Source organism: Sus scrofa, chromosome 14, assembly GCF_000003025.6.
Source record: "Sus scrofa isolate TJ Tabasco breed Duroc chromosome 14, Sscrofa11.1, whole genome shotgun sequence".
Taxonomy (NCBI): Eukaryota; Metazoa; Chordata; class Mammalia; order Artiodactyla; family Suidae; genus Sus; species Sus scrofa.
Window position 1 is genome coordinate 100,907,351 of NC_010456.5, and position 72,089 is coordinate 100,979,439.

The 72,089-nt window shown below is 41.5% G+C and overlaps 1 protein-coding gene across 2 annotated transcripts; it reads left to right on the plus strand.

The window, feature by feature from the left end:
* FAS (Fas cell surface death receptor) lies at positions 19,955-47,431 on the plus strand. Of its 2 annotated transcripts, none has more exon segments than NM_213839.1 (9): positions 19,955-19,987; positions 33,375-33,534; positions 37,805-37,942; positions 39,079-39,187; positions 41,561-41,619; positions 41,758-41,844; positions 43,734-43,795; positions 44,789-44,810; positions 45,536-47,431. In NM_213839.1, coding segments are annotated over 9 exon segments (999 nt in total). In that variant the 5' UTR covers positions 19,955-19,957; the 3' UTR covers positions 45,868-47,431.

The window sequence follows — 72,089 nt, forward strand, 5'->3', positions numbered from 1 at the left end:
CATTATAAATCCCATACAATGGTATCATTTTTGCTTTACTTTCTCTGTATTATTTCTATTTGAGTATATGTGCTGTCAAAGTGAGCACCCCATTTATCTTTTGATCCATTTCTCATCTGCTTCCCCAATATCTATTGCAACTGAGAATTCAAAAAGCAATTGTGTAATGTTCAATGTGTTTTAGATGGCTGATCCAAAAATTGTGTTTGTGTGTATGTGTGTTTGTAAGAACTGAACTACTTAAAAAGAGCCATTGCAGGAGACTTAAGCAGATTGAACCCAGAAGGTGTTTGTGGTGGCTTTATTTTAAAAGCCAACTTTGTTAAGTCCTTGGTCTTTCCCCAGATAAATTTTAACTTCTAAGTTTCACTTTTCTATTTTGGTTTTGCCTGGACCTCCCCCTGCATCCCTCAACCCCCTTCTTTCCTCTGTGTGACCCACAGAGTCCGACATTCCTTATTGGGATAATTTCAGGGACTGCTTTGGAGACAGAGGCCATGAAACTGACCCTGGAGATCTCAGTTTGCACCCGATGGACCTCCAGGTCATCATCTCCATCTGAACAGATCTAAGAGAGACAGGAAAGGAAATGACCTGAGTGGGAGATAGGCAGCCTCAGAGATTGCCCTTTTCTCAAGAAAAATGTATCACTTCATTCTGATTCACCAATCTATTGCATATTCATGGACGTCAGGCAACATGCCCCGTAGGTCCTATTTGGGATGCAGAGCAGAGCTCATCTGAATTCTTGGGCCCCCAAAGCCTCTTTAACACAGGCCATGCTTTCTTCAGGGACAAAGTGCTGAAAATGAACAAACCCCAAATGGCCCTCCTCCATTTGTAGACATGCGGATAAAATCTATATTCATTTTGACAACTGAACCAAAGTCACCTGGCAATCTAGTTCTTGTCAGGCCAAATACAAACAAGTATATATACATGCACCTGCATAAGTGCCTGTGTGTTTTGCATGTTACATAAGTGTGTACTTCCAGGTCTACAGATTTTTGTTAACTTTTAAAGCTGGGACTAAACCAGACATTGAGATGAACTGTAAGTATAACTTGACTACAGCGATATTTTATTTGGCTTAAAACTTTGGTAAAGAAACCAGGCTCTCAAGACCCTGATTTAGGAAACCAGCAGCAAATAGAAAAATGTTCTTAGTCTTTTTCCCAAAATAGATGTCCAAAGAGTTTGAACCTGAGATAGGATGCATTATGTATTAAAAGGGAGATTGAGGCTGAAGCCCTACCCAATTAATTGGAAAGCATGGAAAAAGTAATTGTCATAGAATGCAATTTATTAAACGTTGGTGGCCTTTTTCAAAATGAATTTGCCAGGGGAGGGGAGTCAGATAGATCGGTTAATGATTATTAAATAATAAAAGTGTCCTTGTGAATTCTACCTGATCAGTGACCTTGACATAACTCACATAAGGCTCTGATTGGTAAAATAAATCTCTTTCCTGCTAATTAGGAAGCAGTTTGGGGATTCTGACTAATGCTCTAACACTATAGGGTCAAAAAATATGTGGAATGTGGCCCCTCTTTTAAAGAATATTCTGGGTGGTTGCCAGGAGCAGGACAACCTTCTGGAACAAACAGCAGGAGGTTAAAATAGGAGCCGGTTTCAAACTCCAGATCAGGGACTTGCTGGATTTGTGACCATGGGCAATTTACTTTACCTCTCCAAACCACATCTTTAGAATAGGGAAGATGAGGAGTTCCTGCTGTGGCATAGTGGGTTAAGGATCTAAGGTTGTCTCTGCAGCAGCTCCAGTCACTGCTGAGGTGTAGGTTTGATCCCCCACCAGGACCCATCCCTGGTCAGGTGCAGTGGGATAAGGATCCAGCATTGCTTCAGCTATGGTGTATATTGCAGCTGTGGCTTGGATTCGATCCCTGACCCTTAGAACTTCCATATGCTGCAATGCAGCCATTAAAAAAAATAAAGTAGGGGAAATGATATGGTTGTTCTGACAATCAAATGAGATACTGCAAATTGTTTAGTGCAATGCCTTGCATGTAATTAGTGCTCATGCCTTTTAACTATTATCACAGATTGTATGGGTATCACATTAAATTACTAACTGAAGTCAAAGCAAAACAGTGTTTCAAGTCATCAATTTAAAAAAGGAGACAAGGAGTTCCCATCATGGCTTAGCAAAAACGAATCTGACTGGTATCCATGAGGACAGAGGTTCAATCCCTGGACTCATTCAGTGGGTTAAGGATCCAGCATTGCCGTGAGCTGTGGACACAGACACAGCTTGGATCTGGCATTGCTGTAGCTGTGGCTGGCAGCTGCAGCTCTGATTCAACCCCTAGCCTGGTAACTTCCATATGCCATGGGTGTGGCCCTAAAAAGACACACACACACAAAATAAAATAAAAAAGAAGACAACTTTCAAGAAAGGGCAAGCAATGATACTGCCTCTATGTTTTCTATATCTCTGAACATTTGGGTATTTTATTTATTTATTTATTTATTTATTTATTTATTTATCTTTTTGGGGCCTCACCCAGGGCATTATGGAATTTCCCAGGCTAGGGGTTGAATCAGAGCTGCAGCAGCCAGCCACAGCTACAGCAACGTGTCTGTGGCCTATGCCACAGTTCATGGTAGTGCTGGATCTGGTTAAAACCCACTGATGGAGGCCAGGGATCAAACCCACATCCTCATGGTTACTAGTGGGGTTCTTTACCACTGAGCCACAATGGGAACTCCCATTTGGGTATTTTAAAGCTTGTGAAGAAGATTGCTGAATTTATAAAAAGAGAGATGATAAATCAGAGATAGAAAAAGTCTCCTGTAGGTCAGCCATCTAAGCTTCTGTGAGGTACTAGCCCCATGAAAGGAAACCAGTTGAGGAGGAAGATAGGTTTCTAATTTCTTTTAGGAAACAAAAAATACTGCAAGTATTTTTGGCTTGTTATGGATTAGACATAACAAAAATTTTCCTGTCGTTCCTAGCTTCCCAGAGTTCTAAGCCAAGACTCTCAGGTGAAAAGACAGGAAGAATAGAGGAAGCAGAGTGGAAAGGGAGAGAAAGGAGCCTTCACAAAACAAATCCGTGTGTTCTGGGATCTCTAAACCAGGGGCCAGGCTTGCTTTCCCTCTGGACTGTAAAATCCATAAGAGTAGGGAATTTTCTTCAGTTTTGTTCACTGCTGCATTTCTAGGACACAACACAGTGCCTGGCACATAGTGGGCTCTCAATAAGTATTTTAGAATATAAGCAAGGATACAAACTGGGAGATACTAAACTGTTAAGGTAATAAAAACTTACCTTCACTCCTTAGATGGGAATGAAGTAGTATTAGTGTATTTGTATAGTATTTGTGCATAGTACCAATACTACAGTATGAATACTATAGTGTGATACTGTAGTACTATATAGCTACAATTCAGTTTAATTTAGAACCAATATTTGTGACAGAGACTTCATCTGGCTCCTCTTTGTTAAATTCCCAAATTAATTGTTGCCAAAATTTGAAGTCCTTCTCAAGCTTAAGGCGAGAACCAAATGTCCAGCCACCGATGCTTTTTTTTTGGGGGGAGGCTTTTTAGGGCTTTTTAAGGCTGCACTTTCGGCTAGCCAGTGATTCTTATGTCCTTTGTGAGATTAAGACTCTATCATAGATTATCATGAGTTATCATTATTAATTATAGTAATTATATAATGTGTAACAGTTAATATACTATTAATATATTAATAAATACTATTATCACAAATGTCAGAGTCAAGATGGGAGGGAAGTATTTAGTCTCAAAGAGGTTAATAGGTTGAGGACAATATATTGGTCCATTCTGAGAGTCATGCAAAAGAAATGTACATTAATAACATTTAAATAACCCTTTCATTGTCCTGGTCTAATCCAAGTTTTTGGCTCTCAAATTCCGTAATTCTTTTTTTTTTTTAATTTTTAACATTTTTGTTTTTGGCCACACCCATGGCATGCAGAAGTTTCCAGATATGAGATCACCCCGGGCTTCTGCAGTGACAATGCCAGATCCTTAGTCCCATGGGGACTGCACAAATTTTGTAATTTTATAGTTAAAATGAACTTCTACTCTACTGATTTGAAAATGACTAACATATCTGCAATGAGTGTTGAATTCTTTATAATTCAGCAAAATTGTATTTTATTATATTTATTGTATTTTATTATACAATTGTATTGTATTTTATTATACAATTGTATTTTATTATATTTAAATATATGCTAGGTTTTGAGACTGATGGTAATTATTTATTTATTTATTTATTTATTTTTGCTTTTTAGGGCCACACCCACAGCACATGGAGGTTCCCAGGCTAAGGGTCAAATGGGGGCGATAGCTGCTGGCCTACACCACAGCCACAGCAATGTGGGATCCCCGACCCACTCAGCAAGGCCAGGGATCCAAACCCACATCCTCATGGATACTAGTCAGGTTCGTTTCCCCTGCACCAAGAAGGGGACTCCTGACCATAATTTTATTTTTTGGCTGCACCTGTTTTGGCCTATGGAAATTCTTGGTATTAAATGCAAGCCAGATCCTTAACACATTGTACTATAGTCAGAACTTCTGTAATTTTAAATTAACACAATTGTGTTCTCCTGACATTTCAAAATGTGCGTCCATAATCAAGAAGTTATGATAGAAAGAAAAGATTGGACAGAATTAGTTAAAAATAATTCATTAAATAAAGCAACACATAACTGCCTAGGCACTTGGGTAGAGTTAAGCTTTAAAATTTATTTAATTTAAAATTAAATAATTTATCAAACATTATTAGACCCGCTTAGAAGCTTAAACCAATACTAATGTTTAGAGAAGATGTTTACATTGTTTGAGATGCTAACTCTGGTTTAGGGAGTTTTGCCTATGTCCCCAGATTCCTTTGAATAAGCAGCAAAATGTGTTCCTCTGGATCCCAAAGGAGAAACTTATTCCAGGCATCTTTGGCACTGAACGAATTAATACTTTGTGGACTGAATTACTGAAAAGCTAAAAGAAATCCCTTCCTCATACATAAGTGAAGCCGAGAAAACATAACTGTCAATACGCTTGTCAGAACTTTATAAATCTGCACGAGCCTGTTTCTTGTGGACACTGGGAGAGCTTCTGCACACCTGCTCTGACTTGTCAGCAAAGGAGACAGAAAAACTCTGTTCCATTGGAACCAACCACAAAGGAAGGAAGAAATGAAAACAATCAGGCTCAGGCTGAGAGCTGGTCTAGTCCTCAGTCAAGCTTGGTCTGTTTGCACTAAAGCTCCAGCTCACCCTTCTGTCAGAGAACCTAGCAGTCCAGCGTATCTGAGGACCACCCTGAGAGGAGGAATTTTTAGAAGGTCTTCTCTCCCATGAACACAGGGTGAATGTGCCACTCCTAGCCACAGCTTCCAGAAAGATCCTGTGCTACCTGAAGCTGGAAGCAACACTTGGTCCTCATGGTCCTCTTAGCAGTTTTATCTCTTATATCACTACTAACACTAAGGAAGTAATATTTACCATGGGTCAGACACTGTGCAACATCCCTTCCATGAGTTACCTATACCCTTATACAAGCATATGAAGTACACTCTGTGGTTACCTTCTTTCTATAGATCCTACTGAAAGCTCAGAAAAATTAACTGCCCCAATTCCACATACTTAATCACTGTAGAGCCAGAATTTGACCTGCAGAATCCATGTTGCCTGTGTTCTTCAAGGGCACAGGACCCCTGTCCCATTTATCTCGGCATCCTAAATCTTCCTTCTCTCCTGCCATAGCAATGACAGAGACTGGCCCAAAATTTCAATACACAGTTTTGGAATTAAAACCCGGAAGGAAACTGGTCTTTAGATTCATTCCTGGGCAGGGACAGGCTGGCTTGTCATTACTTCCTCATTGAGGGATATGAAAGTGACATGTAGCAGTGAACTATTTGGGTACAGAATTGAAGATAAAAAAGGTTTCCCTGTATACCTTCAGAATTAAAAATCAAGGAAAAGCCAAACCATGGTTGATTGTCAGGGTTACTGGAAAGTTCTTCTTCTCCCTCTCCCTGTTTAATAAGCCAAATCTGTTTTCACTTGGCTGCCCTACCGTACACACCCAGCATCATATCATCTTCCCAACAATAACAGTAGAGAAAGACCTTTTAATACAAGCAAGCCTTTAAAAGCAGCAAGTATAGGGGAAGGCAGCTTGTACAGAGAGAAGTTTCAGTCTTAAGAGGATGCTGGTCCCAAGAGTCTCCCAGGACGGATGTGAGCACAGGGCACTTTCCCTGTCCTCATCCACACTGAGCAAGTTGTCCTTCTGTCTCCTCTGTTCATTGGAGGAAAAAGTAGGATGACCAGAAGCAGAGAAAGAAGAATAAATGTGCATCAAAAAATTGGCATTGGTGAGGACAAAAAAAAAATGTTATTTTATATTTAGAAACATGGTCCACTGCCTGAAACATTGGAAAACAGAGGAAAAACAAGCACAATTCAAAGTATAGATTCTTTAGCAGCTATTACGTTGGTTCTAATGATCTACACGGGTGTGGGGGGGTAGGTGGACAAAGGGAAGGAACGTGCAACCTGGGATAAAGAGAAGAAAAAATTGGGGTCGGTGAGTTTCCAGGCTCTGTAGCAAGGAGCTTTGGCAGCCCTGGCTCCTGAGGAAGCCAGCCTTGTGATTCATCACAGACCAGATTCCTGCTGACTTCAAAGAGAGATGTTCAGGAGGAGAAGATGCCAGCATTCAAGAAGGAGGAGAGTCTGGCCAAGAAACTGTCAGAAATCCTTAAAATGTAGGCTACTCATCTTGGGAGGCTATTCCGTTCTGGCTAGTGTAGTAGCAATAACCCTAACGGAGAGTGGGAAAAGGAATGCGAAGGCCTTAAGCTGAAGCCTCTCTCTCTCACTCTCTGTCTGTCTGTCTCTGCTTTTCCATTGTTTTTGTTTTCTTTTGTTTTTCGCTTTTTAGGGCCGAACCTGTGGCATATGAAAGTTCCCAGGCTAGGGGCAGAATCGGAGCTGCAGCTTCAGTCCTACCCCACAGCCACAGGAAAAGGGGATCCGAGCAGCATCTGCAACCCACACTACAGCTTGTGGCAACACCAGATCCTTAATCCACAGAGCGAGGCGAGGGATCAAACCCGTAGCCTCATGGACACTATGTCAGGTCCATAATCCACTGAGCCACAATAGGAACTCCTGTTTGGTTTTTGGTTTTGGTTTTTTTGTTTATTTTTTGTTTTTTTTGTCTCTTGAGGGCCACACCCGCGGCATATGGAGGTTCCCAGGCTAGGGGTCAAATGGGATCTGTAGCTGCTGGCCTATGCCACAGTCACAGCAACGTGGGATCTGAGCCATGTCTGCGACCTACACCACAGCTCACAGCAACACCAGATCCTTAGCCCACTGAGTGAGGCCAGGGATCGAACCCGCAACCTCATGGTTCCTAGTCGGATTTGTTTCCACCGCACCATGAGGGGAACTCCCATTGTTGTTTTTCTTAACATGTCTCTAAACCCTGAGAGATTGGAAGGAGACCATGGATATAATTGTTTTGATCTTTCTATCAAAAATCAGGACAAAATTAATTCTATCAGAAAAGGTTAAAGGTACTTGACCTTATAACTTGCTAACCGTCTCCTCCTAAACCCACAATCAAATGCCAGGTGGGTCCATATCGAAAGAGCTGAGGCCATCTGCCACGCCTGTTGTCCTCATCACAAATCTCCTGATACACACAGGAAGTGCCTGGGAGGAGTTCTGGCTGTGATGCAGCATTGACAGCGTGGCTTAAGGACTTTCACTATCTTTACAACATGAAAACAGGAAAATAAATTCTGTTTTGCATGAGGGTTAGACAAGGACCTAAGGAAAAGAAAGCAACATGAAGAGATGCAATCCTAGGGCGTGGAGAAGCCCCAAGGGAAGACAAGAGGCATGATTTCCAATTTTGTCCGAGGTCTACTTTGTTAATAAGACCACAGAGAGGTAGATGGGTGGGGGTGGGAGATATGCTGTCATAGGAAGAGGGGTGAGAGAGGTAGGAAAGCTGAGATAGGGAAAAGGCTGGGGAAAAATTAGCAAGAGATCCTTCCAGAAAGAACCAGAGAATATATATTCTAGTCCGTGCTCCAGCATATGCAAAGGTTTCAGATTGGCCCTATATTTAAAAAAGAAGAAAAAAAGCAGGACACCAATTCTCATTCACTGAAAGGGTGGGAGAGATCTATATATGGTGCAAAGAGCACAGGCTTTAGAGTCAGACAAAACCGAGTCCTTTTCTTGCCTCAGAAACTAGATCAAGGTACCTGCTAATGGGAATAAGAAACGGCAGTCTTTCCTCGTAGATGTGAGTATGAGAATTAAAGTAATATTTGGAAAAGTGTTTCATACTTAGTGAATGTTCAATTAGCTCGTATGTGCTGGCTCAGGAAGAGAGGAGCATATGGTTAAATGCAAGAAGCAATTGTTAGGGTGTTCCCTGGTGGCTCAGTGGGTTAAGGTTCTGGCATTGTCACTGCTGTGGCTCTGGTTACTGCTGTGGTGTGGGTTCGGTCCCTGACCTCTGCGTGCCATGGGTGCAGTCAAAAAATTTTTTTTTCAAACCAATACATTAAAAAAAAAAAAAAAAAAAAAAGAGGAAGCAATTGTTTCACATCCTAGCTCGACAATTGACTTGCTGTGTGACTAGTGCAAGATCCTTAACCTTAGACCTCACCTTTTATTGCACATATATAATGGGTATAAGAAGACCTATTTCACAGGATTTTTATAAGCATTAAATGACATATTTATGAAGCCCTTAGAATAGTACCTGGCTCATGGTATTTTCTCTACAAGTGTTAGATATTATCATTAAAAAGTAATCAAATGCTGTATATACTAAGTTTAACATAAAAATTTTACATGAGCAATTCCACTGAGCTTTTTTATTTTTTATTTATTTTTTTTTTTGAGAAGGGGAAAGTGAGACATAAAAGGCAGAGTATGTGCACAGAACTGTAAGATACATGTCCCCACGACAGAAATAAAGAAGGCAGAGATTCACTGAGGGGGGAATTCATGGACATTTATGGTCACATTATTCTGATTGGCTGAAGGGATCGGCAAGCTTGTGGCCAGTTTTCTTTCTGTTCACGGAAATAAAAACTCAGTGTGTTTGAAAATGAACTAAGTTTTTTTCCCCTTTTTTCTCGATAGGAAAGTTTTGTTTATGTAGTCAGGGATGACTGGTTTCTGCTAAGTGAAAATTTGGCCCAAGGAGTATAATAATAAGCTAAATGGAAACTGGATAAAAATATGTTTATTAGGGCCTTATTTAGTTTGTTGATTTCCCCACATTTCCTACCTCGTACCATAAAAGAGATACTCCATTAATAACACACCTGGTCAAAATGTTAAAAATGGAGTCAGGTTGTTTTTATCTGTATGAGATCGGACCACTGGATTGATGGATGGTTTCCCTGAGCTGGTCGACTTGCCAATTCAAGTGACCTCTCCAGATGTGCCAAGGACAGGATGAGGGAGCTTATGAGAAATACAGAGCCTTGTGCTTCTCTTCGGACCTACTGGATCAGAATCTCACTTTGAGTAAAATCACCAGGTGATTTATCTGCATACCAAGGTTTGGAAAGCATCGAGTCAGAGTGTGGCCTTATGACCACACAATCCTCATCTTTATGGTCTTTGCTTCAATACAGTTTACATGGACAAGAGCTATAATTCTCAGAAGGGGCGAATGGATGTAAACACAGCAAAATTTCTTACTTGCTAGAACTGCTCAGTCCAATAATGGATTCACTTAGCTCATGGAAACTTAGGAAATAAAGCCTGACATTTATGAAGCTAAAATGAAGAAAGTATGACATTAATCAACAGGAAATCAATCACATGTTCAACAGAACAAAACAATCAGGCTCTGTACTTCCTTAGAGAGTTTATATCTTGATCATAAGGTCATTAATGTAATATTTTTGAAGAGGAAGTGGATTCAGCATGGACGTGAGATACACCTCAGCCACCTAGGAACCATGTGACTTCATTAAGTTGCTATAAGTTTCTTGTCTATGAAATGGGATGGTAAAAGGATTTACTTCATGGGGTAGTTAGGAGGCTTAGATAAGTTACTATGAATGCAAAGAACACACAAATGTCTGTGTCAAGTGTTAGTATTAAGCATTAGATTTTTTTTTTTTTCTTTTAGGGCCACACTTGTAGTATATGGAAGTTCCCAGGCTAGGGGTCGAATTGGAGCTGCAGCTGCCAGCCTACCCCACAGCCACAGCAACACAGGATCCAAACCACGTCTGCAACCTACACCGACACTCACAGCAGTGCCGGATTCCTAACCCGCTGAACAAGGCCAGGGATCGAATGCTCATCTTCCTGGATACCAGTCAGATTCTTAACCCACTGAGCCACAACAGGAACTCTAGATATTATTATTCATAATACCTTAGTTTTGTTGGTTTTCAAGATTCCTTTCTCCATAAGCAATCCTTCCCAACATATGCTCATGGTTTAGATAAAAATAAATTTAAAGAAAAACTTAAAAGAATTTTGATAAACCCCTCAGATGACTTGGAAATTCCAAGGAGATGTCAAAGCCAGGTGAGTGGGGGAATGCCTGCTTTGTGTCCTTCCTCAGTGTGCAGGCTGCAGTAAAAGTCTCCCTTTCTCCAGCTTTATTATGATCAGGAGTCAGGCTTTGTTATTCTTGTCCCCTGGATAAAAACTCTTTACATGCAAGTGTGTGAAGGGCTTGGGGGGGAGGTTTAGCATGGCAAAAATGCCTCTCCCCACCCTGGGTTGAGGGGAGAATTATTATCACCCGTTTTTCACTCTTCCAGTCCTGTTTATAAGGAGTGTTCTTTGCAGAGCAGATGCTGAACTACAAGTTATAATGTCAGGGAGAATTTCTAACCATTGGAAAGTGTTCTAAAATGAACCACACTGGGAAAGAGATGGACCCATCAATGGAAGGATTTGTGGTAAGCCTGGGACTGTCACAGAGGAGAGTCAGGATCAAAGAGGGAGGTGTTACTCTGGTGGCCCCAAAGATGTCTCCCACCCTGAGATTCTGTGGGTGGAGGTCAGAGGCTGTCGCGAGTGGGTATGAATGTTTCAGGTCTCACATCCAAGAAGGGCCCCAAATTAGATTCTTGCCACCAGCCCCAAATGAGATTCTGCACTGACGTTTTAAGTGTAAAAAGCATCAATTTGCCAAATGGGAACACGTAAGGCATCCCACAGTTTCTGGCAACCCATTCCGATATTTGTGTTGATTTCTGTTGGCTTTATTTAATGTACTATAACAACCTCCAAAGGCAGATGTGGCCCAAGTTCTCTGAGCCAGGCCTTTGTTGACCTCTGACAGGTCTTGTTCTAAGTGTACATAAATATCTGAGGTCCACTGACTCCCTTCCTCCATGCTTCTGTTTGACCCCTTCACCCTTCCAAAAGAACCCAATCCAACCAAGCCTATTGTGATTCTCCACAATGAGAGGATCCATCAAACAAGGCACAATGCAGAACATTCCTTCGGGGGGAGGGGGGAAATCATCAAACAAATCTTTCCCCAGAGTTCCCTTGTGGCACAGTGGGTTAAGAATATGGCATCACTGCAGCGACATGGGTCACTGCTGTGGTGTAGTTTAGATCCCTGGCCCTGGGGCTTCCACAGGCTATGGATGTGGCCACGGAAACAAAAACAAAACAGTAACAACAACAACAAAAGTCTTTCTGCAAGTCATTCCTGCTGATCTCACCCTGACATCACTTCCCTGGCTCCTGCCTTAACCCAACCCTACCCACCCAAAGATCCTTACCCCCACTTAAAATCGTCCGCCCTTTTCCTTTTCCTGTGCACAGCAGGTTCTGTTTTTGTTTCTGGTTTTGTTTTTGGTTTGTTTGTTTGGCTTCTTATGGCTGCACCTGCAGCATATGGAAGTTCCCAGGCTAGGGGTCAAATAGGAGCTGCAGCTGCAGACCTGCACCACAGCCATAGCAATGCCAGGTCTGAGCCTCATCTGCAGTCTACACCACAGCTAATGGCAATGCCAGATCCTTAACCCACTGAACGAGGCCAGGGATTGAACCGACATCCTCAAGGATACTAGTCGGGTTCATTACTAATGAGTTACAATAGGAACTCCCTTGTGCCATGTCAGTTTTGCTCCATCCCAGCCTCTCCAAACCAGCAGACGGAGACCTACTTCTAGAGAGTCTTCTAGAGAACCATCCTTCCTAGCAGGTGGTGTGTATATGAAATTTAAAACAATTTAAGACAATTTAAAATCAAATATCCATGCCACCCTCTCTTATTGGATATTTCTCATTATGGTTTTTGAATCACTTTATAATAATTACTGAAGCACATCACAAAGCAGGTTATTAAGACCTTGGTTCTTATCTTTGTCAGTACCCATGTTGTGAAATTGAACTAGTAAATGAACCACAGGTATTGCACAAATTAGACATGAAGGCTGCATTTAGTTCTTCATGAGGCTTTTTGGACTGTCTACCAGTCATGTATAAAGAGAAAAAGGGTCATCATACCACCTCCAGACCTGATCGGAGGCGACAACAGATGGTCATGGGAACAGAGAGCCTGAGCCCGTGATTTCTTTGTAGTTCTTTTCCAGAAAGTTCAAAATATACTGCTTTCTCTGTAGAGAAGCCAAGGTGATGGGATGAAGGCCAGGCTGATGCTCTCTAACCAAGTGAAGAAGCAGCAGCAGTACAAGTAGATAAAAGGGCACTGATGTTGGTAACTTTAGGCTAAGCCACATAAGTTGTCACTCTAAGATGTGTTGGTGATCCTGGTGGTCCTGCGAGGACCATTTGCACATTGCCAAAATTAAAATGAAATTACAAATGCAAGACCAACTCCCAAGCAAATTATTATCACTGAAATCCCTCATATTTGACTAATGAGAAGACTGAGACTTAGAGAGATTAAATATTAGGCAAAGATATGCACAGCCAGTGAAGTAATTGAACTAGGGTTTAAATCCATGGGTCTACCCTTCTCACTCTTCTGTATTAGGTGGCTAAGGCCATCTTCTGCACAAAACCATCTATTTCTCCTTTCTCTCCAAGTTCTCTGTGCTCTAAATTGGCTTCCTGCTCTCCAACACCCTCTCCTCTAACACCTTACCCCACATTCTCTCTCTAGCTTCATAGGACTCTCTGCAGCCCTCTCTTCTTCCCCATTCATCACCTCCCTTGAACCACCACTTGGACTGTTCAAATGGGGAAAGACTTGTGTCCCAGTAGAGGGTCCCCCCCAATTGGACTCCTCCAGCAGTAGATGGGGCATGAGAGGCAATGGCTTCCCCTAACTCTATGCTGCTCTGACATCTTTCACTCTTGACATCACCTAGAGATGGGCCTGATGCCCAGGTTTGCTGGTCTTTTCTCTGATGGTCAACTGAGGGCAGAGAGGAAGGCGAAAACAGACTTCCATGCCTTAAATCAACCTTTCCAGAAGTATAGTGCCCTTACTGCTGGTGGTTTGGGAAAGATTTTTTGGTGGTATGCAGGCAAATGTTTTGGTTCAATAGTTGTGTATTTATTTTTATAAATACCTTCTATCTTTGGCAAGGAATGCTGATTTTCCATTTACGGTTATAATGTAACATTTTATTTTTAAAAATAAACCACTTAAGAAACAAAGCAAGTTGACTTAAAAATATATAGTAGTTAAATGAAAGTACAAATGGCCCACAGAAATGATGAAAGGTAGAATGAGGCTTAAGGAACATTATCTGAAGTTAAGCCCTAAATCTCATTTGCCCAAGATCAGCACTTCTTGAAAAGTGGTATCTTTTCATATGTGTTGGTTCTGAACACCTGGGAGTGGGCCCACTTCCCAAGTGTGGATTCATAGAATATCTGTGCTTTTAGAGCACTCAGGCGAGGGGTGCTCAACTGGATTATAAAATCTATGGAAGAGCTGTTTCCTCTAACCACTTGCTGCCCAGAATGCTCTGTTTCCTAACCGCTAAAGTTTAAATGTTCTTTAATCCATTGTCTTTTACTCATGAGTTAAGTTTTCACACTGGGACATTGAGAGATTGAATAACTTGTTTCACATCCCTGTGGCCAAGCTTTCCAGCTCCCGGTCAGCCAGACTCCAGGCACTTTTCCTTGGGCTGCACCTTTAGGTCCGTGAATCCACTCACACAGTAGTAGAGAAAAGAGGTTGTAAGCTAAAAACCTGTCTGTCTGTCTGTCTTTCTTTCTTTCTTTTTCTTTCTTCCTTTCAATGCAAGACCAACTCCCAGGCAAATTATTATCACTGAAATCCCTCATATTTGCCTAATGAGAAGACTGAGACTTAGAGAGATTAAATATTAGGCAAAGATACGCACAGCCAGTGAAGTAATTGAAGTAGGGTTTAAATCTTTCTTTCTTTCTTTCTTTCATATTCTTTAAGGCCACACCCGCTGCATATGGAGGTTCCCAGGCTAGTGGTCTAATTGGAGCTGTAGCTGCCCGCCTACACTATGGCCATAGCAACACCGGATCCTTAACCCACTGAGCGAGTCCAGTGATGGAACCTGTGTCCTCATGGATTCTAGTCAGGTTCGTTAACCACTGAGCCATGACAGGAACTCCTAAGCCTGTCTTTCTTTCCACCTGAACTGTTAGCAACCTGCTAACAGTTAGCAACCTGCCCTGTAAAGGTACCTCATTTAGGTAGAACAGTGCCAAACAGTAACTAGAACTTACTGAGTGTGCTAGGTGCTTTGGCGACATCATTTCTTAACCTCATAAAAAATAAGATGTTCTCAGGAAGATGAAAACGTCTGTATGATCAGGTTCATTCACAAAATTTCCCAATCAAAGCATTCCCTCCTCTTTCCTTCCATTTGCCAAGAACCCAAATACAGTTCTACATAGAAACAGTATTCAATTGTCTTCTGACCTTTGGCTGATATAGTATCTGGCGCCCTCTAGTGACAAAAAAAATCCTTTGGTAGAAGCGATGGTCATAGATGTTCTGCCATCTCTCCTAGGCTTGTCTAGGCTGTTACTCTTACTTGAGCCTGACTCTGTAACAGTCAATTTGTAACAACTAACTTTGATAAGAGAGAATTTCTTATGCTGATCTTAAGTTCTGACGACATATTAGTTAAGATTCTTTTAGCCGTAAGAATTCCGCTTAAGCAAACATTGAGAACGTATTGAGCTGAGTAACAGCAGGTAATCTAGGTTTCGATTTCAGGACTAAATCAACCCAGGTCTCGGTTGATACTGCCAGGCTTGGCCTCTTAGTGTGGTTTTCCTCTCAGCGTGGGTTGACTCTGCCTTCCGCTCTTGCAGATACACAAGCTCTCTTCACAACCTCATCAGTTCAACACCTCAAATATTCCCACTTCAAATACAGTGGAGAAAAGAAAAAAAAAAAAAAAAAAGAATCTGTGTTCTGCTGCTTCCAGCAAAGCTCACAACCAAACGATGGGCCAGTTGCCTTAACCAAGTGGAACTCCCGGTCCCCCTCTCCGGCTACGTACAGGCACAGGCCCTGGGATTGGTGTCAGTGCCACCGTGGTGGTTAAGTCTATGTGTCCCCTTGACTAGGCCACAGTTGCCAAGTGTTTGGTGCTATTATAGGTGTGTCTAGGTATATTTTTTGGATGGAATTAATATTTAAAACAGTAGATTTTGAGTAAAGAAGTTGTCTGCCATTAAGTGTGTGGGGCTCAACCAATCAGTTGAAGGCCTTAAGAAAAGGCTTGACGTCTTCTGAGAGAGAGAGAATTCTGCCAACAGATGGCTTTTAGAGGCGAGCTGCAGTTTTCCCCTGGGTTTCCAGCCTGCTAGCCTACCCTAGTAGATTTTGGACTTGCCAGCCTATATAATCACATAAAACAATCCCTTAAAATACATCTTTCTCTCTATGTATACATCTATCTATCTATCTATCTATCTATCTATCTATCTATCTATCTATCTATTTATCTATCTATTGATAGATGGAACTCTATAGATTGCCCTATCTATAGCTATAACTATATATATCCTATTGGTCTTATTTTTTTAGAGAACCCCAACTAATACAGCCACACACATCAAATAGCTAAGAAGGAGGAAGAGGAACAATTTTTTCAAAGGCAGCTCAGAGGTGCTATTACCAGGAAGAAGGGGAAAAAATGTAGGGTATTCATGAATGTACATGCAGAGAGGGTATTAAAATCAATTTGTTGCTATTTAGTAAGGGCATTTTGGTTGACAATGACTTTTAAAATATTAGAGGAGAAGAAATAAAAGTTATCTTGGGGGTTAAAAGATATTGAGGGTTTTCTTCCTCCCAGCTTTATTATTATTATTTTGGTTGTACCTGCAGCATGTAGAAGTTTCTGGGCCAGGGATGGAACCCATGCCACAGCTGAAACCAGAGCCATAGCAGTGACAATGCCAGACCCTTAACTCATTAAGCCATTAGGGAACTCCCTTCCCAGCTTTTTAAAATAGGAAGAGATATGTTTATTTATTTTTTGTCTTTTTGGGGCCACACCTGCGGCATATGGAAATCCCCAGGCTAGGAGGTCAAATCAGAACTGTAGCCACCAGCCTATACCACAGTCACAGCAATGCCAGATCCAAGCTGCCTCTACCACCGACACCACAGTCACATCAATGAAGGATCCAATCTGCATCTGTGATCTACACCACAGTTCACAATAACACCAGAACCTTAACCCACTGAACAAGTCCAGGGACCAAAACCTCATTCTCATGGATACTAGTTGGATTTGTTACAGCTGAGTCCCAATGGGTACTCCAGGAAGATGCATGTTTAAATGTTGTTTGAAATGAAATGTTCAATAGCAAGGATATCTTTAGAGTAGAAGAGACAAGCTTGAACTTATATGGCATGGTTGAGTAAAATACAGATGGATGCCAAAATATCTCCCACATCTGGTAGAGCGCCCAAAATTCCATCATTAAAATTGTATTTCTTTGCCCTTGGAGGCCCTTAGGAATGTGTTATTAAAATAAAAATAATGGAGTTCTTGGAAGTTCTTGTTGTGGCTCAGTGATAATGAGCCAGATTAGTACCCTTGAGGATACAGGTTCAATCCCTGGCCTTGCTCAGTGGGTTAAAGATCTGGCTGGCACTGCCATGAGCAGTGGTGTAGGTCACAGACGAGGCTCAGATCCCGCATTGCTGCAGCTGTGGCATAGGCCAGCAGCAGAAGCTCGGATTCAACCCCTAGCCCAGAACTTCCATATGCCGCAGGTGCAGCCCTAAAAAGCAAATAAATAAATAAATAACAATAACGAAATTCCCATTGTGGCTCAGTGGGTTAAGAACCTGACATAGCTGACATAGTTTGGCTTGATCCCTGGCCTCGCTCAGTGGGTTAAGGATCCGGCATTGCTGCAAGCTGCAGTGTAGGTCACAGATGTGGCTCGGATCCCGAGTTGCTGTGGCTGTGGTGCAGGCCGGCACCCGCAGCTCTGATTCATCCCCTAGCCTGGGAACTTCTATATGCTGCAGCTGAGGCCCTAAAAAGAAAACGAAATAAAATAAATAAATAAAAATGACCTTTAGAGATGTCTCAACTGTTCTCCCCAGAACACAAGCATCCATAAAGTGTTCATTCAGTAGGTGTTCTTCCAAGGACTCCATAAACAAGACAAGAAGCCTGGGGAACAGTGTATATCATAGCCCCTAATTCACAATGCAGATGAGCATGTTAAAGGCTCTGAGAAGCCTTGGATTAAGAGAGCTGTTTAAGTCAACCCCAAATTTTCTACATTCCTTTGCTCATCAATCACATTTCTCCCCACGAGGCATAGATTATTATTTTGTTGAACTTGAAGGGAATTAGGTGTGTGTGTTGATGGGGAGGATCTTAGGCAGTGCAGGGCCTCAGGAACAAGAATATCTAAATGTAATTGTTAGATTTGCTATTTATTGACTAATGAAACCGCCGATGTTGCTTAAACTTTTTTTGGCTCCAATTCTTTATGTGTAAAGTAAGTTTAATAATCATCTACCTCACTGGGCTAAAATGGTAAATATTAAATAAGGAAAAACCATTTGTAAAAGTTGCTGGTGCACTCATAAGAGATGTTGATTTTGTCAATTGTCCTCTCTCTCTCTTTTCTCCTTTCCTTTCTCTCTTCCTCCCTCCTTTCTTTCCTTCCTTCTTTTTATGATTTGTTTCAATAAATCTTAATTTCAGAATAGTTTCAGGTTTATAGAAATGTTGCAGAGATAACACAGACACAGAGTCTCCATAACCATCCCACTCCACCCTCCCCCATCTGCCACCACCCATTCACTTCTGTTTTGTGCTATGATCTGTAGGAACAGGACTGGCCAGCCAGGGTCTTCTTTTTTGTTTGTTTGTTTTGTTTGCTTTTTAGGGCCTCACCCGCAGCATATGGAGGTTCCCAGGCTAGGGGTCGAATTGGAGCTACAGCCTATACCACAGCCACAGCAACACAGGATCCAAGCCACATCTGCGACCTAGACCACAGATCAGGGCAACACCAGATCCTTAACCCACTGAGCAAGGCCAGGGATCAAACCCGCAACCTCCTGGTTCCTAGTCAGATTCATTTCCCCTGTGCCACAATGGGAACTTCGGGCCAGAGTCTTCTTCATAACCCTCACTAACAGTCTGTTGGGAGCTGAGGCAGAGATAGGCAAAGCAACACCTACAAGACTTGGCCATCCTGCAGGGCAAAACACAAGGTCAGTGAAAGTATTTAGGAAAGTGACCTAACCCAGGCTTTAGAGCCTGGAAAGGCTGGCAGAAGAAAATGTCCTCCAAGAGGGAATCTGACGGATAAGGAACAAGCCAGTGCCAGGTCAGGCCGAAGGAGGGGAAGGAGATTCTTAATGGGCAACAGAGTGAGATGCAGAGCTATGTGGACGTTGCCAGAGATACTGACCCCTGCATCTGTTCCCAGCTTAGGAACTACTTTCAGAAACATGCTCATTAATGATGCCATTATACAAACTTCCCTTCTGTAAAATCCTTGCAGAACTAGCTAAACAGATCATCTTTTCCAAAACAATAGTGACTTTGAGTGAGTGTTAACCAAAGCACTAAAAGTGCTTTTTTTTTTTTTTTTAAAGAAAATTAGAGAGGAAATAATGAGTAACAAAGGAGAGGAAGTAATTGCGAACTTCTAATAGGGCTGGAACTGTGTGATTTGTCATAGGAGTTAGCCTCCCTCTCCTCTAGAGAAATAAAAGCCAAGGGGTGCTCCCTCTTCAGAATCTCCAGAGCACACACTCTGAAGCTTTTCGTTTGATAACTGTCACTACCAAAACACTAGTCCGGCGCTCCTGTGAGACTCTCCTGTTCCCACCCCTACAGGCACGCGGAGCTGAGTGAAGGCTGGGTCTTCTCTGAGTTCCCGGCAGTTGGCCCTGGCTCCTGCAAGGAGGCGGGAAGTCTGCGCTCTGTACCCTAGCCCTCCCCAGCCTTCCCCGTTTGAATGGCAAAAGAGTGTAGCAAAGACAGCAAGCCGGCTCTCAGGGTTCTCACCTGAACCAGACATGCCAGCGGAAACAACCCCAACGGGGAATGCCCATTTGTGCAACAAACCCTGACTCTGACTCTCTCTCCGCTCTTCCACCCCCCACCACGTCCCGCCACCCCCGCGCCCAGGCTGAGTTGCTGAATCAAAGGCGCCTTCCCCAAACCCGGCGTTCCCCAGAAAAGCTTCCTCTGCCACCCCACTCCCCTCCTCCTCCCCAGGGCCCGGGGGCATTTCTTTAGGTCTTTTCTGGTCTCTCAGAAGAGCCACACGCAGGTGTTCTGAGACGCTTCTGGAGAAAAGAAAGCGGCTGGAGAAGTAACTGGGCTTGAGCGCGGGGGGCGGGCCCTTGGCGGGGAACTTACTCCTGAGCTGGCTGGAGCGCGGGGAGGGGCAGGGCGGGACTGTCACTTCTCACGGGGTGTGTGACCTGCTCTGCTAGCAGTTGGAGAGGCTCCACAGCCATGTCCGGGATCTGGGTTCTCCTGTCACTGGTAAGTCCTCTCCTGCCTAGCGGGGGCCTCTCCCCGCTGGGTCAAGAGGTTGGCGCTTAGAGGAGCGCGCAGGACGCGCTCCGATGACCTTAAGGGGATGCGCGTGGGCGTCCGGGCTTGGCTGGTGTTTGGCAGTCTGGCTTTTCAGGGCTGCTAGGACTTTCCTTGAGGGCGAGGTCTCAGGAAACCGGGGAACGCGTCTTTCCTGGGGTTGGAGGAGAAGCGGCGATCCTGCGCGGCAGGCAAAACAGCACCGCGCGGCCCCAGGGGGCCCTGTTCGCGGCGCGGAGAGAGGTGGGAGCCGGGGGCAGGCGGGGACTTGGGATGTTTGGGGGTCGCCAGAGGGAGAGCCCTACCCGAGAGAGGAGGGGATCGTCTGGACAAGTCCTTACATGTCACCACAAAGGTCCTCCTCTGCGCGGGTGTATGTGTGAGCTGTGGGACGGTGAGAATATGAGCTCTCTGAAGACACGTTTTCTGAACGTGTCACAAATTTAGGGAGTAAATCAGTCCCGAGGCAATGGTTAAACCCGAGGCTTTGGACGTCACTGTTTCTTTCTTGAAAAGGTTATCTTGGGGCTGAATGCGCCTCAAGAGGTTTGTTTACCTTCTTATCACGACACAGAAAAAGAAACTGTTTCCCTTCCGGGAATCCCTCTCCTACCGATCGTAAGTCACGACCTTAGGTTTGGCCTTTATTTATTTATTTATTTTTTAACGTCCTGTTCTTCACTTTAGTTTGCTGAACTCGGGGAGGGAAGGAACCTTGCCCCCACTGCTCAAGCGGTGGTACCCACTGCCACCGCGCCTGCGCAGGGTGGCGAGCCTGGAGCCGGTACTTGGCCTAGAAGCCTAAGCAGCAGCCACCTCTTTTTGAGTCCCTGCCTCGGAAATGCCACCTTGATGGTCGCTAATTAAAGACGTTTGGTTTCATTTGAGTTCCAAATTCTCTGAAAGGCAATGCCTTCTTATTTTGCTGGCCCCACCAAAGTGCCAGGCACTGTGATAGAAGTGTTTATAAACGTGATCACAGTCAATTCTCAGCAGCGGCTGCAAGGTAAGGAAGATGTCCTCACATTCATTTTACAGATGGCGAAACGGGGTGCAGAAAGCTTAGGTAATTCGACCGAGTGCAACCAGTAAGTGGCAGAGCTGGAATTTAATTTAGGCCCAATTCCAAAGCCTGGGCATTTGTTGATTGCACCTGATGTCCAGATTACACCAAGAATTGAAAGGAAAAATCAGTGATGTCCGGAACCATCTTAGATTGGGGAGAAAAACAAAAGAATTCTCCCTGAATTTTTCAGAAATTATGTACCATATTTGGGCTCCTTTAGAAATTTCCTCCAAGAAAATTTAAGATTCAAAATTGAGAAACCATTTATGCAACCTCAGACCACACTCTTCTCTTTATCATTAACCGTGGCCTTATTGCAGTGTTAGTTGTTTTGAAAATCTCTCTTAGGTCTTGGGACAACAATGCTGGTAAGCATAGCAAAGGTATCAACGCCCAGAGCTATGCTTAACTTTTATACTTATAACATCTTTACCAGATGGGCAAGTTTAAAGCACCAAGGAGGAGTTCCCGTCGTGGCGCAGTGGTTAACGAATCCGACTAGGAACCATGAGGTTGCGGGTTCGCTCCCTGCCCTTGCTCAGTGGGTTAACGATCCGGCGTTACCGTGAGCTGTAGTGTAGGTCGCAGATGCGGCTCGGATCCCGCGTTGCTGTGGCTCTGGCATAGGCTGGCAGCTACAGCTCTGATTCGACCCCTAGCCTGGGAAACTCCATATGCCTCGGGAGCGGCCCAAGAAATAGCAAAAAAAAAGACCAAAAAAAAAAGCACCAAGGAAAGTGCTTTTCTAAAAGAATGCACACACGTGTATACAGACACATATGCATATATATATGTACATGTGTTTATATATGCATATTATTATAATACCTATAATATTGTGTATTAAATATAAATTAATAGTATAATATATGATATATGGTCTAAGACATGAAGATTTATTGAATAAAATATATCAATACAGATGTGTAAAAAAAAAATCTGACATATCCTTATCACCTAGATTGTCATTGTTTATCATTTTGTAACATATCCTGCATTTTTCTTTTCTAATATGACTCTTTTAAATTTACACAGAATCCTGTCTTACACCCACTGCTAGCCCAACTCTCTGTTCTTAAAGAAGTTTCCACACCATCCATTATGTCATCTTTTGTGTCTCCAGAAAATGCTTGTTTTTATGACTTTATACTTAGTAGTACTTACTTACTAGTCACAATAATAAATAAAATGGGGGTGGGAGTGCTAATTGCATGGAATGCAGAAGCAAGTTTGGCTTAATCGTGTCAACCAGCTGGAAGTAGATGGGCGGGAGCTGCCTATTTTTTCTTTTCCATATGTTCTCTAGTTCTGTTGTCTCTGGTGTGATCTGTAGTCAGTACATATCTCATGCTTCCCCTCTTTGCTTCTTTTTCTTTCCTTCTTGGAATTAGTTTTCCCTCCCCTAGTTTCTGGGTGTCATTTCCATGGCACCTATAATAAGTGCATTTGAACTCCCAAAACAATTCACAAATGTCTAGAGGACACAGAAAAAGAGTCAAATTTACTTTAGAAATGTGTGTGGGAAATAGCTGCCCTGCATTTAGTCCTGATAGGTTTTCTGCTGTAACATTTTGGTCTATGGTTAGGTGATTACTAGATGGCCATTGTCGTCTTTATTTCTTAGAGCAGTTGTCAAAATTATGGCAGAGGGAGAGAAGAGGGAAGTTGACAAAGAAACCAGTGTATTGATAAGTAATCATACAGAAGCGTTTGAGGGAGAAAATAAAAAACAGTTGTTTATTTATAGTTTAATCATTTTCCTTAACCCAGCCTAAGTAACATGAAATAGGCTCCAGTGTGTTTCTGTTTATTCTTGTGGTTAAGAGGTTTTCCTTATATCATAAAAGACTTGAAAATTCTTATGAATAAAATAAACCTATGAAATATAATTGAGAACATGAACAAGCAGAATGGAAAGACACGAATTTATAAATAATGTTAAGATTGGGATGCAAAAATGAAACCGATATAAGGAAACCCTCAGTCCCCCACAACTAGAACAATTAGATAAAAGAAAAATCTTCTATTACCCATCTCCATGATACAATTACCACCCTTAGTGGCAAATTAGGGTTTAGGTTAGAACACGTTTCTACTCTTGCGCTGAGTTTAGAGAAGGAAAAGGATGAAATAGACGCAAAGAGGACTGGGATTTGGGTGTTGTTTCTAAGTGTCTTTGGGATACTAGACGAGTAATTTATTTCTAAATAGTTCTTAATCACGTCAGTGTCAATCCTTCAAAGGAGTCTCTGGAAGGCTGCTCTCATGCTGTAGGGAAGCCAGATCACTATACCACAACTGCCAAGAACAGAATAATCATATTCTAAGAGATGATCAAAAACCTGAATAAGGAAATCCCCCACTTGAAAACCCCCAGTGACTTACTTGCCTTTTGGCAAATTACCTTAGGTTCCAAAAGTCCCTTAAATGAGCACATGTTTTGTAATAGGTACCAGAGACTTATTTACTTGTGATGAAAAATAATAATATAAAGATAATAATATATATAGCTTATTGCCAAAGAATTATTTGTAGAACCATTATAAGTACCGTAATGGATAGTATTGTATTACTTTCGCTGTGCGTGTGTGTTTGTGTGTGTGTGTCTATTCACGACAGTGGAGAAGCAGCATTTAACTATCTAATGAGTCCTTTTCATTTTCTGGAGGACCCTTGTTTGAAAATGAAAGAAGTAAAATGAATAAATAAACAAAATCAAATATTCTTAGCTTTTTATGTAGTTGGACTCCTGATACCAATTAAGTTTCTTCTATTTGGTCTTTGACAGGAACAAATAATTCAGATGATCTTGCCTACTTTTATGTTCTTTGAAGTGAGGGTATGTATAGTAAGGCCCAAATTAGAAAGCTGATCATTGTAAGACTGTTAACTTCACCTTCCTCAGAAAGAAATGAGCTCATCTTCCCCTTTGATCACAACTCCCTTCTTGATTTGAAGTGAGCTTTTGTGCAACCAAGCCATCCTCCACCTCTGTGCCCTTAGAAGTAGCAGCCATTGCTATACTGGACACATGCCCCCAAATTGTAAGAAATTATACATTTTGAGTAAGGTCAGTCTTGTAAATTAGCAAATCTGACTGTAGATTCAATCAGCAAATGTACTCAGCCCAGCACAGCAAGCAAACCTATTGTACATAAGTTTGGGTAAGCTGTGAATTGAAATAAACTTGGAAAATTAGAATAAACTTTGCTTCAGAGCCATTAGCATCAGACTGTTCTATAGTCAAGTGATGAGACATTATGGATTTAGTCCCCTCTGTGTTCTGGGAGGCAATAAAAACATGGGATGTGAGGAACGTCAATACTTTTGATTTCTGAGGTCAGAGATCTTGGAAAAAAGAGTGAGAGAGACAGCTTGAGAGAGAGAGAGAGAGAGAGAGAGAATAAACTCAGAACATGTGTTGTAAGGCTCTTGCCCCTTGCCCAGGATTGAGCTTTGGTTTTTAGCCATCTTCATAAGAGGATCCTTGTTCCTAGTAGATTTCTTTGACATGAATGTCTGTATGCAGTTAGGCTTGGTTTCAAAAATTAGGCTTGCACTGCCCTAGACTATGTTTTGTCTGCTCTGCATGGAATTGACTCATGTAGTATGTATGTATGAAGGTATGTATTTTTAATATTAGTTGCCACCACCTAGAGGTTGGAGGATTTTGGTTTCTCTTGAAAAGTGGGAGATCTGGGCCCACATGCCCCGACCCCCACTCTGGTTCCAATGGCTGCCCTCCCTGTGGTCCACGTGGCTCTCTCCACTTTGACAAGCCCCTCCCACACTTTGTTGTCTGTTCTACCTGGATGCTTTACTCCTGTGTTACCCCTGTGGCCCCTCTAGGATTTAAGAACTCTGGAACTTGGGTTTAGGACTTGGTAGACCTCCCACTACCCATCTCCTCTACCGAAGATGACATCTCTTCTTTTCAGGTTTATTTTCGGAAGGGTCATTCTTTTTCCATGAAAAGTCAAAATATGATTGGCAAGTGCAGAACACATTTGCTGTTCATCTTTAACACTCTTACCTTCTCACATGTAAGTGTCATCACCGGCTAAGGTCATATTTTGCTTCTTGCAGCCCAGTTGGTCTTCAGCTGGGGGGAGCATCCAAATAATAGGGGTACTTGTGGGAGATAATTATGAGGCGTTCCCCATTCCGACAGATCCTACTCTTTAGGTCTGCGTGGGACCTACACATTTTTTATTTTTAATACATCATGACATGATTCTGATGTCTTTCAGGGCTTTGAAAACTATTTTTCTTTTTTCTTTCCTTTTTAAAAATTGAAGTATAATTGATTTACATTGTGTGTTAACTTCAGGTATACAGCGAAATGAATCAGTGTATCTATATACTTTTCAGATTCTTTTCCATTATAGATTATGACAAAATATTGAGTATGATTCCCTGGGGTCTACAGTAGGTCCTTGTTGGTTGCCTATTTTCTATATGGTAGTATGTATATCCATTTTTTGAACTCTATTACTAAACTCAAAATCTATTCCCAGATGAAATTCTCTGGGGCTCCTCATTTTATTTTATTTATGGCTTCCTTCAGTCACGGGTCTTGATTCATTCACTTACTCCCACTGCCTCAAATATCTCTCCTGGTCTTCCCAGGAACTGGCCTTAAGAAAGAAAGAAGATGTTACTGAAATAAGATTACCCTTGTGTTTTTGTTTGTTTGTTTGTTTTATACCTGCACCTGTGGCATATGGAAGTTCCTGGGCCAGGGGTCGAACTGGAGCTACAGCTAAGGCCTGTGCCACAGCCACAGCAGATCCAAACTGTATCCACTGCCTATGCCATGGCTTCTGGTAATGATGGATCCTTAACCCACTAAGTGATGCTGGGAATTGAACCTTCATCCTCTCAGAGACTACATTAGCTCCTTAAATCACTGAGCCATGATCAGAATTCCTACCATGTGTATTTTTTGTGGGGGGAGCTTTTTAGGGTCACACCCTCGACACATGGAAGTTCCCAGGCTGGGGTCAGATTGGAACTACAGCTGCTGGCCTATACCATAGCCACAGCAATTGGGGATCCAAGCCGCATCTGCAACATACACCACAGCTCACACCACAACACCTTAACCCACTGAGTGAAGGCAGGGATCGAACCCACATCCTTATGGATCTTAGTCAGGTTAGTTAACCACTGAGCCACTAAAGGAACTCCCATGTGTATTTTTATTTATACATTTTGGGAGCAGAAAAAAAGAATGACTGGAAACTTCACTTATCTCTTTCATGTAGAAAATTTTATTTTTATTTCAGTTTTTCAAAAACATACCTACTACAAAATGTCATCACTATTTCCTTACCTTTTTTTTTTTTTTTTTTTTTTGCCTGTGCCTGTGGCATATAGAAGTTCCCAGAACCAGGGGACAAACCTGTGTCACAGCAGTGACAAGGCCAGATCCTTAACTTCTAGACCACCAGAGAACTCCATTATTTCCTTACTTTTTGCACAAATATATTAGAGACACATTATATAGTCAGAAATGGTCAACTGTGTCTTTCTAGAATTTCTTTCCCCTAAAGTGTTGATAAGTAGTCAAAAGTCTAAAAAGAACTAGTGTGTTGCCCCAGTTGTATCCTAGGCAGTAGGGGACAGGGAAATATCAATCCCATGGTGGGCCCTGTAAGACTGGAAATAAGTCCAGTTTCCTGTTGGCCCCTGAAGATAGCAGTTCTGAAGAGCATTTGCAATCTCTTGTCTCTTTAGCTCAGTGACAGTTCAAGAGGGGAAACCGTTGTGCTCAGCTACAAGGGTTTCCCAAGTGTGTATGCACCTCAGATCTGGAATCTGAAGGAATCAAGAGGTAGCGGTTTGGACCTGTATTGGTTTCTTGTGGTGCTGTAAGAAAGCACCACAAACTGGGTGGCTTCAACAACGGAAATTTGTTTTCTGTCAGTTCTGGAGGCTAGAACAGGATGCTGGCAAGTTTGGTTACTTTCAAGGACCCTGAGGTAACTGTCTGCTCCACGCCTCTTTCCTTGGCTTGTAAACGGCCTTCTTCCTGGGTCTTCACATCCTCTCTCCTTTATTTGTGTCCAGATTTTCTCTTCTTATAAGAACACCAGTCATATTGTATTAGGGCCCATCCAAGGACCTCATTTTAAGTAATTTCCTCTTTAAAGACCCTGTGACATTCTGGGGTACCTGAGGTGAGGACTTCGACATAGGAATTTGGAAGTAAGGGAGACGTGGTTCAGCCCATGAGAGTCTGAATCTCCTGAGCTGGCTGCGTGGCCAGTTACAGCACCAGTCTGGGGCATAGCTTCCCCTACGGCGCTTGGGTTGGGTCATCTCTCAAACTCTTCACCACTGTTACTGGAGACCTTGAATCAGCTTGGATGTGCAGAGTCAGTCTGAAGTCTGTGCTCAGTATTGAAACATCTTACCAATCGTTCTAGGCATCTGCCTGCTTATTCTTGCTGTTTCAAGGGCTGCCATTTTTTCACCGCCAAACGCCTTTTTTTTTTTTTTTTTCAGATCTGCTTTTTAAAATTCTTTTCCTGTGTGCTTTGAACTTTACTAAGCACAGAAAAAAAAATGTGATTTTTTTTTTTTAACTTCCTTTTCAAATCCTAGCTCATCTCTGAGGGTCAGTTGCCTCACTGCTTCTTTGCAGTAATCCTAATGGGAGTCTCAGTTTCTTCCAGTAATTTTTTTTAATTCAGTCACTGTGATGTTACTTGATTTGTAACTGCCACATTAGGTCTTGGGGGTTTATGATTCCTGGGAACATATGGAGAGCTTGTGCCTGGGGGTCGGTCATCAATTTCTGGGCCTGGCCATTCCTGCTTCATGTCTTCTGTGTAGTGACTGGAGTGGCTGTAAAAAGTGATTCATCACAGATGCAGATAAGTAATGAAAATCCAGCTGTTCTGTCAGTTTTTCATCATCCCATACAAAAGACCAACTCTTATGTTGTCCTTTTTCTAAGAGTTTCAGAGTGAACAAAGGCAAAGATCGATCATAGGATAGGAAAACTTCCGGTTCCTAACTATTTGTGCATTGTAAATCCCCACCCCTGCAAGAGACTACACCCACAGTGGCTATCATGGCTGTTTTCAGAAACTCAGTGCCCACATTGAGGAAGGGAATCTAAATTCACTGCCTTCTCAGGCTGCAGAGCAGGACTGGGAAGTTTCACCTTCCCTGCCAGCTAGAACCCCGGCCTGGTCAGTCTGGCTAGAACTTTCCCAGACTTAGAGGGCTTAGGACTGACTTCTGCTTTTCAGAAAGTTCCTGCCAGATACCCTTCACCTTCAACATGCATATGCTCTGAAGGTTCATTGTATTAATTGGTAGGATTTGGGTAAATTAGATACCCTTCTAATGTGAGTGAGCCTCAGCCAGCTGAAGGCTTCAGTAGAACAAAGGCTGAGATCCTCTAAGGAAGATGAAATTCTGCCTCCAGACTGCCTTTGAACTTGAGCTGCAGCCCTGTTCTGACTCCCCAGCACACTGGCCTACCCTAGCAGCACATTCTGGACTTGCCAAGCCTTTACATTTGTGTGAATCAGTTCTTTAAAATCAGTCAATCTCTCTTTTCACACACACACACACACACACACACGCACGCACGCACGCACGCACGCACACACACTACTGATGCTATTTCTTTGGCAAATCCTGATAATATACTTCATTTACATATAAACTCTGTGAGAGCTGAGTTTTTATCTGTTTATTGCTCTGTTCCCAAATATCTGTCTGGCACATAGTAGGAACTCAACAAAGTGTTTATTATTTAAATAATTGATTGATGTATTAGCTATTATTATTCCCAATATAAAATTGAAGTCTCTCTGACTTTTTCATCTTTGTTATGATGGAGATTTTAAATTAATTTCATTTCTTTTTTCTCCCATTTGGTTATCATTTGCCTTAGTTTAATTCACTTTTCAGAATTTATTTTTTGGCCTTTTCAGCTTTTTTGAAAAAAAAAAAATTTCTTGAGCATTCTAATCATTTAGTTCTTCATGGGTTTCCTGCCTTGTCACCGTCAAAAACACCCCGGTTTCTGCCTGGAGAGTTTGTGTCAAATCTTTGCATACTGCAAACTTGAGCTAATGCAAAAAATACAACTTTAAAAAATACAAGATGTATGGAGCCTTGCTTCCATCATATCATGCTCTTCAGACTTCTCTCAACATAGTTCTTTTTTTTTTTCAATCAACATAGTTCTTTGGTGCTGGACTAAGTAGGAAATGTTTCCAGAAATTCAACTCTGTGAAGCAAGTGTGATCATATCTGCTCTCTGGCCAGTAATATTTGTGTCCTTCACGGTTCTACTTCATATTTCTCAAATTCTGAATGTATTTTGGACAGTGGGTTTTGATTTCCAGTCCATAAACATCAAAACTAAAACACAATGAATTAAAAGATACATTTCTTCTAGACAGCTCCAGAAGATTGAGTATATGCACAGTTTTGTTAGAAATAGCACTAATATAACAATCCATAAATATGAAATGGACTGCTCCCCTGAGCGCTTGATCATTTAAATCAGGAATTATAGACCTGCTTGTAATATTGTCGCATGAATATTGGATGAAATTACCATACCGAGGAGGATGGGCCCAGTAGCCATAGAGGATACATACACACACACACACACACACACACACACACACACACACACACTCACATACTATTGGGTATCAACTTGGAGCGCCTTCAACTTGTCAATTTTGGCTAGTCCAATTTCGGATCAAAAAAATCTCTTTGAGTTTGAATCTGTGTCCTTTTCTTCACCTTTTGGTGAAAAACCATAATAGAAAAAGAAAAGCAAGTAATATTTCACTGTTAACTCCCTCTTCACAGTAGCAGAGGCAGCTGAGGATAGAAAGGAATTGTTCCTTCTCAGCTTGCTTTGGTTTGGTTTCCCATTGCCTGGAGTAAACAGGACTTACTGATTTCCTCTGGCTATGGAGAGATTTGTCTACATTTGCTTGAGAAGCTTCATGTGCTGGCGATGTCTGGAATGTTACATGGTTAGTATATTCAATCCCTGACTGTCAAATAGAACAAATTATGGCATAAAGATCCTGAAAGGTGAATGACTTTTATTTGAAAGCCCTTCCCATCTTAGCAGTGAACACTTTTGTGGGATTTCAATCACATTATTCCTTCCTAACATGTCTGATTCAGTTACTATTCATCAGCTATTGATTCTCTGATCTAGAAGGGGGACAAGCAAAATGACAAGATGACTTTCTGTAGAGAAAATAAGTGGGGGAACTATCATCCTGAAAAGAGAAATTGGTACTAATAACTATCTTTTGTTCAAAGTTGCTTGTTATGCTATAGAAAAGGATCACAGATGGAGTTCTGGTTGTGGCGCAGCAGAAATGTATCCAACCAGTATCCATGAGGATGCAGGTTCGATCCCCAGCCTTGCTCAGTGGGTCAGGGATCTGGCATTGCCATGAACTGTGGTGTAGGCTGACAGCTATAGCTCCGATTCCACTCCTTAGCCTGGGAATATCCATATGGCACAGGTGTGGCCCTAAAAAAGAAAATAAATAAATAAAAAGGAAAAAGAAAAAGATTGTAGATCCCAATGTGTTTTTAAGAGTCATGCAAATGTAACGTTAAAAAAAAAAAATCCCCAAATGATTAACACATTACAAATAGCACACCCTTGTGCAAATCTTCTTTTGGAAACTTAACATTCATTTTCGATTGTAATCAACATTAGTCGTCTCTGTATTCACAGAACCAGACACAGAGTAGGTGCTTAAGACGTGTCTGTTGGGTTAAAGAGGCAGTGGCTGGATAGTGAAGATAGCACATGTAGGCTTAATTCCTCTGATCTGTGTACCAGTTCCAGTTCTCCTTTACATAGAATAGTTCATGTATAAAACGTCAGCTCTCTTTTATGGTGAGTTCCCCTGTCTCTTGGGTGAAAAGAAAAAAAAACACCATAATAGGAGTCAGGAGACTTAGACAAGTGCTAGTTTCCTACTTGTACTCATGAGCGACCCTGGACAAGTTAGGTATTTTCTCGATGTTTTGGTATCCTTTTTCCTCCTGGAGTCTCGATATTAGAAATGCATCTTTAAACGCATCCATCTCAGGAGGAAAACATGGCAACCACATTTCCTTCATCCCTTCTTCCTTGGAGGTCCCATGGTACCTTGTGACTTAAAGGAATTGCAGGCTTTTGTGACAAAGGGGAAAGGGCTAAAAGAGAAGAGGTGGGGACTCCTGTGGCAATAATTTATACACGTAGAATAGTTAGTTCTCTTGACCCAGAAGATGGCAGTGTTATTATTACTATACCAAAAAATAGAAAATACAATATATGCCATGAAAACTTTGAAAAATGACCTTGAGACACAGACCCTCAGAACTGATAGTTTAAAATTTCTAGATGCTTGGTGATGAATTTACATATTCCCCATAAGATGAAAGATTATTTGAATTTGTGTTTAAATTTTTGTAATTTTTGTTTTTCTTTTTACAGCCACTCCTATGGCACATGGAAGTTTCCCGGACTGGGGTCAAATCAACACTGCAGCTGTAGTCCTACCCACACCCACAGTAAACATCGGATCCACATCTAAGCTGCATCTGCAAACTATGCTGCAGCTTGCAGCAATGCTGGATCCTTGACCCACTGAGTGAGGCCGGGGATCAAACCCATATCCTCACAGAAACTATGTCAGGCTCTTAACCTTAGCCTACTGAGTCACAATAGGAACTCCTTGAATTTGTGTTTAGAGAGACAAACAATACACGCTTAGGAAACCTGAGAAAGGGATCAAGCAGACGCTACCCTCAAATGCTTCCATACATGGGGGAGGGGGCTCATTTTTCAAAGGAGCTCAAGTCTACAACTAAGATAAATTTGACACAATGTCACTTAGACCTGTGGGGTTTTGTCTTCAGAAAAAAGGAACCAATAATAGATTAAAGGTCGGTCCTCTGTTAGGAGAAGTTCATTTTTCCTGAGTAGAAGTGAAGAAAATCCTGTTGAATGTGTTGTATGGTTGGATAACCAGGAAGGATTTTATTGAAACTGTAGATTCTGTGGCTGCATATAAAAAGGGAAGAAACAGAACATGCTATACGCTAAGTACCAGGAGAAGTTATCACTTTTTATTCTCAATAACCCTGCAAGATAGAAAGTACTCCTGTCACTTGCAGGCCAGGAAATTGAGGATCGGTGAGGTATGTAACTTGCCTAAAATCGGTGTTGGTAGCAGAGCTGGGATTCATACCATCATCGTTTTGAAATTTTGTGTTTTTTTCCTGCTCTGCTATGTTGTTCCCCGCTGGAACTTTACAAAAATAACAATGACTAATAATAAATAATAGTAATACTATTTACTGGGCACCTATTTACTTTGTGTCAGGAATTGTGCTAAGTGCTTTAAACACATTATTATTATTATTATTATTATTATTATTATTATTATTATTTTGTCTTTTTAGGGGCACACCCACGGCATATGGAGATTCTCAGACTACGGGTTTAATCGGAGCTACAGTTGCAGGCCTGCACCACAGCCACAGCAACGCCAGATCCAAGCCGTGTCTGCGACCTACACCACAGCTCATGGCAACACCGGATCCTTAACCCACTGAGTGAGGCCAAGAATCGAACCCTCAACCTCATGGTTCCTAGTCGGATTCGTTTCTGCTCCACCACGACAGGAACTCCAAGCACATTATTTATTTAATTATCACAGCAAACCTATGAAGAAGAGAATTATTTCCACTTTTTTTTTCTTTTTTGGCATATGGAGTTCCCAAGTCAGGGATCAGATCTGAGCCACAGTTGTGACCTACACTGCAGCTGCAGCAACGCTGGGTCCTTTAACCCACTGTGCCAGGCCAGGGATGGAACCTGTGTCCTGGTGCTGCAGAGATGCCACTGATCCCATTGTGCCACAGCAGGAACTCCTATTTCTGCTTCTTAGACAACAAAGCAGAAACTTGGGAAATTTAAGTGACTTTCCCTCCAGTCATAAGGCTGAGAAGTGGGAGCCATGTTCACTTTCGAGGCCAGGAGCTATGGCTCCTGCCATCCCTGATGCTATTTCCTGGGTGGTCTGGACTGTCCTGCAATTGATCTGCTCCTTTTTTTTGCAGATGATACAGCGGAAAGATGGAGCCCATATTGATTTTGCCTGTGCACAGCAAGGGAAAGACGGCCATGTGGGTAGCTTAACACCTGTGTATTTAGTTGCTTAGATCGGAAGTCAGTAAAATTCTCTTCATGCTTTTCTTTTACAGGTATTTACCTGTATCGCTGGACCACTGTCTAAAGGTGATGATGCCCAAGTGACTGACCCCGATTCTGAGATGGTGAAACTGAATATTACTAAAAGGGAGTCTGAGTGCCCGGAAGGCCAGCATCGTGAGGGTCAATTCTGCTGTCAGCCATGCCCTCCTGGTAGGTTATACAGAAAACCCAGCAATTAGAATTAAAATCAGGGTGAGGCGTAGCATGTAGTAATAATGAAGAGGATATTTTTAGAGCATTTGGTTCTCCTGCATTATGGCATGACTGGGAAGAAAAAAATATAACATTATTTTTCCAAGACCATTATTTTTCTCTATCACACTGGTTTGATACAAATATGAGTAGATATAAGTTATGAATGACATGTACCTCAGCAATGAGAGGGTTTATCCATTGAGCTCCATTTTTATTAGCAAAAGAAGACTCATTTGTGGATATTAAAACTTACCACATCAGAACCGGTTAGAATATACCTAATAATTGTGGGGCTCTGAAAACAAGAGACTTCCATTCTTAAGAGCTGTGTCTCAGAGTTCCCATCAAGGTGCAGTGAAAACAAATCTGTCTAGGACCAAGAGGTTGTGGGTTCGATCCCTGGCTTTGCTCAATGGGTTAAGGATCTGGCGTTGCCATGAGCTGTGGTATAGGTTGCAGATGCAGCTCAGATCTGGCATTGCTGTGGCTCTGGCATAGGCTGGCAGCTATAGCTCTGAATCGACCCCTAGCCTGGGAATCTCCATATGCTGCGGGTACAGCCCTAAATTAAAGCAAAAAAAAAAAAAAAAAAGTGTCTCAGTACTTTCCTTCAATCAGAAAGTCTCTAAGAAAGCTGTTCGTCCTAGCACTGAAGCCTGCAAAATCTATCTGCATTTTACAGCGGAATAACTAGGTGAACTAGAAAAGCAATGGACAAAAACCGACAATTTTTAACAATCAGTATTATGAAAGGCAAACCAATTTCAGATTGAAAATCCTTCAAACACTAGCACATTAGAAACTAAGTCAAATGCAGTTGTGCAGGCTGTATTTTTCCAGCGTGGAGTAGTGTTGATTCTATTGTATACAGATGTATGTTCATTGTGAAGGGAGACAGGAAGATAAAGGAAAATAGCACATGGGCATATGCGATTCATTACTAGAACCCTAAAGGATGGTCATAGGTTTCATGTTTGGCTTTCCAGGTTTCCAGCACTCGAGCTGCTAAACAGGCATGGCCCTGTTTATAAGAAGATTCTACTAGTCTCTTCACCTCCTTTGCAGGTTTTGATAACCCTTATGAAAAATCTCTCATAATCCAACTTGTTTATACTTAAGCCTATTTGCATTTACTCTTCCCCAAACAGGAATAAAGAATAGTTTCCTGGCTTTTTTTGGTTTTGGTTTTGGGTTTTTTTTGTTTTTTGTTTTTTTTTGTTTTTGTTTTTTTTTTTTTAGTAACTTGCTAAGCACCACCTATTTGTCCAATGAATTGTGACCTTTACTCATATTCTTAAAACCTAAAATGCAAATTAAAATAAAGATAGTATGTTTTGCATATTCCTATGGGAGAAGGGAAAAATCAATATTGGGTGACAATCGGAGATGGTCTTTTACAAAGTCCTAAATTAGAGAAAAGGAAAAGGCAATGTAACGGGTTGACCTGCATACATCGGCAGTTAGGGTTTTGGCACCCAGATGGGCATACAAAGTAAATAATTCCCCAGTAGAGCAATCCCAGGAATGCAAACGGGGACGCTGTGACTTCAGAGCGGGTTGTGGGACCTTGTTCAAAAGGAGAAGGCAAAGCAAGTGAAGGATCACGCTCTGGGACACATATTCTCCAGCGCAGCAGAGGAGCTGTTGGGACTGTGAGATGAAGGAATAGAAGCAGGACAGAGCCCGACTTCAAGGAGCTTCCAGTCTCAGAATGTAAATTTGATGATGCTTTGGAACGAACCACTTCCAAAGTTTTATCTTAGTTTGTAACATGGTAGCTGAAATCTTTACCAGGCAGATATTGAATAGTGTCTATTAACTCAAGTTCTGGCATCAGACTTGGTTGCAAATTCTCCATCTGACATTTATGGAATGACCAACTGATTTTGGTTTGCCTGAGACTTCCCCAATTTTAGCACTAAAAGTCCCACATCCTGGGCAAATGAGGATGGTTGGTCCTAAAGCTAATTACCAACAAGCTTCATGTCCTTGGGAAAATTACTTGATCTCATTGAGTCTGGTTCTTTAACTATAAAGTAGAAATGATAATAGTTCTGGGAGTTCCCATTGTGGTGCAGCAGAGATGAATCTGACTAGGAACCATGAGGTTTTGGGTTCAATCCCTGGCCTTGCTCAGTGGGTTAGGGCCTTGGCATTGCTGTGGGGTATGGTGTAGGTCACAGACGTGACTTGGATCATGACGGAAGGTGTGGCCCTAAAAAAAAGCCAAAAAAAAAAAAAATAGTTCTGACCTTTATGATTGCTGTGAACGGGAATAGAAAAATGTCAATAGTGTTTAGCAGAGGGCTTGGCTCAATAAATGTTAGTCTTATCTTTTATTGTTACTGTTACAAGAATTATTATGGATCTGATGGATTCACGTCTATTTACCTGCCTTCTTTTGGGTGGAAAAGAGTCAGTGAAACCTAGTATTTGTGATGGTTTTGTAACATATTTCTTATGAATGGCAAGGATTTACTCTTACTGAGGAATTCTCTTTTCAAATTTAATATTGATGTCCAATGTTCCTTCTTTCACCTTCTCTGTATACTAATCTATTAATCTGTTTTTGTTTTTGTCATGGAATCTGCAATGAGACTATTCTCTGAAGTCATGTAAAGTAATTGTCTGAAATGTTATAATGAATTTGCTTTGAAAAGGCAAAAAAAGGAGTTCCCATTGTGGCTCAGTGGAAATGAACCTGACTAGTATCCATGAGGTGCAAGTTCGAGCCCTGGCCTCCCTCTGTGGGTTAAGGATCTGGCTTTGCCGTGAGCTGTGGTGTAGGTCTCGGATGCAACTTGGATCCTGCTTTTCTGCAGCTGTTTTGTAGGCTGGCAGCTGTAGCTCCGATTTGACCCCAGGAACATCCATATGCCAAACCTGTGGCCCTGGAAAAAAAAAAAAAAAAAGGTGTTCCCCAGTGGCCTAGCAATTAAGGATCCGGCATCGTCATCACTGTGGCTTGTACTTGATTCTGCATGCCTTGGGCTCAGCCAAAAACAAAAAGAAAAAAAAAAAATGCTGTCTCTCACATACCTGGAAGAAATAGCATAAATTATTTTTGCTGTACCTGCAAGAGGGGCATATTAGACTTTGCATCTTCTTTTTAATTAGTTATAGCAGAGTCACTAGTCATGCTTTTCTCTTTGAATCCTCTTTTGTATTTTCTATCTCTTTGGATAGAGATATGTTCCCTTACCTAATCTAGCTTTACCCATTGCACTTATCACCACTTGGCATCTTGTATTTATTTGTGCATTTCCTGCTTTTCCTTTGAGAATGTGAAGTCTTTGTAGATTGAGGCTTTGTCTTATTTCCTGCAGTACCTCCACATCCTCAAAAGTGTCTGACGCACAATTGGTATTTAATAAACACTTCTTAAATGAATTTTCCAGAAGGCATTGTTGCATAATGCTTACTGATAGCAATCTAATGACTCATTTTACTTTTAAAGTAAATGAAAGCAAATGCAAATATGATTTAAAATTGTGCATGTTAAGCTAGCAAACCTTATAATAAATTTTGTTAGAAATAGGTTCATGCTTGCACCTGAACATGTACTCTGTCCCTTAATGGCAAAGGAATAGAAAGAAAGGGGGGAGAAAAGGGAACTGCAAGCACTTTACTAGGAGGATCCTATCTAGTTCTGACTTAGCCATGCAGAAGTATTATTATCTCCATCACTTGCATGAAGAAATTTAGGCTTCGCGAGATTAGGCTCTTTGTTAAAGATGTTATTGCTATTAAGGATTTGACCAAAGTCTTTAGAACTTCAACTGTTCTTTTCCTTATGCAATGCCATCCTTGTCAGGATTTGTGAACTTTGGAAATTAAGAGGAGAAGTCAGAGCAAGGAGAATTGATTAATTTCAGTGGCCAGTAGAACCCCTATCTACCAACTTTCTCTCCTCCCCAAAATGTTGGTAAGGGCATCTCTGCCAGCGCCTTTGGTCATCCTAATCTCTTTTTTACATGCACCTATCGTTAGTCATCCTATTTCTGTAGGCATATTCCTCGGTGACTCCTTTAGCTTTTGTTTTGGGAGAAATTCTGTCTCTTGACATGATTTTTACAGCAACCTCCTCCTCCCATATTTTTATTTCACTAGCTTAGCCCCTCCACATCTGTGTTAGTGGTGTTTTATTATCATCTCTGCATACTTCTCATGCTTTTGCAGACCCACCTTGCATACAAATGTTTGCTCCTTTTCTTTTCTTGGGCAGGCAAACGGAAACATGCTGACTGCACAAGCCCTGGTGGTGCACCACAGTGTGTGCCTTGCTCTGAAGGGGAGGATTACACAGACAAGAACCATCATTCTTCTAAATGTAGAAGATGTAGAGTTTGTGATGGAGAACACGGTAAGTGTCTTGAAAACAGTCAAAAGGGATCAATCGTGGTACTGCATGCAGCACCAGTTTATAAACTGTCTGAAATTGGGACCTATTCTGGCACTACAATGGCCTATAGGAAGGGCAGGATGGGACTGGTTGGGGGGCAGCATGACCAGGTACTGAGCGCATCACTGATCTAGACATTTATGAGTCAAATCTAGGCAATTCTCCCGGATGTAGGAGAATGACTAAATGGAAACTTGGTGAACAGGGTTCATCAGCTCCAATCAAAACTGCAGGGGCTTTTGTCTTCCTGCCTTGATTTATGCTTGCATAATGGCTCATGTTCTTGGCCAGAAAGAGCTCTGAAGCTGCAGATACAAAGACAGAGAAACCCGAGAGCTGGGTGGGTTGTTTTCCCTTCTGGGGGGATCTGGTTTGACCCAATAATTCCAGCTGGGTACCTGAGTTTTTAGGGATATTCCAGTCTATCCTGTGGGTTCAGATTAAAATATAGGGAACAGTTATATTTTAATATAAATAATACAATATAGAATGTGCATTATATATTATATATCTAAATTATTATATATATTTAATAGAAATATAACAGTTTTGTTAGACATCAAGAACTCTTTGAACATAAAGCTTTTCTTGTCCCTATTCAGGCTCTAAAGCAACGTTTCTCGATCCTGGCTGTACATCAGAATCACATAGGAAGCTATGAAAAATGCCAAGCATTTAGAGCAATTAAATCAGCACCTCTAAGTGAGGGTTTGGGCCTTGATCTGATTGCCTAGGTCTGGAGGAGGGCCTGACATTCTGCATTTCTAACAAGCTCCTGGTCCATGTTGCTGGTCTATAAGCCTTACTTTGAGTAGCCCGGCTCTAGGCTAGAACAGGAGAGCCATTTAAGCACAGGTGGGGTTGTCTGGGTTGCTGGATCGTCTGTCAACTTAAAACTCTGCTAAGAGATTTCAACCCTTTCAACCTGGGGTTGCCTATTTTGCATTTAAATGCCAGCTGTGTTATTAAGAGCATGAGGGTGTGACTACAGATATAAGCACTGGATCTCAAAAATCCATGCAGCTCCTGTCCATCCTTTTCATCGTCCATGCACAAATTACCTGCTCTAATTAATAGTCTGCAAATTGGTTTTCTAGGCCTAGAAGTGGAAAAAAACTGTACCCGGACCCAGAATACCAAGTGCAGATGTAAACCAAACTTTTTCTGTCACACTTCTCAATGTGAACACTGTAACCCTTGCACCACGTAAGTTTTAGTCTTTCTTTGATTAAATCACTAGGCATATCTTGAGAGATAATGATTTCCTAAGGGGAGGCAATGCTGGCTAGGAGTCAAGAATTTGGGTTCTAGTCTGGCATTGCCTCTGAGCAATTAGATAACCATTTCTTCACCCAAACATCTAATCGCCAAACATTTATTGAACACTTCCCATGTGCTTGATACTGTGCTGGCTGCTCAAGCCAACAATATGAGCAGACATGTGCCTGGCATCGAAGGTCTAAGGCTAGAGGCAGAGAGCGTTAAGAAGAGCAATGGTTATTGTGTCTGCAACACAGACAGTCTCTTGGTGGCAACTAGAGACTTGTGCTCAGGGTGTGACAGATTATATAGGGAAACCTTTCAGCTCTGCCTGGGGAGAGAGTGAAAGATAAGACACATGGCTTAAGTCTTCTTTTTTTTTTTTTGGCTGCACCCACGGCACATGGAAGTTCCTGGGCCAGGGATTGAACCTGCACTGCAGTTGCTGCAGCAATGCTAGATCCTTAACCCACTGCACCACAAAGGAACTTCCTACATGGCTTAAGTCTTGAAGCAAAGAAAAAGCCTCACCAGGTGTACATGGATGGGAAGGACATGTCAGACAGGAGAACAGCAGCTGCAAAGAGAAAAGAGAAAGCTCTGGCACCAGAGGACCTGCCCGGAGTGTAGGAAAGACTGGGAAGGAACCAAGGCCAGATCATGAAGGGCCTGTCTTTCATGCTAAAGAGCTTGGTTTTGACCCAAAGTCAGAACACTTGAGTGTACATTTCACTTTTCTTCTGATTAATTGAGTGATTTTTGAGCAGATCATGTAACATCTCTGAATTTCGGTTTCCTCACTCATAGAATGCAAATAATATTCATTTGTCCTATTGGCCTCATTTCTTTGAAGAACAAACTGGGAAATAGGTGTTGCAAAAATAGCTTTTGCTTTGTAAGATGCTGTTTCGTATAACTAATAAATTTGAGGGATTATATGCTTGTGCTTCTCCTTAAACTTGTAATTTATCTTAGGAAATTTTTAAGGGTTCACCTAGTAAACTTGAAAAGTAGGGACATGATACCTTATGTCCCTTATTTACTAGAAAATTTAAATTATGTGCAATTAACCTAGCCTCCCCCTTCTAGCCCCAAGTGTCTGAGAGTACCATCGTGAAGATTGCAGAAGCAGGGACTTGGGGTGGGGTGGGGAGGAATTTACATAGTAAAATAATGATGATGATGATGATGATGATGATGATGATAATTCTAAATACTTCATAATTTCAATTTAATTTTCTTCTCACAATAACCCTTTGAGGCAGGTGCTATTGTCTCCTTGTTATTGGAAAGCTCATGGTGGTTAAGTGACTTGCCCAAGCTCACTAGTTAGAGAATGGGCAAAGCCAAGCTATAATGCAGACAAGTGGTCAGTGTTTAGGTGTCTGAAGAAAATCCTTCAGGGGCCTTTTGAGTGTCCTACTCACCACCTGATGCTAAAAGGGGAAACATTTAAGGGCCAGCTGGGTAGACTCCCTAAGTAGCATCCTGAGCAGTGACTATTATCTGGCCATTTTACTGCTCTGTGGGACTGTTTTGCAATTGCTTTTGGCAATTTATGCTTTTAAGAGCACAATTTATTACTGATTTAAAGTTTATTGTATCTATTTCATCATCTTCTCATATGTTATTTTATTTATTTATTTATTTTGTCTTTTTAGGGCTGCACTGGCAACATGTGGAAGATCCCAGGCTGGGGTCAAATTGGAGCTGTAGCTGCAGGCCTAAAACACAGCCACAGCAGCTTGAAATCTGAACCAAGTCTGTGACCTACAGCACAGCTCATGACAATGCCAGATCCTTAACCCACTGAATGAGGCCAGGGATCGAACCTGCCACCTCATGGACATTAGTCAGGTTCGCTACCACTGAGCCACGACAGGAACTCCCTCTTACATGTTATTTTAATACCTTCCTCTACCTCAAGTTATTTTAAATCAGAGGTTTTTTTTTGATATTTTTCATCTAAACATCCAAATTATGTTATTAATTTGCACCACTGTAGATGCTCATGTAGAAATATTTGAGGGAACATATTTGCCAGAGATGCAGAAATGAATAAAATAGCCCTGGATTTATAGTGTATTGTTGAAAATGGTCAAGGAATCAGTGGGAAAAGAATCTGAAAGAGAATGGATATGTGTGCATATATAACTGAATCATTTTGTTGTACAGCCGATATTATCACAATATTATAAATCAACTATACTTCAGTAAAACTTCAAAAAAATGGGGAAAAAAGGCAAAAAGAAAAGAAAAGAAAATGACCAAGCAATCAGTCCACCAGGCCTTTTAAATTTTCTCTGTATTTTTTACTAGGTGTGAACATGGAGTCATTGAGAATTGCACACCAACCAGCAACACCAAATGCAGAGAAGGTCATTATTTCTTTTTATGATTATAGTCTTTCTCCCAGTCCTACTGTAGAATGTGCAGAAAGGCCAGTCCCTTCTGATTTTTAATCTTAAAGATTGTTTTAATCTTAAAGATTTCTTACTTTCCTATACTGTGTCCAGTGTTCCAATCTGCAGGATCCAGATCTAACCTACACTGGTTATGGGCCCTCCTGATCCTCATTCCCGTACCTGCACTGGTATACAGGGGTAAGTTCTTAACTTTGTTCAAACTGCAGATTGAAGTAACTTGGGAAGTGGTTGTTCACGAGAATCCCCCTCTGTCCCTTGCTTATAAGGAAGTTCCCCCCAGGTAGGCAGCTCTGTTACAACATTAAATTCCTGCCTCTGAGTGCACCCCTAAGAGTTGATAAGACCCAATGATGTTATCTCTCACCTATTGTTTTTGAGCAGCCATTCTGGGGCACTGATGGGGTAACCCCATCCTCCCCAGGAACAAGGATAGTTTCACTCAGGCAGCAGCCGAGTTGGCCAAGAATCAGAAGTAGTCCTTCACTCTACATTGAGATCATCCCTTGCATAAAGAGAACTCATGAAACCAGGGCGTTACTGAGAAAGGCTTTTCAGGGGACTCTTGGATAAATTCCTGCCTCTCTGTGCCTCCTCTCCCTTGTCCAGATTCCATGCCTTTTGATCATTTCTCTACCTTAAAATACTGTGGCAATACATTTTATGTAAGCATTCCTTAGTAAAGGTAGCAGGTAAGTCAAAATTGGGTGTAATTATAATTACTCTAGAAAAATCCCTTTAGAGCAGTCTTACAATACAAGGTGGAGCCAACTCTCAAAAACATTGAGGCATCCAATTTTTCCTTTTCTGTTGGAACAAGTCACTGTTTCTCTAGGGCAGCTGAAGATAAAGAGGTGCCCTTGCCTTTAGAGGTTGTTGAGCTAAAATATACGTACTCAGTGTTTCACCACTTTAATTGTGCTTGAAGACAGAGACTTCTTTCTTTTACCTCCTACTGTCTTCAAGGCATATGCTCATTGAGTGTATATATTACCAAAGTGAGGTCCAGCTGCTCACCGCTCTGAAGCCAATAAAGAGGCAACGCTGGTGGAAAGTTTGCTTCCTTTAAAGCAACCCAGGAAGGAGACCAGTCTGGACTCCTGTCTGAAGGCCAACTCCCCTCCCCTCGCCTGGTTGTTGGCTTCCAAAATAAAGCCAACTTTCCTTTCCACCAGCGTTGCCTCTTTATTTATTTATTTATTTAGTCTTTTTTTAGGGCCGCAACCACAGCATATGGAGGTTCCCAGGCTAGGAGTCCAATTGGAGCTGAAACCGCTGGCCAATGCCATAGCCACAGCTAAAGCAGGATCTGAGCCTCGACTGTGACCTACATCACAGCTCACGGCAATGCCAAGCCCTTAACCCACTGAGCAAGGCCAGGGATGGAACCCGCATATTCATGGATACTAGGTGGGTTCAGGTTCGTTACCTGCTGAGCCACGACAGGAACTCCTCTTTATTGACTTTAGAGTGGTGAGAAGCCGGGCTCTTCTTTCAGCCCGAACCTGCTTTTGGTAATGCACATATTTGAATTATTTGGGAGAGTGTGTACCTGAGTTTCTGGGCTTTAAATGCCACTCCATGGCAAACTGATGTTGACTTTCCATAGCCTATGGCGTCTGTGCCCTGCTGGAGACATGCCACCCAGCTCCAAGCCTACAAGAGGGAGTGGTGACGACCATACAATGTCAAAAGACAGCTCCAGTCTAGGCTAATGTGTGGTAATTAGATGGCTCCTTTAAGATGTAACATGTGTATATATATATAACTAAATCACTTTGTTGTGTAGCAGCAATTAACACAATGTTGTAAATCTACTTCAATAAAACTTTAAAAAATGGAAAATAAAATAAAATGGCAAAAATGGCATATCTCAAGACCACTTGACCTGGTGGGATCAAATTTTCAAAATCAGGATAAATCTGCCTCTTATGGTGCTGGGTCACTTTGAATTTCAATAAATGAATTTCTCCTTTCCTCTCACACTTCTCTTAGTCTGAGTGTATGTTCTCATATGCTTCCCACAAGGCTGAGACCTGAGTCTGATAGAAATTTCTTGGATCTTTCAGAGGTGAAAAGACGGTGCAGAAGAAAAGAGAATGGTTACCAGAAACCTATCACCTCAAATGTTGTAAGTGTCAAAATGTGCATCGGCTTTCTTAAAAAAAAATAGGGAAAGTAGTAATTCAATTTTTTACTTGCTACCTTTAAAAAAATCGAACATTTATTGTGTTTGTGTGTGCATGGGCCAGAGGGGCATCAAAAATGAATTAAGGAGATCCAGTTGTGGCTCAGTGGGTTAAGAATCCGACTAGTATTCATAAGGATGTGGGTTCAGTAATCCCTGGCCTTTCTCAATGGGTTAAGGATCTGGCGTTGCTGTGAGCTATGGTGCAGGCCAGCAGCTGCAGCTCTGATTCCACCCCTAGCCTGGGAACTTGCATATGCTGAAGGTACGCCCTAAAAAGACAAAAAAAGAAAGAAAAGAAATCAATATGATGGAAAATAATTTCAACATAAAACTATTTTATTGTGTCAAAAATTTGAATAGGAGTTCCCATCGTGGCTCAGTGGTTAACGAGTCCAACTAGGAACCATGAGGTTGCGGGTTCGATCCTTGGCCTTGCTCAGTGGGTTAAGGATCCGGCATTGCCATGAGCTGTGGTGTAGGTCGCAGATGCAGCTTGGATCCCGTTTTGCTGTGGCTGTGGTGTAAGCCGGCGGCTACTGCTCTGCTTAGACTCTTAGCCTGGGAACCTCCATATGCCGAGGATGCAGCCCTAGAAAAGACAAAAAAAATTTGAATGGTTTCAGTAAGGAAAGTTTTAGAATGATTAGGCTTACTGTGTTTATTTTCATGAGTCAATATAAAGAATAATTTCAGCACATTTCCTGAATTTCTTAGGTTCCTTGTCCATGTAAAAAAATAGGCCAATATTTCTTAATTTCTGGTGAGGCTGGAAACTTTCAGAATAAAAATTTGAATGGTGAAAGTCACTTGGTCTAGCTACCTTTGTATCTCAGGTAACTATACTTCAGTAGTAAGGAAGACTTAGAAGATTACATTTAGAATAGTCTAAATGTATTTCTCTTTCCCTTATTTGCTCCATTTTTTTCTCCCCAGGAAGAGGTGCCAATGATAAAAGGTAAGGCTTTGATCATTTTATTTCATAGAGATGGCTTCCTTAGGAGTAACAGGGTTGTTAATTTCAGTGACCTATTGTGGAGTCTTGCTATTCCTTGAGACTAGAATTCTTCCTGCTCACCCTCAGGGTTTATTCCATGGTTTGTTTAAATGTGTAAGTAATGCTCATAGCTAAAAACAAATCAGTAAGACCCTGTATTCTGAGGCTTAAGAACATTTTCCTTCATGAGCAGTTAGGTGTATGACAGAACTCAGGCCAAAATCAACACAGAGGCTAATGTGAATTGTGGACTCTGTCATTGGTGTATCCTAGTTCTGTAACAACCATCATGATTCTATTCAGTGCTGTTCTTTGACCTGTGACTCGGCAATAAGATGGTCATAAACTCTTTACCTGCCTTTTAGATTTGTGGGTCATGAATCATCAGATCCCTAAGGGATGTTAGAGGTGTTCTTTTCCAGCCCTCTAACCTTAGAGATGAGAAAAGAAGACACAGGGAGTATGTATCTTGCCCAGGTCACAGAGCAAATGACTTGGGGCCACAGGTGGACCTGGAATTGGCACTCAAGGTTGTTTCTGTTCTGGTTTTTCCCTGATCAGCTCTTTAGATCTCTGGGACTTACCGACATTCTTAAGTACAATAAGAGGAGAAATAAACATGGTTTTCAGTAGGGGGTCTTTTGTTGAGCAGAACAAATTTTCAGAGATTGTTCTCCATTTTTCAGACGTTGACTTGGGTAAATATATCACCCGTATTGCTGAACAGATGAAAATAACTGAAGTTAAAGATTTCGTTCGGAAGAATGGTATCGAAGAAACCAAAATAGACGAGATCATGCATGACAATCCCAAAGATACAGCTGAACAGAAAGTCCAGCTGCTCCGTAATTGGTATCTCTACCATGGGAAGAAAGACGCCTATTGCACTTTGATTCAAGGTCTCAGAAAAGCCAAACTTTCTGCTCTTGCAGATAAAATTAATGATATCGTCCAGAAGGATGTTACTAGTGAACAAGAAAATGCAAACTCCCAGAATGAGAATGAAAGCTTGACCTAGAGTGAAAAACAACTAACTCAGTTCTGAGAACATACTAAACAGAAAGATTAATGCTCGAATTACGTTCTTAGCAGCTGCTGGCTGTAAACATCGCTTGGTTTTTTTTACTGGATGTGTTTTCTTTTTTTATTAATTAGATTTGCAGGGATAATATATTTACAGGCTTTGAACATCCCATGATTCTGACTCCTTCAAGGATGCTTAAAATCTAATTGGGAAGACGGACACGGTTAAGAGTGAATACGATGACGTGTTCAGTGAGCATCTAAGAGTATATGTGAAGGACAGAAGACTGAGATCATGCTCGATATCTCACATATGATTCTGTGTGAAGGTAACTAATGCAGTAAATTCAAGTACCTAGCCCCTGGCTGACTGCATTCAGTGAATCAGTCCCTGCGACTTTTTTGCTGCAATGTCACAATCACTGCCTCTAAACAACCTCCCTAGCATTGTTGGTGAAAGTTTGCATAGACATCTGAATGCAGAGTTTAATAAGGTTCTACCTCAAAGATCTTTGCACAGATTTCCCAGCATTTTGTTGTGAAATATTTCAATTTTGAAATCACATAGAAAATGCAGACTCAGTTATAATGCTTGAATGTTAGGTATTTGTTTGACACTTTACTGGATCAAGATAATCCACCTCTTAGGGATCCAAACATTTTGATTGGGAAGAATTACTAGAGCATGGCGACGTCTCCGTTTTCTCCTTGATGTGCACTTTGACAGCCTGTGCCCCGCCCCCAGATCTGGAAAGACTGCCTAAGAAGCTGCTCTTAGAAACAGCTAGCTTGGTTTGGAAAGCCTAACAGCCTGCTCTTAATTAGTCTTAGAGAGTCCTAGATAGCTTTGTGGCAAATTGTAAATCCAGGTCTACCACCCAAGCTGATGAGACAGATTCTTATTTGGCCCCGTGCCCCCCAAAAGATGTTCAGTAACTCCCAGTGTTTTCTTGTTGCAGAGGCAGCTTATACACAGCAAAAGTGAAACCTGTCAGGTTTTAGGAATTGCTCTTGTTATTTCCTGCAGCTTCTTAGACAGACAAGCCCCTCTCCCCACTATCACTTCTATACTTTAACGTTTGAACACTTTTGAAAGTTTGTATTAAAATGTGACTTTTTTTTTTTTTTTTTTTTTTTTTTGCTTTATAGGGCTGCGCCCACAGCATATGGAAGTTCCCAAGCAAGGGATTGAATTGGAGCTACAGCTGTCAGCCTACACCACAGCCACAGCAATGCGAGATCCGAGCCGTGTCTTCGACCTACACCACAGCTCAAGGCAACACTGGATCCCCAACCCACAGAGTGAGGCCAGGAATCAAACCTGAATCCTCATGGATACTAGTCGGATTTGTTTCTGCTGCTCCACAATGGGAAATTCCAAATGTGAATTCTTAATAAATGCTATTTATATGTATATAGCTGTAAAGTGAAGATTGTTATAAGCCAAAGCAAATCTCAGAACTTAGCTAAAGAGCTACCATTGGTGGAAGGTGGTTCCCCCTTATGTGTGGAAATTTGAAATAGGTAAAAGTATTTAATTAAAACCGTATTGTTTTGGATTTTCTGGTTATCTTCTTTTTGGTGGGACCTTGCTTTTTGTTTTGGTTTTCCTTTTTTCTAACAATTGCTAAATGTAACCTGTTTATAAATCTTTAATACTTTCTTTGGTCTCTCAGGAGGTATTTCCTTTTTGGTCTCTTTAAGGCGACACTCTCAGCATATGGAAGTTCCCAGGCTAGGGGTTGAATTGGAGCTACATTTGCTGGCCTGCACCACAGCCAAAGCAATGCAAGATCTGAGCCTCATCTTCAACCTACACCACAGCTCATGGCAATGCTGGATCCTTAACCCACTGAGCGGGACCAGGGATGGAACCACATCCTCATGGATACTGGTCAAGTTCATTACCACTGAGCCACAACGGGAACTCTGTTATTTCCTTTTTAAAGCCCTTTTAGCAGTTAAATAATTCCCTCCATAGGCTGTTACTCCCAAAAAACACCCGTCTCAAACAACACCTAATTATATATTATGTGAAGATTTACTATGACAGGATTATATATCAGGCACTGGAACTTCAAAGGCACTTTATTGTAAGAAAGCTAAATGGGGAATTTAAACTATTCTTTCTTTGCTACTTTCAGTCCTGGCTACTTAGTGACTACTGGACTACCTCCTTTTCTACATTTAATTTTAATGATATATTTTATTTAACCCATTATTTCCCAAATATTATCATGTCAACCTGGAAGCAATATAAAAACTATTAATGAGATAATTTACATGCTTTTTTTTTCATAGTCAAATCCTCAAAATCTAGTTTGCCTTTCATTTATATTTACAAGCACATCTCAGTTTGCATGGGCTACATTTCAGAGATTCAGTAGCCACAGCATAGGTAGTTCAGGGCTGTGTCTTTGTGAGGCCAAGTCTGACAGCCTTAACGCTGTGGCTGGTTTAGCGTTACTACTAAGTCCAGCACTTCCTGGCTCTTTTCAATGAGGTCTCTTCATTCTGATTGTTTGGAGCGTCAGCATGTCCCACCCCTACGTCAGCTTTGGGAATTGTTCTGCTTCCAGGTCCGGTAGCTGTTTTTGCCCATCTCTTGGAATCTTAGCTCTGCATGTGCATCTGATATCAGCTGAAGATGCCCCACAATCTCTCTCCAGATTCTTGGAACACTTTCCGTGTGGCTTCCTTCTTTTCTGAACTCTCTCGTGAAAAGTCTGGCAGCCTCAGCCTCCTGACCTCTACCCTCTGCTCCTCAATTCGACCAGATAACTGTTGATCTCTTTAGAGTTCCTGCTGTGCTAGGATCTGGAAAGTGCCCCTTGGCAGAAAGGCTGAGTGACCATAGGGCTCACCTTAGTAGTTTCTTTTCTTGGAGGAATCGTCTGTCCAAACTGTTGTCCAGTGTCCTGGTTCTAAACAGAAAGAGGGCAAGTCTGGAACAACTTAATCTTTATGGCCAGAAGCAAAAGTCCTGCAGACAGATCGAAAACTTCTTTTTTTTTTTTTAGGGCTGCTCCAGCGGCATATGGAGATTCCCAGGCCAGGGGTCTAATCGGACCTACAGCTGCCGGCCTACACCACAGCCACAGCAAAGCCAGATCTGAGCTGTGTCTTTGACCTACACCACAGCTCATGGCAACGCCTGATCATTAACCCACTGAGCAAGGCCAAAGATCAAACCTACAACCTCATGGTTCTTAGTTGGGTTCGTTTCCACTGCACCATGAAGGAAACTTCCAGAGTAAACTTTATTGTGCTTCTCTCTACTGCACTTCATAGATACTGTGTCTTTTGCAAACTGCTTTCGTAGCAACTCTGCATCAAACCAGTCTATCGGCACCAATTTTCCAACAGCATCTGTTCACTTCATGCACATTTGGGTAATTCTTTTTTTTTTTTTTCCTTTTTTCAGCTGCCCCTCAACATATGGAAGTTCTGCAAACTGAGCCACAGCTGCAGCATGCTGGATCCTTAACCCACAGCTGCAGCATGCTGGATCCTTAACCCACTAACCAGTGCCTCTGCAGAACCAAGCCACATTAATCCACTGTGTGGGAATTCCATTTTGGTAATTCTTTTTTTTTTTTTTTTTTTTTTGCCTTTTCTAGGGCCGCTTCCTGCAGCATATGGAGGTTCCCAGGCTAGGGATCGAGTCGGAGCTACAGCTGCAGGTCTACACCACAGCCACAGCAACACGGGATCCGAGCCACATCTGTGACCTACACCACAGCTCACAGCAACGCCAGATCCTTAACCCACTGAGCAAGGCCAGGGATCGAACCCGCAACCTCATGGTTCCTAGTCGGATTCACTAACCACTGCACCACGACGGGAACTCCATTTTGGTAGTTCTTATAATATTTCAAACTTTCTTATTATGATTCTGCTTGTTATTATGATTCTATTTATTATGATTCTATTTGTCATCTGTGATCCATGATCTTTGATATTACTATTGCAAAAAAAATTACAACTTGCTGAAGGCTCAGGTGAAGGTTAGCATTTTTTAGCAACAAGGCATTTTTTTTTTTTTTTTTTTTTTTTTTTTTTTTTTTTTTTGGCTGCACCTGAAGCATGTGGAAGTTCTTAGGCCAGGGATCAAACCCCAGCCACATCAATGACCCAAGCTGCTACAATGACAATGCTGGATCCTTAACCTGCTGGACCACACAGGAACTGCAATAAGACATTCTAAAATTAAGGTCTGTACAAGTAGTTTTTTAGATATAATGCTCTTGCATACTTAACAGACCGTACTATGGTATAAACATAACTTTTATATGCACCGGGAAACCAAAAAAATTGTGTGACTCGCTTTATTGTGATACTTGCTTTATTGTGATATGTGCTTTATTGCGGTGCTCTGGAATCCGCAGTATCTCTGAGGAGTGCCTTATACTTTGCAAGAACAGCCTACTCCCACTCTGGTGAGTTCCCATCCAAGAAATTCAGGCTCCTTTGGGAGGAAGAGGAAAGTTGAGGTCTTTGGACTTGGTGGCGCACTCATGGTTACATCTGAGTTGGTCAGTCCCCGATAATCACAGTCACATTCTAGAGTTTGAGGTGGCTCTTGGTTCACCTCACTGTGGTGAACCTGATCCACTCTGTGGTGGACACCGTTCCTGTCGTGGCGCAGTGGTTAACGAATCCAACTAGGAACCATGAGGTTGCAGGTTCGATCCCTGCCCTTGCTCAGTGGGTTAAGGATCCGGCGTTGCCATGAGCTGTGGTGTAGGTTGCAGATGCGGCTCGGATCCTGTGTTGCTGTGGCTCTGGTGTAGGCCGGAGGCTACAGCTCCGATTAGACCCCTAGCCTGGGAATCTCCATATGCCGCAGGAGCGCCGCAAGAAATGGCAAAAAGACAAAAAAAAAACAAAAAAAAAAAATTAAGAGTGTCATTCAGAGGTCACCCGTGAGCTGCAGAGAAGCCGTTTGTAGCAGGAGGTCATAGACTTTGCAATGACACTTGCTTATACGGACATCTCGGTCTTCCTTATGGCTTGCTCGTGGAGTTCTCCCAACTCTGGTTTGGTCAGACTCTTTTTCTTTTTAACCTATTGAATCATCAGTTTCTGTATAACCATCTGGACAAGGTATATGATCAATGCAACTTTGAATTTTCTCCACCCTCACTCCTGAAAGGTAAAAGTATAGAATTTTCTGCCACGGTACCTGCAAGTTTCCCTCAGCATTTTGACTATGTCAATCTCCTGTCTTCTTACATCCATTGCTGTGGATGAAATGTCAACTGCTGATCTAAATATCATGCCTTCAAATGTAACATTGATTTTTTTAAGTCTGGTACTTTTTTTTCAGTTACTAAATGTTATATGTGTTTTTTAATTTTTTTATTATGATTGATTTGCAGTGTTCTGTCCATTTCTGCTATATACCAAAGTGACCCAATCAGACATATATACATTCTTTTTCTCATTTTTTTGTTTTTTTTTTTTGATATTTTATTTTTTTGATACTTTTTAAAGCCATTCTCTTCTTTCATGTTCTGCTGTTTCACAACAATGCGTTCCAATGTGGGTTTATTTTTACTTAACTATTTAACAAGAGTAAATTTTCAACCAGAAAGATAGGGCTGTAGCTTTTGTCTTACATGGAAGGTCCTCTACTTTTTTTTTTTTTCTTCTCTTTCTCTCTTTTTTTCTTTTTGGGGCCACACCTGTGCACATGGGAGTTCCCAGGCGCAGTATTGAACCTGCATCCTACAGGCACTGTGTCGGGTCCTTAACCCACTGAGCCACAACAGGAACTCCTATTCTCTTTCTCTCTCTCTCTCTTTTTTTTTCTTTTTCTTCTTTTAGTATTATCTTGTGAAGCTTTTTGAGTTATTCTTCAGGTGTCCTATTTTACTTTTCAGTTTTTTTAATGTAATTGTCTCTATCACTCTCCTCACATGGACTGTTTTCTTTCCTACTAATCAGGATGGGGTGTTCTACCCACTGAGGCATATATTTTGTTGTCTACATTTTTTGTCCCTAACATTTCTAATTGCTTTTTTTCACATTTTCACATGTCCCTGTTTCATTTCCGCTTGTTTTTCATTGGCAGTTTATTATAATTTAATACATTTTATTCCGCCACTTATCTCTTTAAGGATCTTAGAGTTATTTTAAAGTTCTTTTTAGAATTGCTTTGTTACTTTAACTGCAGTGATTTCCTGATGATTTTGTAGTATGCTTTTTTTCACGTGATTTTCTTCTTGTATTTTTGAGCTTTGTAGGTTCATCTTGAATGTAGTTTTTTGTTTGTTTGTTTGTTTGTTTGTTTTTTCCCTACTTTTCTGCACTCACCACGGTCCAGTAGTTTTGTGGCTTCTATTCCCAGGGCTTCCAGAGTCCCCAGTTCTGAGCTAGGATTTATGGAGGCATTTTGTGACTCTCACCCCACAGTGACATTGGTGCCGTCACATTTTCAATCTCACATTTAGGGGCAACTTGGCTCAACTTCCTGTCATAAGGTTGGGTCTGGATCTTGCTAGAGAGCCCTACAGTTTCACATAGCTATAGTTCCAGGTAGTGTTTGGCGGTAGCTCTGTTTTAGCTGTCTTCCACAAGCCAGAAAACTCTGCCTCTGTCTCCAGTTTTAAAAAGGGAGCCTTGTTCCTGTCCTTTGCCTCAGGTGGGCACATTTGTTTTTGACTTAACCCAGGAGCAAACTCCGCTTTCCTTCCAGGCGTTGACTGCACAAGGCTTGGCTTGGGTCCAGGTCACTAATTATCTTACAGTTGTTTTCCACTCTTCTCCCCAGGATTTCTTATTCTTTAGCCTGACTAAGCCTTGTAGTTTTCCTTTCAAAACGTGTTGCTATTTGCTCAGATTGAGAGGGAGTGGCCCTCAGGCTATATTAACCCTAAACCTCCAATTTTGTCATAAAATGATCAGAAACAATGTTTTGTTTTGTTTTACATTTTTAAGTTACAAGTAACACTCCTTGTTTTTAGTTACATAGAGCCCTTGCAGAAATCAAGAGAGAAGAACAGACTGGGGGTTTCCCATCGGAAAGTTTTATGATACTAGTGGATCTAGAGTCCTACTGATCTGGGATAAATATTTATTTTCTCCATAATAGCAGAGACAGATGTTTTCATCTCTTTGAGCCATAGTTTCCCCATCCATAAAATGGGGAAACTGGTTCAATATTTTCAGGTTTTAGGAGGATTAAATAAAATGCATATGCAGTATATGCCATGGTGCCTTGACGGATAGTAGCAGGAAAAAAACCCAGAAACTCAGATGCTTAAGCAAAATGTAAATTGATGGGCTTATTTTCGTCTGGACCTTCAGAAGGGTAAATTTAAGGATTAACCAAATCCATTGCCTCCAGCCATGATTTCTAATGATTCTCTTGGATTTACCCTCCTCACATAGACCTGCTTGTCAGACGGGTACTGACAAGCTGCTAGGACCTGACTGCCTACAACATCCAGAAAAGACTACAGTCATGTAGGGGCATAGGATATGCAGGTTGGCTAATCCATGAGCCTCATTCTTTGAGCCTGGGGTAAGATCATGTTCCCCTGAGTTTCTAAACATGTAGTGGGGAGAAGAACCCTTGTCAAGAAGGATCCTTGTGGAGATCCCATCGTGGCTCAGTGGTTAACGAATCCGACTAGGAACCATGAGGTTGCAGGTTCGATCCCTGGCCTTGCTCAGTGGGTTAAGGATCCGGCGTTGCTGTGGCTCTGGCGTAGGCTGGCAGCTACAGCTCCAATTCGACCCCTAGCCTGGGAACCTCCGTATGCCATGGGAGCGGCCCAAGAAAATGGCAAAAAGACAAGAAAAAGAAAAAAAAAAAGGCTTCTGGGTTCTGGGTAGGAGTGCTAGGATGTTTTGGGTACCCACTCAAAACAACAAGAGGAAAACGTGGTACCTTATAGGACAGGCAGTCCAAAGTCACAGCTCCATGGTACAGCAAAGCCTACTTATACCAGTTCACAAGAGTCAATTGCTAAATACTTGGGAATATTGTAAACCAACTGTTAAGTTGTTGGTCACTTGGTATCACTCTGGTGGGAATAATTACTATGCTCTGAGACTACTGACTTTGCATTTTTAAAGAGGAAGTGATCAGTTTACTCTGAAACTAAGTGAATATAAAGAGACTTGCACAGATTTTGCTTAGAAGTCTTACATTTAATTTCTAACCACCAAGTCAAGTATCTGTCTGGAAACACTATCAATAAAGTTAAGGCCAAACCCTAACTTCTTTTCTTCCATAAGAATGTTTGAAGGGAGGGATTACCTTCCAGGTGCCCACCCCTCTCATTGACCCCTCTTCGCCATCTTTCTTCCTTCCCTCCATCCTCTGTATTCCCTTCTCACATTGGTTTCATCAGAAAGATTTTATAACTATGGCAAAAATAGTTTTAAATTTAAAAAATAGAGCAGGGAGTTCCCGTTGTGGCACATCAGAAACAAATCTGACTGGTATCCATCGGAATGTGTGTTCAATCCCTGGCCTCGCTGCTCAATGGGTCAGAGATCCGGTGTTGCCATGAGCTGTGGTGTAGGTTGCAGACATTGCTTGGATCCCTCATTGGTGTGGCTGTAGCTCTGATTCAATTCCTAGCCTGGGAACTTTCATATGCCTCAAGTGTGGCCCTAAAAAGCCAAAACAAGCAAAAAAAAAAAAAAAAAAACACCAAGGATCTAGAGATCCACGGTATTCTGGCCCCAAAAAGTATTTCATTAGGGTCCCTTGGATCTACTGGCATTAATGATCTGGTGTCTGCTCTAGATGAGTAAATTAACTTCAGCTAGGAGGAAAAATATCTCAGATACAAAACCAAAGGCCAGAGGTCAAAGGATTAGTCAACTAGTCCTTCAAATGCATCAGTGGAGAATGAGGACAGCTCAATGTACAATCCATCAAGTCAGTACATCAAGGTGCAAATACATCCAGCACCGTTCATCAAGGTCCAAGAGGATATGATCCCTTGTTCCTTAAAGAGGCTATGCTTTGCTTCCAGCTGGCCACAAGGTGGCAGTGTTTCTCCTCTGACTGCCCTGCTTGCATAAAAGACTGTTATCCCTACAGAAACATATTCCAGTCAGTTCATGTTTTAATTCATTTTTTTTTCCAGTAGAGGCACAGCACAGCATGGAGTAGTAGGTTAAGGGTTCTATCTAGAACCAGGTAAATTCAAGTTCAAATAGTAGCTCTGACACAAATTAATTTATGACCTTGAATTTAACATCTCTGGATTTCCGTTTCCTCACCTGTAAAATGAAAGACACATCTCGCCTGTCCTTTATCTAATTGACAGGAATAAGAAGAATATACACCTGCAAGTGTAATAAATTAGAATGTACTATGACACTGGTTCTTAACTATTAATGTGTGTAAGAATCACTTGAGGAAACATTTAAAATGCGTATTTCCCAAGTCCTGCTCCTGGAGATGTTCGGTAAGTAAGTCTGGGAATGTGTGTATCACCAAGCACCCTTGATAACTGTGATGCTGAAGGCACTTGGGCCACAATTTAGGACACTGCATTATGCAAATACATGCTATGGCAGGAAAGAGACTAAGGCACAGAAGTTATCCTTAACTTCCCTTAAAATGGTACGTATTTTCTCTTTTGAATAAAAAGCTTTACAAAGTCTCTTCTATTCCAAGATTAACTAATAAAAGGCAGAATTTTGTGGGTTTTTTCCATCCTTTTATATTCCCAGCAAGTTCTGGGAAGTATGTCTTGGGTGATCATCGGACTGAGGACAGTCTGCAGAGCATCCCTAAAAGTCACAGATAATTTATGCAGATTATTAGGTGATAGGACTTAGCTCAACAGAGTCGCCTTGAACTTTGCCTTTGAACTCCCATGGGCTTCTCTTTGCTTCCAAATAAATGACCCAGTGCCCTCTGGTAATGGCTGACTCATGGGCTTCATTAAGCAGATGAGACAGTTATGCAAGAAGCTTAGCAATGAAATTCCACAGATCTCCTGGAGATTTCTCACACCATGGCTGTCACCAGACTACCAGGATTTTTTGACTAGTACTGGCAGGATTTTCAGTTTCTAAGCAAAAGACTTGGCCCTCTGCTCCTCAGAGGATGCTCTTCCACTGAGCTGTTGCCCTGGCAGAGAGGGTCTGATTGACAAAGTGAGCAGAGAAGGAGAGATACGCCTTCTGGCCTCTGGGGTACCTGGCCAGCCTGGAATAGCCTGGATGTGACAATCCCTGCACCTGGATGTGGGCATTTCTACTCTCATCTTAGGCAACAGGAGACAGGGCTGTTAGCAAACTTTTCAGAAACGGCTGTAGCAATTTGCTTCGCTTGAACTGTGTTCAGACTTCGCACTGCTAGAGAAAGGAAGGTACTTAAATGGAACTACAGACTTTTTACTCTTCCAGCAAACTCTTATTGAACACTTCCTCTTTATGAGTCAGGTGCCATTTTAGGCCCTTCACTAAGAAGTTAATAAAATAGCCAAAGGCTCTACTCTTGGTAGAAGTGAGATTCTAACAGTAGGAGATGCACAATAAATAATCAATGGATTTGATTGCACGTGGGAGGGTCTGCAAAGCTCATTTGTTGAATTGGTAGAACCCGGAAGCAGGAAACAAGGGTGGTCTCTATGCAGCAGTTTCCACACCCACTCCTGCCAAGGCCTTCTTGTGCAGAGCACACTCTGCCCTTAGACATTTTTTTCACTCCCACTTTTCTAGGAATTGACCTATGCCTCACACCTTACTCATCTTTTCACTGAGAAAGGACTTTCTCAAGAACATAGAATTTGGAAAGTCCCCTTCTTCACCCCTCCCTTTTTGTTTTCAATCAAGATGAAGTTCACATAACATTACCCACTTGAAAGTGTTCAGTTCGGTGGCATTTAGTACATTCACAACATTGTGCAACCACCACCTCTATCTAATTCCAAAACATTTTCATTGCTCCCGCAGAAAACCCTCATCCATTAAGAGGTCACTTCTCCCTGTCTTCTCCCTCCAGCCCCTGGAAACCACCAATCTGCTTTGTGTCTCTAAGGGTTTAACTCTTCTGGACATTCCCTATAAACCGAATCACGTAATATGTGGTCCCGTACATCTGGCTTCTTTCATGAAGCTGTATATCTTAGTACTAAAACATGCAAGTGAAGCTGCAGATTTTAATTCCGCACAGCCAGAAAAGGAAATGTAATGCCAGCTAATTCTTATCTGAGAGCAGCAATCAAAGACTTCTCTTTTTCTTTTTCTTTTTTTCTTTTGCTTTTTAGGGCTGCACCCGTGGCATGTGGAAGTTCCCAGGCTAGGGGTCGAATTGGAGCTGCAGCTGGAGTCCTACACCACAGCCACAGCAATGCCAGATCCAAGCCGTGTCTGCAGTCTACACTGCAGCTCATGGAAATGCCAGATCCTTAACCCACTGAGCGGGGCCAGGCGTTGAACCCGCATCCTCATGGGTACTAGTCAGATTCATTACTGCTGAGCCACAGCGGGAACTCCCCAAAGATTTTTCTGATTTTTTTCAGCTTCAGAAGGCGATATATGCAGTGCTTGTCAGACTCCTATTTCCTAGGGCAAGTTTGCTTTGAATAAAGAGCCAGAATACCAATGACAACGGTAATAGTTCTGATAGATCATCTCATAGCCTTACCTCAGTTTCTGCCTTTACTGTCAAGAAGAGCAAGTGTTTCGATAGGGACGGTTACTGAGATGATTTCCTGCAGACAGTGAGGTCAGAGGGTCTCAGATGTGGAGAAGTTTAAGGTAACTTTACTCTTCCATTTAGGAGTAATAACACTGGCCCATGCAAAAACCCTTTTAGATTTTATTTTCATCAATGCATTTTTCTCCCAGACTTTGAGGTAGGTATTATTACACCCATTTTAAGGATGAAGAAACCAAGGCTCCAAGAAGATGAAGCTTTGCACAAATTCATGTATCTTTCGCTGACAACTTAGACTGATTTTTTTGCCCTCTCAAGAGAGTGCTGAAACAGTAAACAGTGTCGCTTGCAAGGAACTCTTAGTCATCCCCTCACCAGAAGCCCAATGAATTTTCACTGACAACCGGCCTGGGTTTGACATAAGTTTTGGAGTTAGGTGAGGGGGAGCCTACCCCCACCTAGAGAAGTCTCTCAGTTGACACTCAGGAAAGATAACCAGATCAGGCTCAGTTCAGCCATGTGCCTCCTATGCCTCTCCTCACTTTTCACAAACTGTGTGTGTGTGTGTGTGTGTGTGTGTGTGTGTGTGTGTGTGTGACTTCTCTATTTTGTTTCAGGTTTACAGAGTGCCATGGTTTGTAATGAGAGCTCTAGTGGCATTCTTTGCTTCCACGTGATTCTTTCTTGATTGCACTTGACAAAATGATTGAGATGGCAGCTAAGGGGATTTAGGAGAACAAATACACACAGACCTTTCCTGTTACATTGCGTAATATTATAGTTTATTAAGGAATATGTACTGAATATTTTTCCAACTGTAATACACTCAGTTGAATGCTAGGGATAGAGCAATGAGTGAGGATAGGCACTGTTCTTACTTCATTCAATTTATCTCCTTCATTGAGTTTATCTCGTGGTGGACATATGTAGTGGGAAACACCTGTCATAGTTAACAAAATGAATTCTTTTCTAATAAGGGCTAGCAAGAAAAAGTACAGGTGTTATGAATTGGTTATAACAGGGAAACCTAATCTAGACTGAGATGGGGGTAGAAGATCAGGGAACGGCTTCTCAATGGAATGATATCAAATTGTGCTTCTTTCCATATCTGTCAATAGACAGAGGTAGAGATATGAACAGATATTCATGAAAAATTTTAAATTATTATCTCCAGGTAGTGAGCACTGGAGTTATTTAGGATTATTCTTTTTCATATACATATTATATATGTATGTGTATATACATATATATTTTATGTACATATGTGTATGTGTATATATATATATATATATATATATATATATGAAACAAGTATTTTTAAGGCATTTCCTATTCAGATAAAGTACTTAACACATTTGTTGAAAGTTAGATTTAAGCACAATCAAGTCTACAACTGGACTACGTTTTACCCATTTTTTTGTCTTTGTAACTTTTACTAAATAAGGAGCCTTTTGATATTCATGGAGGAACTTAAGAAATCTCAGATGTTTTATTTTTCCAAGAACTGGATTGCAAAATAGTCATTACAATTTCAAATACTGACAGTGTCTGCTGGACCCTAATTGAAGCCATCACATGAGACGAATTTTCCTGAAACACCAGGCAGCTAACGTCCTTTATGATGCCCTCGCTCAAGTCAGAGCACCTTTGCTGTTTGGTATATGAAGGAAGCTATTGGGCAGTTTCCCATACTTGGGAGCTTACTGTCTTGTGGGAAAGACAAGCCAAGGACATAAAAACACATATTGAGTGCACATGAGCTGGAGTCTCTCATTCCTGTGAATAACCCAGGATGTCAGGCAGGACATTTTGACCACAATCATTTAACCTCTGTGGCAATGATTGCACATGAATCACCTAAGGGGGTAAATTTAAATCATGTAGGATGGTTCTCATGCACAGACTCCAATGAAGAGGAAGCAGTGCTGACATCTAAATTCCTAACATAGTTCTCCGTTAATGAATTCCGGTGAAGAGCCCCTGAGAGGTACTGACTGAGAGGTCCTGGAAATGGGCTTCCAGGAGACTTGAATCTTCTAAAATTATCTATTAAATTGAGCTTGCATGTAAATTTATCTAGGAATCAGCCCTTTCTGTTCATCAGTTTCTCTATCATCCATGTAGTAAATGAGAGACAAATCACCTCCTTGAAAATGGGTGCAAGCGTATTGCCATGCATTTCTCAGGCGCCAGGTGCTCGTCTAGCACTTCATGGACATTGCTCACTTCAACAAAAACCTCTGAACCACGTGTTTACGGAAGACGAGTTAATAGTCCCTCCATCTCCTTAACACCCTGTACAATTCTGCCAGTTACAGTATACAGTTCAGAGTTCCCCTTGTGGCTCAGTGGGTTAAGAACCCAACTAGTATCTCTGAGGATGTGTGTTTGATCCCTGGCCTCACTCTGGCTCACTGGGTTAAGGATCCAGTGTTGCACAAGCTGCGGCATGGGTCACAGATGTGACTTGGATCTGGTGTTGCCTTCGCTGTGGCAGATGTCGCAGCTGCAGCTCCAATTCAATCCCTGGCCCAGGAACTTCCATATGCCTCAGGTGCGGCCCTGAAAAGGGGGGAAAAGGTGTATAGTTCAAAGGTTTGTAGTATATTCATGGAATTGTGCAGCCATCACCATAATCTAACTTTAGAACATTTTCATCACCTCTTGCAAAACACCCATACTCATCAACATTAACAATGAATTTTCTCACTTTCAGCTCTAGGTAACCACTTACCTACTTTCTTACTTATATACTTATATATAATTTACTTATATATTCTAGATATAGTGGAATCGTGCAATATGTTGCTTTTTTTGACTGGCTTTTTTTCACTGAGCAAATATTTCCAAGGTACATCCATGTTACATTATGTGTCAGTACTTCATTCCCTTTTATGGATGAATAATATTCCATGGTATAGATATATCACATTTTATTTATCTGTTGGCAGACATGCGGGTTGTTTACACTTCTTAGCTATTATGAATAATGCTGTTATGCACATTCGTGTACTAGCTTTTAATGAACTGTCAAACTTTTCTATAAACTGCTTGTACCACTTTGCATTTCCAGCAGCAATGACTGGGTTCCAGTTCCTTCACATTCTCCGTAACCCTTGTTACTGTCTTTTTGATTATAGTCATCTCATGGGGATGTGAAGTGATATCTCATTGTGGTTTTTTATTTGCAACTCCCTAATGACTAATGATGTTGACTAATGAACCTATTATATATCTTCTATGGCGATATACCTATTCATATCCATTACCCATCTTTTGGCTTATTTGTCTTTTTATTATTGAATTATTAGTGTTCATGTATTCTGGATACAAGGCACTTATCAGAGATATGATTTGCGCTGTTTCTTCTGTTCTGTGGTTCATTGTTTCACTTCCTTTTCTTTTCTTTATTTTTTCCATTTTATGGCCACACTTGTGGCATATAGAAGTTCCCAGTCCAGGGATTAAATCCGAGCCACAGCTGTGGCAACACTGGATCCTTTAATCCAGTGCACTGGACCAGGGATTGAACCTGTGCCTCCACAGTGACATGAACTACTGCAATCAGATTCTTAATCCATTGTGCCACAGCAGGGACTCCTCATTTTCTTTATTGCATCATTTGTGGTCCTAAAGTTTTTAATTTTTATATAGTCCACTTAATCTATTTTCCTCTCTCATCACTTGTGCTTTTGCTATTATATCTAAGAACCCATTGTTTAACACAAGGTCACAAACATTTATTTCTATGTTTCAGTCTAAGAATTGCATAGTTTTACATCTTTAGGTTTATATCTATTTTGAGTTAATTTTATAATGTGGTATGAGAAAGGAGTCCAACCTGATTTACTGGGATATGGCTATCCAATTGTCCCAGGAAGACACTATTTTTCCCCCATTGAGCTGCCTTGGCACCTTTGTCAAAAGTCAATTGCTGATAAATGTAAGAGTTTATATATGAACATTTAATTCTATCCCATCAATCTATATATATCTATCCTTATGCCAATACCACATTGTCTTGATTACAGTATGTTTTGAAACAGGAAAATGTGTGTGTTTTAGCTTTATTCCTCTTTTTTAAGATTGCTTTGGCTATTAGAAGACTCTTGCATTTCCAAAAAAAATTTTATTAACAGGTTGTACATTTTGTGCAAAAAAAAAAAAAAATCCATGTAAATGCAAACCTTGTTTTATGCTTTCTCTCCCTCTTCTTTCTTTCCTTCATTTTTTTTTTTTTTAGGGCCACACCCACGGCATATGGAAGTTCCCAGGCTAGGGGTTCAATCCGAGTTGTAGCTGCTAGCCTATGCCGCAACCAAGATCCAAACCACATCTGCGACCTACACCACAGCTCCCCACAATGCTGGATCCTTCAACCCACTGAGAAAGACCAGGGATCAAACCCGCAACCTCATGGATCCTAGTCAGATCTGTTACCTCTGTACCATCCCTCTTCTTTCTTGATATTAGACTCAGAATGTATATGTCATTGGCAGACAGAAGTACTATTCAAGATGCTGTGTTATTAAATAATATTTCCACATTTAATTACTACATAGGATTACTATACAGGAGTTAAGGTTACATGCTTAGAGTCTGACACTGGAGATTAAAAAGTCAGCTGGTTTATTGTTGAAAATTTTAATGGTTTGTAAATGATGAGGTAGGGATTCCATTCTTATCTCAGTGAGCACTTTTTCATAAATAATATATTGTAGATAAGAAAAATATTCTTACCAATGAAAACTCACATTATATAAATTGAGACTCTCCTTTTTTTTTTCCTAACCAATATTTTTCAGCATTTGAAAGGGGCCCAGAGTCCTCTGATTTTGAAAATTTACACAATAGGGAAGTTGAGAAGAAAGAATTGCAAATATAATACTTTTTCTAGTTAGGCGGTGTCTTGTTTATTAATTTTTTTGAGCAATGAAAATTGAACACATACCATCTGTGGGAACAAAACAGGGACTCAACTTCATGATGCTGGTGGTCAAGTGCAGGAGACTTTCCTTCAAGCCTGCCAATTTAGTACTATGACCCACAGATTCCTTCCAAACCCTTCTGTATTTCTAGCCGTGTGGCCTTGGCCAACACACATAGCCTCTCTTCCTCAAATGCAAAATGTCTACAAGGTTGTAGAGATTAGATGATGTGAAGAGAGCACCTAGTATGCAGCAGTGACCTAGAAAAGGAGACGAGGTTAGGTATGGGGCACAAATCTCATGCATCCTTTCAGATTCCTTCAGCTCTACTTACCTCCCAGGATCCCAGCTACCATTCCACTGGGTCAGTATAAGTGCCCTAAATTCAGCTTATCCCTATCATTCCACCACCTAAAGCCACCCAGTAACTCACGCTGAGCTTGTTGACTCAGCCTTGACTGACCACTTGCACTCTTGGCATTTCCAGTTCTGATCATCATTTCCGGGCTTAGACAGAACCCCACATATCAGGGTTTGGGGTCTAGCATCACAAGAGGTTACCGAAAAGACTGGGTAACACAAGCCAGAAGTACAGAGGCACTATCTTCTTGTGGGGAAAATTTTGATCATCAGAAAACATCCATTGGGAGGAATCTAGGCAGATAAATCTTCTCTCCTTCCTCTTTCTCAAAGGACAGTTTCTCCTTGCCACTCAAGTGGAGAACATCCAAATAGATATGCTGGCGGGGCAATGCTCTGTATCTCTTCATGACTTGTCACGGAGCAGTAGATGCAGCATTTCAAATGGCTCCACATCCTTCCTCGCCAGGTATTCTCAGACACACATTTCAGCAGAGTGCAGGTCTAAATTTTACTGACACTAATTCCTTTCTTGGTTTAAAATTTTTTTTTTCAAGTGTATTTTGGATAAGAAATTGCTAAAACCTATGACATAGACAGCGATACACTAGTAAAAAACTCATGCCTTGACCGAGATGTCCAGTGTTCCTGGAAGCCTCTTTTGCAGATGAGGGTCTCTGGAAAGTTGGAAATGATAACACGTGAAAGGAAACATCCCAGCTGTCCTGTCTTAATAGGAAATCATCTAAGCTAGAAAACTCAAGCATCCTCATCTTCTTTTTCTCCCTCACATCTCACATCTAGCAATCACCCAGGCTGGTCAAAGGAACTGATTAATATTTTTAAAAACTATGTCCTGGGTCTTTGTCCCATTATCAACTTATTCAGACTCTACCTACCACAATTCTAGACAAAATCCTCAGAGCTGCTGGTTAGTCAGCCTCCAGTCTCACCCTACTTCAACTCATTCTCCAAATTGCTACCAGATCAGTCTTGCTAAAACCTAAGGCAGATTTCTTTGCTCTTCTGCTCGCAAATCTTCAAAAACTCCTCAAAGTCTTTTAGAGAAAGTCTTTAGGTTAAACTCATTCTGTGACCATCTGGACACCAGTAAGGAATAATCACAAGAGCATGGTAAGTTTTTTTTTTTTGTCTTTTGGGGCCAAACCCATGCCATATGGGGGTTCCCAGGCTAGGGGTCGAATCAGAGCTGTAGCTATAGGCCTATGCCACAGCCACAGCAACACGGGATCTGAGCCACATTTGCAACCTACACCACAGCTCATGGCAATGCAGGATCCTTAACCCTCTGAGCGAGGCCAGGGATTCAAACACATGTCCTCATAGATACTAGTCAGGTTCGTTAACCACTAAGCCATGACGGGAACTCCACATGATAAACACTGAGGAGGGAAATGTTTGGTTTCTTTTTTTTTATAATTTTTTTATTTTCCCACTGTACAGCAAGGGGGTCAGGTTATCCTTACATGTATACATTACAATTACATTTTTTCCCCCACCCTTTGTTCTGTTGCAACATGAGTATCTAGACAAAGTTCTCAATGCTATTCAGCAGGATAGGAGGGAAATGTTAAGTGCTATAGAACAAGGGAAGTGTCTTACACTCTGGCTGGGAGAGTGGGCAACATTTTAAGAGAGGTATTGATATTTGAATAATTTATTTTTCCTGAAACGAGATTTAGAAAGAGTCCAAACCATTGACTATTGTTTTATCTCCTACATAAGGATGTTCACTCTGGTTAGATCACAACATTGCCCAGTGTATTCCCAGCTGCTCCTTGCAGGGAGGTCATGCACACATGCCCCAGTGTGGCTGGTTGTGCAACTCGTATCCCTTCTTGCAGGAAGATCATCCTTTCCTGCCCCATTTGAAATGTCCATCTTGGCCATGTGATTTCTTTGTCCAATGAAATATGAGTGGAAATGTACCTCTTCTGAGTAGAAGCTTTAAGAGCAACAGTGTGGTTCCTTCATTTTCTTTTTCCTTTTACTGTGATATCACCATGTTCCGGACTGAAGCTGCTCTTTCCTTTTGGGTCCAGAACAAAGATTATTTGGAGTTCCTGTGGTGGCTCAGCCGTTATGAACCCGACTAGCATCCATGAGGGTGCGGGTTTGATTCCTGGCCTCGCTCAGTGGGTTAAGGATCCAGCATTGCCATGAGCTGTGGTGTAGGTCACAGATACAGCCTGGATCCTGAGTTGCTGCGGCTGTGGCAGGCCAGCAGCTGCAGCTCCAATTTGACCCCTAGCCTGGGACCCTCCATACGCTGTGGGTGTGGCCCTAAAAAGCAGGAAAAAAAAAATTTGGAGTAGCACTGCAGCTGACCCACAATAAACAAGTCATATGAGTGAGAAATAAACTTATGCTGTTACTAAGTCTCTGGGATTTGGGGCTGTATAGTTACTGTAGTAAAACCTGGTCTAAGCTGATCCATATGTTAACGAGATGTTTCAGTTATCTGTTGCTGTTTACAACCCACCCCAAAATTAGAGGCATGAAACAGCAATAATCATTTAGTTTGCAATACCCACACACAGTTTTTTTTCATTTACATTCCTTACACAATGGTCACTGGGTCTCAACAGCAAGCCAGGGGCAAGCAGAAGCCCCATCACCTTTTATAAGCTACCCTTACAAGTCATATACAGTCACTTCTACATCACACTTCATATCCTAAAACAAAGCAAAACAAAACAAAACAAACAATTGTGTCAGTCTGAGTTCTCCAGAGAAACAGAACCAACAGGATATATATAACAAGAGAGAGAGTTTTAAGGAATTGGCTCATGCAGTTATGAGGCTGGCACGTATGCAATTTGCAGAGCAGATGGGCAGGAATCTAGGCTGCAGTTTTGAGTCTGAAGGTGGTCAAGAGGCAGAATTCTTTCATATTTAAGTCAGATGTTAGAAATACCCCAGGAGAAACACAGCTTAAACTACATGAGAGATTATCGATTCTTTTTTGCGATTCAACAGCAGCAAAATCCATTCATGGTTGCTCCTGAATTTACAAAAAATTTCATAGGGCAGATGAGGCAGTGGAGGTTTAAAATGCACATTCGATTTAAGATACTCTAATTATAATGAAAAAGTAAAATCAATTTACTGGGAAAGAAAAAAATTCAGAATGTGAAAATGAAAAAAATTAATTTGAAAAAGTTAAAAGGAGATGATCAGTATTTGTCATTAAAATGACTTCAGAGTTGTGTTTAGTATACTCAGACAGTAAATGGATTCATTTAATCCAATTAATTAATAAAACAACCGAGGAAGGGTTGTTTAACCACAAGGAGTGTCATTTAACCACATCATGTGACAAATTTGAAAGAATGCAGAGGTCAGAGTTTTAAAGCCAACCTCATGAATATTACCGTGGACTCCCCCACTGTTTTCATAATTACTCAAAAAGAATGTGTGTGGGGTCGGTGGGGGGGACAGTGTGTTCAGTGTTTCTGTCTCTGGCTCAAGAAGACTCATCATAGAATTATGCAGCCCCAGTTCTGCATACAGTCCCAAACTTTTGACTGATAAATAACTGCATTAAATTTATCAGTTGTCAAAATAGAAACCAAAACCTGTTGAGACAGTAACTCCCATTCACCTTGAAAGTGACCTCAGTTCATCCTATCAGGTAACCTCGTTTTAACAGGATAACGGATTTCCCTCCTTCCTTCCTCTCTTTCTTTCTTTTTCTTTCCTTCTTTCCATGTCTTTCTCTTTCTTCCTTTTTCCTTTCTTTCCCCTTCTTTCCTTTTTTTTTTTTTTTTTTTTTTTTTTAGGGCTGCACCTGTGGCATATGGAGGTTCCTAGGCTAGGGGTCTAATTGGAGCTACAGCAGCCAGCATACACCACAGACACAGCAACGCCAGATCTGAGCCGCATCTGCAAACTACACCACAGCTCATGGCAACGCCGGATCCTTAACCCACTGAGCAAGGCCAGGGATTGAACCTGCGTCCTCATGAATACTTGTCGGATTCATTTCTGCTGAGCCATGACAGGAACTCCTTTTCTATTAATTTCTTTTCCTTTCTTTCTTTCCCCTTCCTTCTTTTTCTTTCTTTTTCCTATCTTTCTTTTTCTCCCTTCCCCTTTCTCTCTTTTCTTTTTCTTTCTTTCTCTCTTTCTTTCTTTCATTCTTCTTTCCTTCTCTTTCTTTCTTTCCTTCTAGATCCCATCTCAGGTTTATTTGCACAAACAGCACAGAGGACACCAGCCCCACACAGATGGCAGCACAGGGGTCACACGAGTCCTTCTGTCCTCACAATGGCAAACAGAGACCTCTGCTCTGACCCTTGGTGGGGGTCTAGAAACACTGGGAACCTGAGCTGGAGCCAGAAATTGAGCTGGATCTGCTGGAGCAGCAGGCTGGGTTGTGGACACTGACTGCCCTGCTGCTGCCAGGTTCTCTGGGGCTGCTGGCTCAGCCACTGTGACTGCAGGTCTAGGGAAACATGGAGGCAGTGCCTCTGACCTCATAGCCACCGTGGTGCCCGTGAACACAGAAAACTGGGCAGCAATGGCCGTGTGGCCTGCAACCCTCCCTCCAGCCACGAAGGTACCCAAGACTCTGGCCCCTTTGTCTGCAGTGGTATTGCCTGTGAACCCAACAACCTCAGACACAACAGTGGCATCCTCATTCCTCCTCTCATCGCCCCTCTGCCTATGGTTGTGAGCCCACCACTCAGGTGACCCTGAACATGGCAGAAACACCTGCCATCTCCAAGCCCCAGGTGGCAACACCAGCAACAGCAGTGACACCAATACCATCAAGACTATTACACTTTTTTTTAAAAGACATAATGCGATTACTTGCTTAATAGACTACAGTATAGTGTAAATATGACTTTTATATGCACTTGGAAAGCAAAACATTCATGTGATTTGCTTTATTACAGTATTTTTTTTTTTTTTTTTTTTTTTTTTTTTTTTTTTTTTTTTTTTTTTTTGCAGTGGTCTGTAAACAAACCCACACCATCTCTAACATATGCCTGTAAGCCACAGGCAGCTCAGCTATAGGTGTGCTATAGCGCCACCTACTGAAAAACAAAAGAAAAGCCTCTAGTTATTAAACTTGAATCTAGAATCGAAAAAAAAAAAAAAAATCAAAACATCTACCTAAAGATGAATAGTGTTTGTTACTTCCAGTGCACCAGCAGAGGAACAACTTATTAAGTACCATGAAAAACCATGAAACACAGTATCCCTAAAAGAAAATGATAATTCTTCAGAAACCATATTTAAAGTCATGGAAAATGGCCATCTAAATGATTGAACATTCAAAATAGGAGTTCTCCTGTGGCATAGTGGGTTAAGGATCCAGCACTGTCACCACAGCAGCGCTGCTGTGGTATGGGTTCAATCCCTGACCCAGGAACTTCCACATGCCATATGCGTTGCCAAGGAAAGAAAGAAAATTCATTATAGCTGTCATGAAGAAACTCAGTGGGCTACAAGAAAGGGAGTTCAATGTTATTAAACTTACCTTACCAAAGAGACTGAAACACTAAAAAAGGAACCAAACCAAAATTCTGGAGCTGAAGAACTCGGTAAATGAGATGAGAACACCTTAGAAAGCACTGGACATAGAGCAGACAATATGGAAGAGAGAATTAGTGAGCTCAAAGATAGAAATTTAGAAATGATACGAATAGAAGGGAAGAGAGAAGTAAGATCTAAAAAAATAAAGTTCTGTGAGGACTATCCGACTCTATTAGGAAGAGAAATGTAAGGATAATGGGTATCCCTAAAATAGAAGAGAAGGAGAAGGAAAGAGGTAATTTATTTAAAGAAATAATAGCTGAGAATTTCCCAGGCCTGGGGAAGGAACACATACAAGTCCATGAAACTAAGAGAGCACCGAATTACCTCAACACAAAAAGACTTTCTCCAAACCACAAAATCTGAATTGACTGATCACTAACAAGGATTGAAACAGTAATCAAAAGCCTCCTCAACACAAAAGTACCAGGACTCTGTACTCTTCAGAGGAGGGGGAAATATTGCATGAGTTTCCTCTTATAGTGTCAAGAAGTAATTTACTTCAAAAAGAATACAAAAGGGGGAAAAAAGGAAAAAAAGGATCCAGAAAGACTAAAACACAATCTTGAGTCTATCTTTCCTGGAAAAATACAATTATGTACACACACACACACACACACACACACACACACTAATTTGCCCCATTGTTTTTTCTTCCTGGAACTTTCAAAAATCACCATGAGGTCAAATTCACTTTATTCCTGATTTCTTTGGATCTTATTGTCTAAATAACCATCACTTTATCATTTGCTATCATATTCCTTGATTTAGACAGTTGATTGATCTATTATGTAATTCCATAGCATTGTTAGTTATCACTAATGAATTTATAATTTTACATCTTATCTCCCCAAATGCGTTGTGTACACACACATACACACACACACACACACACACACATAAATATATATGTATATTAGGGTTGCACCTGCAGCATTTGGAAGCTCCTGGGCTGGGAGTCTAATCAGAGCTAGAGCTGCCAGCCTATGCCACAGCAACGCCAGATCCAAGCCGAGTCTTCATTCTACATCACAGCTCATGGCAACGTGGTATCCTTAATCCACTGAGCAAGGCCAGGGATCGAACCTCATCCTCATGGATACTAGTTGGATTCATTTCTGCTGAGCCACAAAGGGCACTCCAGATTGAAAATTCTTTAATAAGAGCGTAGGTATTATAGTTTTGGAGTCCCAGAGCTCAGTGATTTGAGAATTTGTGCACCTTGTAAATCATGTTGCTTGATCAAGTGAGCTGGTATTTTAATGTGAATAATCGGTGGTTTGTTTTTATTTTTCAACTTTCTGTGTAACTTTAGCAAATGCCTTCTATTCCTGATATCATCACTAAATTCTATTTTAATATTTAAAAGCCCATCCCAAGTCCATACTTTGTAAGAAGCCCTTTCAGAACCTCCAAACCACAAGCATTGACATTTTTGATCTACATAGCTCTTTTAGAAATTTACCAACTCTATATTTTAGCTTATGTAGTGCATTGTATTCACCTTCAAGTTACATTGTAACTTATATTTTCACATTTGCACCTTTTGGTAAACATGCTATGGGAAATTTTTTTTTAATGGCCACACCCAAGGCATATGGAAGTTCCCAGACCAGAGATTGAGTCTGAGCCACAGCTGCCAGCTATGCCACGGTTGCAAGCTATGCCACAGTTGTGGCAACTTGGGATCCTTTAACCCATTGTGCCAGGCTAGGGATCAAACCTTCGTCCTAGCGCTGCAGAGACACTATCAATCCCATTGTGCCACAGCAGGAACTCCTGCTGTGAGCAATTTGACTGCAGAGATCACAGAAAGTGTGCATCCTGAAGTCAGAGGCCAGGGACTAACAGGTTATAGGATTCTGATACCGTGCCTGAAGGATGCTCCATAAATGTTTGTGGACTAAATTAATAAACACCTTGAACCCTCTTAATCTCATTTTTCATCTGTTAAACAGGAATAATTATATCTGACTTAGAGGAATTGGGAGGACTAAAAGACATAATGTGTTAAACGCTATCATATATAATATAAACTGTTTATTTCGGGACATACTATTAGCATTTGCCTGTTTTTGATTTCCCATAGACTTAGCGTGTTGTCTTTCCATTTTTCGCCTTGCCTTTGAAGGGAAATAAACCCAATGTATTTTCTATCCGTTCTCTCACTGTACTCCCCTTACTTCATTCATGGCACTTACTATGATACATAGTTTCTGGTGTGCCCACCAACATTATCATTAGCATTTTTTTCTAGACATCCAATCACACTGTGGTTTGTTTAACTCTTTGCCACTTGTGCACCTTGCACAGAGTCTCACAATCCATGTGGACTTTCTACTGAGGATTATCGTATCTGAGCTGCATGATGCAGGCAGTCCTCCTGGATCACTTGTGTGAGTCACCCCTCCGGACAAAAGAAAACAATCTCTGCTTCCACTCTGCCCTCAGTGATGAGATAAAGAGAATAAACTACCCTTTCCTCTGAGGGATGTTGGAGACATACTGGCAGGAATAGGTGGGAAATTCCTCCCTTGGGCTGGGAAGTGCATTGGCTCCTCAGGGAGGTTTATTAACTCCTTCAGGACAAAAGGACTCATTTCCTAACCACCTTCTTAAGCAGGAATTTTCTAACTACGAGTGCATAACATATTCATGTGCACACAAATATTTGAAAGTGTAAAAGTCACCAAAGGAGTTTGTGAAAAATGTAGATTTCCCAAGCTCTACCCACTGGGAGATTGATTTGCTAGGGGTAGTGCCCAGGAATCTGCATTTAATAGTCACACCTCTCCCCCTCCCCATAATATTGATGTGAATGGTCCTCTGGCCCCAGTTAAGGAAGGATTGTTAGGCTACCAAAAATTCTTTTCTCCAGATTGGTCAGCACCTCCCTTGGCAGGGCCAGGTTCGTCCAAAAGCCACATGTGATCCTAACTGGGCGGGTGGGGTGATGACCTTACTGCTCTGTTGTTGCTTTGACAACATGAATTCCAGTAGAACCAGAAGCCATCAATGGAGTTAGTCATTTAGATCCTCGACTGTTTAAAGGATGACCTCAAGACCCCCAAATCCTGTCCAGTCCCAGATGATACACTTTTTTTTCTTTTTAGGGCTACACCTGCAGCATATGGAGGTTCCCAGGCTAGGGGTCAAATCAGAGCTACATCTGCTGGCTTATACCACAGCCACACCAACACCAGATTTGAGCTGCGTCTGCCCCCTACACCACAGCTCTCGGCAATGCCTGATTCTTAACCCACTGAGCCAGGCCAGGGATTGAACCCGCATGCTCACAGATACTAGTCAGATTCATTTCCACTGTGCTGCAGTGGGAACTCCCCAGATGATACACTTTTAGGGTGTTCCGGAATATGTTCAGAGAAAGACGACTAATTTGAAGAAGAGTTTAAAACCATGACATATATGGAGTGGCTGAAAGACCAACAGGTTCTGAAGGCCTTGGGAAAGGAGTCCTTAGATAGCTGCAGCACTGCTCTTATAATTAGGTGAGTGGAGGGGCATTCATTCTGTGTAGCTCCAGAAGCCAAAACATATTTATCCCAGCAGAGTGAATCCTGATCTGTACTCCCATCCTTCAGTGCATTCGGTTCAATGATTTGTCTCACAAATATTCCTGTGACCATGCTGACACCAATTTGCAGCAAAAATAAATTTAAATAATGATCAAATTTTGATTCCATCTTTGAATGTGAGAACCATATT

Coding starts and splice junctions, on each gene's coding strand:
- FAS (XM_021072073.1), top strand. CDS start 32,979: ATGGAACCTGTGTCCTGGTGCTGCAGAGATGCCACTGATCCCATTGTG. Junction 33,297..33,374: donor AGCAAGGGAAAGACGGCCAT/GTGGGTAGCTTA, acceptor TTTCTTTTACAG/GTATTTACCTGTATCGCTGG. Junction 41,620..41,757: donor CAACACCAAATGCAGAGAAG/GTCATTATTTCT, acceptor TACTGTGTCCAG/TGTTCCAATCTGCAGGATCC.